The following is a 72,089-nucleotide window of genomic DNA, read 5'->3' as shown; positions in this document are numbered from 1 at the left end:
AAGCTATTTTATATTAAAATTGCTAAAATTGCCCCTAAAATTAGGCTAAATTTTTAAAAAGTCGAAATTTCGGGGGGGGGGGTCCGGACCCCTGTGTCCCCCCCGTTCCGTACGTCCCTGAATTAGCGGTATTTTAATTTCGCCGGAAATAGAATGCCAACTAGACGAGGTGTTTCTCGTTTGCGCTTCGAGACAAGAAGTAAAATTTTAAATTCAAGATTAGGCGAAAAATATGTCAATTTTAGTGTTACATGATTCGAAGTGTAAAACTATAATTGATATAATGATTGTACGAACACATAAAAAACATGTATCAACGTTATTTTTAAGATACACAAGTCATTACCCACTATATCCAATAGTAAGCATCCTTAGCTGTTGTTATCACACCCTTCGTGAACCTCTCAAGAATTTTTTGCTCACACACGCAACAACTTGTTGTTCAACCAGTGTTGCCACAGTCCTAGCTCTGGAGAGGGCTGAATAATAGTACGAAATTGAAACAAGAAGGGCTGAATTCATTTTTGTCAAAAAGTAAAATATTTTTGCCCACGCATGATCATCCCTGATCTAACTTTAGGCCTATACATGAAGTTTGTTACAACGCGCCGAAATAAATCTCTAAAACGCAGAAATGTTCGGGTATTTTACTATTTTTATATTCGTCAATAGTAAACAACTTAGCCCGATAAGCCGGCAACTACGTCAATATATTTTTCGCGCTATGCCATGCCGTTGGGGGGGGGGAGTGGGCGGTCTCGGGCGCCGAAGTAAAGGGGCATAAAATTCGGAAGGAAGAGAAAGAAAAGATATATATATATATATATATATATATATATATATATATATATATATATATATATAATTGAAGGAAAAAGTAAGAACAAGTGCTCAAAATCAAGGAAAACCAGGGTTTATTTTTAAAGATGTTATTACGCGTCGCGCAAACCATAGTCTAGCGACCTCAGTCATATGTACGGGGGTGCCGTCGTATATTCTCGTCCAGGCACTGATTTTCCGCGGTACGGCTCTGGTGCTATTATTGTTTTGATGTAGAATCTTTTCAACGACACATAAATTATAGACTTACTTCAGCACCAACTGATCTTCTTCAGAATATGCAACACTTAATTCAACGCGTGTGTACTTTTTTTTTTTTTTTTTAAATTTCAAGCTAAAATTTCCACCACACTGCTTCTTGCTCGTCTCCTTCCTGCGCGGCCCGTATGCACCCATCTAGCGTCATTTGTTTCCCAGTATAGTTCGAATTACGAATTTTCCACACGAAGTTTGTACCGTTATGCGGTGCAATGTCACAGAATGAATGTTCACCGGCATTTCTTAAGAATCCAACACAGTATGAGTAACGTGAACTTTTGAAAATTTGACAATATTTGTTAAATGGTGCTGAATTGGATAGAATTCACAAAAGGGGCTGAAAATGCCGGCGTGGTACCAACGGGCTGGTGAATGACAAAAAAAAAGGGCTGAATCTGGTACAATTGTACCAAGTGTGGCAACACTGTGTCCAACTTATTAGCAGAATGACCTTGGCATTAAGGAGGAAAGAGTCACTGATTTATTCCGCTGTCCTGATTGGCGGACCTAAATATAAAACAACCAACTTACATGAACGAGCACATACATGGTAAACATGCATGAAGAACGGCAAAACCATCGTGCATGTTTACAGAAGATTTTGAAAACTTTTAACATGCATGAACGAGACCATACACGATCAACTTGTCTGTCGTTTTATCATTGTTCATGCATGTTGGAACGTTTCTTCATGCATGTGTCTGCATGTGTGGGTCCCTTTACATGAAAATAAGAAAAGAAACTATTCTCTGTTCAGCGTAAGCTCTAAACTCTGATAAACAAAATATTTGTATCCTTCCGCTTGTCACGTATCACTCCCACTCCCCCCGGGGAGGAGCAAATTATACAAGTGCATTTTTACAATACTATCTCGTGTTGTCCAGATACTTCCAGCAGCAGAAAAGAAAGAAAAAAACTTGAAAGATTAAAAAAAATATTTGAATTTTGCTGATAAACAAATGTTGCTTAGTGAGTAAAGATTTACCTTGTTGGTGTTTCACCACAACACTCGCGGAACCGGAATTCATGCCAGCCGTCTTTCAGGCTTGAAAGGAAAACACACGTCCACAGAGGAATTGGCGCCATAATTACTGCACATGCTTAGTGTTTATTTCTATTGTTTCATTAACCACACTCGATTGCAGTTTTATTAGAGAATCCGTATTATATTTTTGTCATTTGTAATAATGTAGCAGCTTTATATAGAGCTTCATAGTAAAAGTTATAATCAAATCATGTGAACTATTTTGCGGAGGAGTAAAAGCGTCGGTAGGACAACAGCAAATCAGCGAGATTTAGTTTCACGTGGCTTTGTTTATCGTACTTTAGAGCTTACGCCGAACAGGGTTTAGGTCATAAAATGTATACATAAGCTTACAAAAACTGTAACGACAAGGCATTTTTGTACTGAGTGACTATTACCACGATAATAGCGATCCACAATTAGTCAGGGTACCAATTTTCATAAATATCTAGCTGTCACGTTCGCATACATCCCTTATAAACAAACTAAGCTCAACAACTACCGTATGTTAGTTTGCTCAATATCGGATGAATTTTGACTATCATATATTAGGTAAATTATGGGTTTCTAGAACTAGAAACCTGACTTTGGTGGCAAATAACTTGGAAACCAAGGTCCACACACCAGAGATAGGTGACCTCATTCATTTTACTACTCTCCTGAGGGCCGCCTTCACCCTCACTCTACCTCATTTTAGTAACTGAAAGTGAGGATGAGTGAGTAAGACAAAATATTTTTGGGGTGACGGTGAGAAAATATTTTACGAGCGAGGGCGAGTGGGAGTAAGGAAATAAAATATCTTGAGGGCGATAATACAGTTTGAGAACAAGGGCGAGTAAGGGTAGGGAAATAAAATATGTTGAGGACGAGTGAGCATGAGGGCGACAATACATTTTGAGAGCGAGGGAGAGTGAGAGTGAGTATGATAATCCATTTTGAGTTTAAGGTTAAGTGAAGGTGAAGTTGAGAATCCAATTTGAGGACGAGAGCACTCAGGCTCGGTAAAATGACCACCTCCGCTATGAACCATAATATATCATATGCATACTAAGCTCCTCAAGATATACTACTATATCCTAAGTTTAGTCAAGACGGGACAAATTTCATCGATAAAATGTGATTGAATAATATCCTTTTGCTGAAGTTTAACACCCAATATCTCGGGAACTAAAGGCCTCCATATCATAATCCTTTTGCTATTCTGTAATAAAATAAGGATAATTATGTAATTTATGATTGTACTAAATAATTTGAAAATTTGTATTAATAATGCAAATGTATTTTTCCTGCTTAAAAATTAGATATTTTTTGAGCTAAAGTTAATGATGTTCTATAAGTGTTGCTCAGAGACGAGACGAGATCACAACTCTTATTGTCTCGTCTCATAAATTTTGTGGAAGTCTAAACTCTAAAAATCCTTTATTGTCTGGATTTTTTTCTCGTTTCGCCTTGTATGTACAAATTTCATGACCTGATGTAGTTCGTCGAAATTGGGCATGTAATGTTGATACAATTGTCCTTTAAAAACACCCCAAAAGTAAAATTCAAGTGGTAGCAATTCGGGAGATCGAGTTGGCCACTCACAAACGTGGTTGATCGATCCAGCATTTCGGGAATGTTTCGTTCAGCCACTCTCGCACTGGTATGGCATAGTGTAGCGGTGCTCCATCTTCTAAGTCCACTGACCCTTATTCCCTCTCTCTGTCTACACAATGTTCGCATATCGAAACTTTTTGTCCAGAATTACAAATACTACACTCAGTGAAACATCATATCCATAATTATGGGTTAAAACATAACAATGGTTTCAATATAACAACATGATTTAAATATAAAAACATTCCAACCTTATTTATAATTGGAGTACATTGTGTATCTTTAAACGATAAATATTCATCATTGTGTTCGCACAATCATTGATCAATTTATACTTTTATACTACGAATCATATAACACTAAATCAGTGTTTAAAAGCTAAAACTTGGGTGAATTAGTGTTGCTCACCAGACTCGATAATTGTCTCGTTTCGTCTTGAATTTGAAATTGTCTCGTTTCGTCTTGGATTTCTCGTCTTGTTATCGGTTTCGAGACTACACTAGAAATATCTCGTCTTATGGGCAATACTAGATGATAACTTCTTAAAATGGTGTCCCTCTAGATTTCTGGTCACGCTACGCCACTGTTCACGAAGTTGCTTAAGAATTAAATAACATTTCGTCTCTCTCCCTTGAAGTATGTATAAAGGTAATCAAGAAACTTCTGTCGCTTTTTCACTCACCAACTTCGTACATCGATATGGACCTAAGACATACCTGGAAGATCAAACATTATCCCTATCAGCATCGACTACCTTCTGCCAATGTTTTGGAAGGTCATGGATTCTATCGCGGTAGAACTTGCTGGACCGTGAAGCGAAGAAGGTATCAAGTGCATTTTCGCCTCTACTAGGGATTTCAACTGGTGTCCTCTAAGGTGATTCTCCAAGGAATGGAACAGGTGATAATCAGACGGTGCAAAGTCCCGGCAGTATGACGAATGCAAAAGGGTTTCTCTTCCAAGGTGTAGAATGGTGTCTCGGTCATCCTAGCCTCTTGGGTCTTAGCATTGTTATTGGAACAGGAGGATCCCTTTGCGATTCAGAAGTGCTGGCCCCAGAGTTTTGACTTTTTCTTAAACACGGATCAACTGCTGACGGTACACAGTTGCACTGATGCTCTGACTAGCTGGTAGCAGTTCCCGATGCACGATGGCACAAGCAGTCCACCAAACACACAGGGGGACCTACTTCTGGTGCAGTGCTGGTTTCGGTTGTTTTGGAACCGGTTCAGGGGATGTTATCCAATGATGTCGGCGCCGTGGAGATTCGTAAAGAACCAACTTATCATCACATGTCAACACCCTGTCCAGAAATGGCTCCTTCCTCAGACGAGACAGCAAAGAAACACAGGCGTCTGCTCGCGTTGCCTTCTGCCCCGGGATCAAGTCATGTTCACCCATCAACCCAACTTGTAGTGTTTCCCAAGTTGATAGAGGTACTGTTGAATGGTTTCTCCACTCACACTAAATTGTAGTCCGAGTTCCTCACATGTCTGGCTACTGTTCGCTCCAACTTCTGCTTGAAGCTCTTTATTTTGTACATGTGGTGGTCTTCCGGCACGTGGTGAGTGAGTGTTTCGTCACCGTCCTTAGACTTGTTAAACCACTGCTGCACTGTCCGCATCCAGTGATAGTGACGACACCCTCACCAAAGGCCTGGCATATCTTTCGCAGCGTCTTTTCACTCCAGTTTGAACACGTGCAGCATACACGCCCTTATGACCATGTTCAGTCTGTCCTTACGCAAGTTCACTTTGTAACTGAACTGCCACAACCAGATAGTATGTTAGATATACCCACACCTACAACTGACCTTCGCCTTTATAAGAAATGAAGGGTGATCCGCTTCTGAGACGAGCCATCAAGGCTCAAGCGGTAAACGGTCTTGACTTTGTTTGCATTAGCATCCGTGGAGCTGAAGAAGTCAGTAGCACTTTTCAGTTCCTTAATTTCCCAGGGTGACCCAGGTACAGATCTTAAAGATGCTGGTTTAACCTCAGAGCCTTATTAGAATGGATTTAGATAGGATAAAATTTTACCACACACAACGGGGATCGAACCCGGGGCTCTAACAGCCTTACTAACTACGCTATCCCTATTAATATAGGCCCCTATATATATATATATATATATATATATATATATATATATATATATATATATATATATATATATATATATATATATATAATTTTAAGATTTTTCAGTTTATTATTCCACGGTCTTGCCCGTTATACTAAGGGAGACAATGATTAAGGTAAGTGAATGAAGATGGAGAAAATAGTGGAATGAAATGTGGGACAAAATGGAAGTATCCCGAAAAAACCCACGAACACAATTATCCATAATCTACTTGGGCGGGGATCGAACCAGAGACTCTCGTTCACCAGAGTAAGCGCTCTACCATTGAACCAGCAGTTGCTGAAAGAAAACTTAATTTATATCTTCACTTTCTATAATAACCTGTCTTCTTTAACTGGGTAAGTTCCGGATGCATCGCAATGGTAAAGTGAATATGAATACATTTGAATTTCGTGCAGTGTGAAATTTTCCGTTGGGAACTCTTGCTGCAACGGTTTCACCCACAAATGGTGTTTGCTGTTTCGTTCCTTATAAGATAAAAGCATTTTTTCTTTCAGTTTTCGCAGGATAAAATTTATCACGTCCATTCTATTCTCCCTCAGGGTTTTATCTCTCAGCCATTTTTCAAATATGATGAATATGAACAACGCTTGCAATTAGGTGCATCCTCAAGGGATATGTATATAAGGGAGTCCCTTGCAATTAATATGCACACATCTAAATGTGCATAGTTACGTCATCTTAACCACAAAAGCAAGGACATTTTCGTTAGTACCAAGTTTGCGAAGTTGAGATTCTTATTAATAATTCTGCAATCTCTCTGTGGGGTTCTAATTTAAAACTCGCAGTTTATTTTTGTTTTCTGCATATGGGAAGAACACAAGGAAACTACCGAGATCATTTACCAAAGTTGTGAGAAAAAATTAGTCCTTTATGTCTATCTATCTATCTATAGATATATATATATATATATATATATATATATATATATATATATATATATATATATATATATATATATATATATATATATATATATATATATATATATATATATACACCCTCCATTCCAAAAGAAACCGAACGTTTTAAAAAATCAAAAAAGCAATGTACATTTTGGATTTTATTAATCAATGTATTCCCCTTCTGCATCGATACACATATTTGCACGCTCCAACAAGTTGTCAAACGACTTCTCCATGTCCTTTATTGGAATGGTCTTTAGGACGGCGGTCGTCGCCTTCTCAATGGCATCAATCGATGCGTGCCACTTTCCTTTCATCGCCAAATGCAGTTTCGGGAACAGATAGAAATCGCACGGAGCGAGATCTGGTGAATAGGGCGGATGATGCAACCGAATAATGTGATTTTTGACCAAAAATTCAGTTACAAGTCGCGAACGATGTGATGGTGCATTATCGTCCAAAAGAGTCCAACTGCCGATTTCGCGATATTCGGGCCGAATACGACGAATTCTTGCCAGCAAACGCTTCATGACGCCCAAGTAAAACTCTCCAGTGACTGTCTGGCCGTGCTGAACAAATTCTTTGTGGATAATTCCTTTTGAATCGTAAAAACAAATCAGCATCACCTTAACTTTTGACTTCACCAAGCGACTTTTTTTTGGGGTGTTCCTTCATCCGGCGCTCTCCATTCAGCACTTTGCTGCTTTGTTTCGGGCTCATATTCAAAACTCCACGTCTCGTCACCAGTTACAATCGATTTCAAGAAGTTTCGATCCTGCCGAGCACTTTTAACGATGTCTTTGCAATGCGCAATTCGATCAACTTTTCGGTCTTCGGTGAGTTTGTGTGGTACAAACCGCGAATTAACCTTCTTAAGGCCCAAAACTTCGGTCAAAATGCGGTATGCGGTTGTTTGAGGAATGCCTAATTCCATTTCAATAACTTTCACCGACGATTTTTTGTTATGTTTGATGAATTCACGCACTTTTTCGATGTTTTCTTCCGATAATCCGGTTCTGGGACGGCCTGATCTTTCGTCACCATCCAGCGTCTCTCTACCCGATTTGAATCGCCTGAACCACTCGTAAACTTGCGTACGGGATAGACACTCATCACCATATGCATTTTGTAGCATTTGGTGCGTTTCACTAAAAGTTTTACCCAGTTTAACACAAAACTCAATTGCAGCTCGTTGTTTGAAACTCATTTTCCGACCGATGTACACAACACACTGACAGTTGAAACGCAATAACTTTGTTGCCGTGCATCCAAATGTCATGATATTTATACCAGTTGTCAATGAGGGACTACGCCATCTACCGGTAAAATATTACAACAGATGGCACTAGTGGTACTATTTGTTTTCAAAAGTTCGGTTTCTTTTGGAATGGAGGGTATATATATATATATATATATATATATATATATATATATATATATATATATATATATATATATATATATATATATATATACTTTAACCAACCACTGGTATGACAGCCTTTATGGGCCTGAGCCGCTCCAACGCCATCTATTAGCGACTGGCGGAACTAAGTACAATCTAGTGACAAACAAATGGTTAGCGCGATGCGTCGCACTATCTCTAAACAAGTATATCAGGAGCTTTCTAGACCTAGTCTTATGTGACTCCTCAGTTTCCCTCACAACGCTGGGGGATGGATTCGGAAGCACCTGTCGGAAATCGAACCCGGAGTCACGCGGACATGAGTCCAGCTCTCTAACCGCTACACTATGGTGTCCTTTTTTATGTTATGAGAGTTATTTAAAATATCTGGACATGAATCTCTTTTAAGGATTCTGGAGGAAGTTTCAGGTAGAGATCTTAAAGATGAAATATAACCACAATAACTAAAAGTGAACTTGATTCCCTTGTAGACTGAACGTGCTATACTTTATCTAATAGATGTATTTACAAGAGTGATTCAATTCGTATTTCCGTATCAGATTAGAGAAGGTATTTCTACTTACCTAATTGCTAATATGCCTGCCTATAGTTCACTTGATTTTGATTTGATTTTTAGTTTAACGTCCCTTTCAGCAGCAGCGAGGCTATATATGAGACCTGAACCTACAATTTAACACGGAATCCGCACCAGATGTGCTCTCGCCGGGAGTTGAACTCGGGTCTCCCACGCCAAAGGCGAGTGCGCTAACTGCTTAACCACGAGGGAGTTCCTATAGTTCACTTGATCCTTAGTTCGATTCCCGGTGTGAAGGTTAAAGGAACTACTGTAGTTTAGATTCATATTTAAACTGTAGGTTTCGCCTCCCTCTTAAGGGTAAACATGTCTTATTTGAGAACTAATTTCTATTTTTTGATAGTTGCTATTGTCATAAAGGGATAAGTAAGTGCTTCCAGCAGCACCGACTACCTGTGCTGGAGCACCCGGCAGAATTTTGTGGGGGTGCTCAGCAACCAGCACCAAGAGAGAGAGAGAGAGAGAGAGAGAGAAAGCAAGAAAAAAGAAAATGGAAGAAGAAACACAAAGGAAAGAAAAATAAATTGTAATCTTTCCGTATGTTTGTTAAATGAGTTGAGTTGAGTTGATTTTAGTTTAGCGTCCCTTTCAGCAGCGAGGCTATGTGAGACGTGGACCTAATGATTAACGTGGAATCCGAACCACATGAGCTCCCGCCGTTGTTAAATGATAGTGGGGTCCGGTGAGGAAGGGGAGGATATTAAGTTTGAGCAGAAATTGTACCAGGAACTAAAACACGTAAAATTCGGAAATTGGGGTGTGAGAAGTGAGCAAATCTTCCTCTTTGTATTTTGTCGACTAGACAATGATTCGTCTTTTTAAATCACAAATTCAATGAGTGTTTCTCCGTGCTATTTTCAGATATAATTTTTCACACTACTTGTATCAAACGGTCTGCATTAAGAATGGCGAGAAGAGAACTAAGGTCGGAGATTAGAACCTTAGTACATCCCTAGTCATTCCGTCATACATTCATTCAAGAATACACATCTTCCACTGTGAAAAAGAAGAAAGAAAAATACATTTGTATTCAAAAATACCTAAAATTTCATTTTCAGGAAGGTTAATTTTTAGATTTTTTCCCCATGAGGACCCCCGATAAACCTGAATGATATTCTGTAACGCCACTAATTTTCAAAACCCGGCGCCCCTGAGTACTTCTCTTTCGTAGCTTAAGAGTAAGGCTTCGTTAGAGAGTAAGGCTTCCAAAGTTCAACCCTTCCAAAGCCATTTCACGTTAAATGCAGTTTATTTACTTGAATTCCGAGCCTTCATACTGTTTTGCAACATATTTTTTCTTTCTTTTTCTTTTCTTTTTTGGTTATATAAACACATAAACCCCAAATTACAAAAACACAATATCGCACCCACTTGTTCCCTTCAAATAAATATTGTAAGATACCACGTGTTTTCACACCATGCTGGATGTAAGCATATGTTTCTACCAGGGCCGGATTAAAGAGGGGGCGTAGAGGTGCTGTAGCCCCGGGCCTTCAGGTGGATAGAGGCCTCTACTTTGATCAAAATCTCAACTGGCTATCTAAAAAGTAGGGATGCGCACGAGACAAGATTTGTGACTGTCTCGTCTCGAAAAAAAGAATCATAAAGATAAAATCACAATCATAAAATTAAATATGACCAAAAATATGAAACATATTCCCTTAACTTTCTTACTGTACTTCCACAGAAAAGTGTTAAGCGAAGTCAAAAGGGGGCCACATAATTTTTTCTAGCCCCGGGACTCCAGATGGGTTAATTCAGTCCTGGTTTCAACAACACGTGATTGAAGTAAGCCCTCATCAGAGGACAGCCACGGAGAAAAACGTTGTCCACCATCGTCAACACTGACGCAAATACCGGGGGGATTAGGGGGACATGTCCTCTCCAATCTTTGAACTGAAGGGGACTGTCCAGTCCACCCAATATTCCGATTTGAAATGTGTTTTTAGGGAGAAATTTGATGATTTTTGTCCGATTGCCACAAAGGAACGTGAGATGAAATCGATGTCACCCAGAATAAGCCTCAAATCTGCCCGTCTTTCAACGTTGAAGACAACTCTGATCCTCCACAATATTGTTTTTCAATTTCAAACTTCATTAACATCGCAAAAAAAGGGGGGCGGTCCCCCCCCAATGTTGAAGACAGATTTGCGCTGCTGATCGTCAATATTCACCAACTGACGTAAAGGCAAGCTATCAACAACATTTCTATATAAAAGGAGACTGGACGCCACAGAACACATGTAATCTCGCACGGTTGATCAAACCACCAACTTTCTAAGATGCCTGGTAATTGAGTCACCTATCCAATACGCCCAAAGACGCATGGGCATTGGACCCCTCTAAACTTCACCAACAAACATTCAAAGATAAGAGGAAATTTGTACAATTCGTATTATAATGTATTCAAGAGGAAAACTTTTATGAAAAAAAAGTTAAGGGAAATTCCAAACTTCCGTGTGCTATTTTTTGCAACTTTACAGTATTTTATAATATAATATATTCCAAATTAAAAAAAGAAAAAAACTATATTGCAGCAATTTGTACTCCGCACTTGCAACCGACAAATACAGTTCGAACGTTATTAACACTGCATGGAAGGGAAGAGGGAGGTATAACATAATGATCATTTGGAACGATAAGTTAACAACTTCGGCTATAGATTCTGCCAAAAACAACTAAGAGCATAGGATCAAGCAGAAAAGAAAAATAAGTCTCTCTACATCACTCAGTTGGTTGACAGAAAGAGATTTTCATTTTTCTTGCAAGGAAAGGAATCCTTTAAAGTTTAAGCCTATAAAGGGCCAAGGCCAACCAGCCGGCTTGTGGCGCTCATATCTTTGGGGTAATACGTGTTCAACATATTGGCTTCGCTCTAAACCGGAATACCCAACTGTCCTCACGACACTGAGTTGGCACCGCAATACCAACAACATTTCATTTCCTTTCATTCGGAGATATATAATATTCTCATTGACTATTGACAAATCAGCGTCCTCGTATCACATTAATTACTTTACTTGTTCAAACCACGTACGAATTATATCACATAATTATACAGGTAGATTTATTTGTTTATTTATTTATTTACCAATTGAAATTTTATTTAGAGCTAAAATAATAGAATTTTCTACATATGGTTGCCAATACATCATTGTTTAAAGCAATGTAGGTGGCCGAGATTTTTTAAATTAAGACTGCACATAAAGCCGTTCACGAAGTAAGTTGACGAGCCAGGTAGGTGTGACGTCAAGCGCATAGTCTCACCAGGGAAGGGTCCGAATGGGGCACGCGAGTTGCCGAACGACATGTATCAGATATGCAAGAGGGTACGAAACTATAAACATATGCAAATTTATAGCGGCTGAGGGCAACATGAAGAAGAATGAGAGCCGGAAGAAATATGGCCGACCGTAGAGCCAGCTACACAGAAAGCTATGGAATCACTCGTTCCACGTGTGAATGGACACAGAAATGAAGCTAAATGTTTACTACTAGATGCATAAGATCAGTTAAATATAATGAACACTATGTCCACCATATAGAAAGTGGCCATCTTGAATTTGGATTCACGGTGTAAGAGACAAAGTGGGTAATGTGGCATATAAAATAGCACTGAAATTTTACCAGGAATACATTGGTGTTAACCATTATGTAATACCTATTGTAAGTTGGGAAGTAACATGCAAGAAGGACGCACAGAAACTCTGGTTCGTATGCAGACCAAAGAAAAAGTGTGTTTACATGCAGAATAGTTGTGAATAAGGGAAAGATGGTCATTGACCACAGAGAAAGAAGAGATCAAAAGTGAGTCCGTGCTACCTACTGTGTGTGCTCTTTGCAGACAGAAAATACGCGAAGAAGGTCATTAGCAAATGTCTGCTTTATCAGTGAAGTAGTTGAGTACGATAAAGTGGTTGGTAGGAAGGTTAATGTGCCCTTGATCGGTGAGCCACTGCTGAGGAAGTGCTAGAAAGTGACAAAGTATATTGTAATTCATCATTTGGAAAAGTTATATCTTCTTGTGAGCATTAATATGAATCCCCAGGGAGTTGTGTCATTATTAGTACATGAGTTTGGGGCGTGCGACAATAATCCCTGTGCAGAAAACCCGAAATGCATGCTCGAAGATATAGTAATACTGATCAAAGTAGTAGTTCGTCCTACGCTCCATCACCACCTAATAAGGAGTCTACAAAATATAAGAAGCCAACAGTTAGAAAATATGTATTACTATTGGATGGAGACAGAAAAAAAAAGCTTTAAGTAAAAGAAGAAAAAGTCATCTGTGTTTTCATGCTGTAAGTTTCTGCCCCTTCGTACGGTAACTTTGAACGAAACCGAAACAAAGTGTCTGTGAGAAAAAATTAACGATGAGGTATTACAACGTTTTAAAAGAACGCAGGCCATGAATGGAATAGTTCATGATCGAACAATTAAAATATGGGCGATGCATATAAAATAAAGGACGTGGATCCAACGGACACTCTTCAATTCAAAGCATCTTGGTCTTAGGTTAAAAAAAATTAAAAGTGTAACAATATTGTCATGCAAAATTACTCGTTTCGTGTCCAAAATAACTAAAGACGAGCAAGAGTTACATCAAACTGCAGAAAAGTTTGTTGCTGGTACAAAGTCTATGATTGTAAAAGGAAACCTCAATTTAAACCAATTTTTTAACAGATCAAAGTAGATTCGACCAAAAAATGCATTCTGGCAGGACATTGGCAAATAGAGGTCTCAAACGAGGATATTTTAACATAGAATCAACGACAGCACTCGTATATAATAATGCCCATTACATCAATGGATGAGAAACTGTTATTGACATTTTTTTCTTCTATCCGCTGAACCTACAGGTAAATTCCCTGCAAAGATGCCTGACATCCCTTCGACATCAAGTCACTTGCTACAAAATCATCAAATATGTGCAAGGATGATTTGAAGTTTTTTTTTTCTTCGGGGCGTATTTTGACCACATGTGCGCGATAAATCCATCTTGCTGTTGGTTGATTTTTGGTCTTGTAACAAATATGATAAACTGATGCATTCCACTGTTCCCGATAATATTGAATTTCACAAGAAACTGATACACCCTAAATGCATTGGTCGACCTTGGGTTCTTTCGCACGTACAAGCAGTACGTGAGGTCCATGAAGGATGCTGCATTACATATTGATGGGCTTCATGTATGGCATCGTGACAACTTCATCTGTCTCCAAGAGTTTAAACACTGCCAGTTTAGTATTTCCTGGTTCACCAATTTCATTAAACATACCTTCTACATGGATGGATATCTTGAAGAACACCCAGGAAAATTCCAGACTCCAATGTCCTTTTGTTTTGATTATGAAACATAATCGGATTGTCAGCAGTATCAGTTTGGTAATCAATGTTTTGTCAAGTGTGGACACTGTGAACACCTCTTGTGTTTCATCAAACTTCTATAAATACTCTTCACATCAATTGCTCTTCATAGATTGCGATGTACCTTTATCGGTATATTTTCTTATGTGATTATATATGTTATTTTCTTTGACAAGAATCACGTCGTAATTTTACCTGTAATCCTCAGCTCTCCTTTGTGTCTGATGTTTCAACGTGACGACAACTATCCATCTTTAACATTGCAATATTACCAGTTCTTTGCATGTGCATCCTGTGCCAACATTCTTCGGACAGGTTGTTCCGACGTTTGTTAAAAATATCAACTCACGACTTTCTTGCATGTTACTTCTCAACTCACAATAGAGTTACTACAGAATGGTTAACATCAATGAATTCCTGGTAAAATTTCAGTGCTATTTCATATGCCACATGACCCACTTTCTCTTTTATGGTGTGAATCCGAATTCAAGATGGCCACTTTCAATATGGCGTGATGTTCATTAGATATAGCTATTCTTATCGTGCATCTACTACTAAACATTTGAACTTCATTTCTGTGGCCATTCACGCGTAGAACGAGTGATTCCTTAGCTTTCTGCGTTGCTAGGCACTACGATCGACAAAATTTCTTTCGGTTCTCATGTTTTTGCATGTTGCCCTCAGCCGCTATAAATTTGTATATTTACATAGTTTTGCATCCTCTTTCATATCTGATACATGTCGTTCGGCAAACTCGCGTGCCCCATTCGGACCCTTCCCTGGTCAGAGCAGCAGCCTGCTCTGACGGAAAACAACTTTTGAAACAAGATGTAAAATTTCTCGCATGAACTAAGAAATTTATGTAATGCATTGCCTCACCTTAACATAACTTACATTTCATTAGTATTTATAGTGCCTAAAAAGAAACTTTTTAAAATTAAATATATATTCTCAACCTTTCCTCTGAAACACAATATTATTTCTTTCATTGAATTTTAATTGCTTTTAAACATGCAACTATTGCCAAAGTCATCTTTAGCCTTTGTACTATGTTTTACTTTCTATTTTATTTTATTTACAATTTTTATGATTTGGAAAATTAAAGAAGCATTCATTTAATTAAACGGTTGCCACCTTCAGCTAATTATAAAACCAATTTCGTAGATTGAAATTAGTTTTTTTATTATGAAGTGCGACAAAAGTTGTTTCTTTCAGTTAAAAAAAATATGAACATTTAAAGTGGAAGTTGCGATAAAGAACTGGCAAAAACAAAACAGATAATAATTAACAATTACACTTGATTGATGCTTCATTAGAGTTTACTTTGTAATGATAGCGATTGGGTGGACATAAAGAAAAAGATGAGTAAAAAAAACCTTATACGTATAGTGTATATTATAAAAGAGAAGCAACTCCAGATATAGAGAAAGCCTTTGACAATAAAGGGAGGCTATTAATTACACATAAAGATGATGTTTACCCTCAATTTAACACATCACCGTGACAGGAAATTTGAGGTGTTGGGTCGTCAATGAATATAAAAGAATATACAAAAAAAAGTGTTTGCTTTTCATTAACAGTAAGGTCTCGGATGGTTAATTACACACTTCCCACTCGGTATATATATATAAAGTTCCGTTCCAGAACCATACTCATGTTGGGTTCTTTTCTCTCTCTCTCTCTCTCTCTCTCTTCTACCAAAGTACAGTATATTGTTCCCAATTCTTGTTATGCCTCAACTTCCCGCGTACTTTGGAAGCAAAAACCACCGTGTTTCGCATGTAATATCCTGGGTATTATTCTAATTTCCTGTGTACCGTAGCGTTGAAAATGCACTTAATTTAACTTCGATAATGTTACACAGCCATAAACGAGTTAAACTGATTTCAAATTTCCGTTAAACCGAGATACATTTTTTTGGTGTTTCCTTACTTTTTCATGATATTTTGTCAATAGTGTTAAAGTGATCACTGTTACCCTAAATCTCTGACAAGCATGTTGTCATTCTCTCAACGTATAGAATTACAATGACCGAAACATGACAAGTTGTTATTTGTGGATTTCCATTTCATTTTGTAGAGCTATAGGGATTCAATATTGCTACTGGGAGTTGTGCAACTACCATTTTATCACAGCACAGATACATTCTTAGAATGTCCAAGGGATGTCAATCCTGGAATATTTGGACATCTGCAGGTCGTGGTATAGATATCCTGGTAAATAATTCAAATCCCAGTTTATGTTCCGGAATCGAGACTTCGTCTGGTACAGTAGAACTCCTTTCGTCCGCCCTCGGGCTAGTCCGCCACGCTGGTTGATCCGACCGTGATCGAGCCGAATTTGTCCCAACCCGACGGTGACTCATTAGGCCCATTGTCGTTTATTGCCGTTGCGGCATTGTTGTTTACTTGCTGTCACAACATATCTACTGGAAGCTCCTTCGTGGCTAAGCGGTTAGCATACGCTTTGGCGTGGAAGAACCGTGTTCGATTCCCGGCGGGAGCACATGTGATTCGGATTCCACGCCTCATATAGCCTCGCTGCTGAACGGGACTTTAAACACCAAATCATTATCATTACAACATATCCGTTTTTAGTCCTCCGTCATCTCTTATATCATTTCTTACTATACTGGGCAGTTATTAGTACTTACTGTTCGTTGGTTTTTACTGTAGAAAGCAATACAGTCATTTTACTGTAAATCCGTATTTTCCTGTATTTTCTGATAATCCGACCTTTTTTGCGTTCCAATCATACCCCCAGGTGACGGATTAGAGGAGTTCTACTGTATATTTGTGTGATACTCATGGGTTTACTTTTGCACCTCCAAATATACTTCCGTGACATAGCCATCTCATATCTTGGATTTCGATTAAAAGATAAAATCTATGAGTATTTTCATTTTTTAAAGTTTCTGATAAAAGTCTGAATCTGTATTTTCATTATAATTAAAGTTTCTACTATGAGTCTGAATCGATATTTTCATTATCCTTAAAACTCTTAGTACAAACCTGACTCAATATTTCAATTATTTATAAAGCTTCTACTGCGAGTCTAAATCGATATTTCCATTGTCCTTAAAACATCCACTGCGACTTTAAGTCGATAATTCCATTATCCTTAAAGTTTGTACTACGAGTATGAGTCGATATTTCCATTATCCTAAAAGTTTCTACTACGAATATGAGTCGATATTTCCATTATCCTCAAAGTTTCTACTACGAGTATATGTAGTTATTTCCATTATCCTTAAAGTTTCTACTACGAGTATGAGTCGATATTTCCATTATCCTTAAAGTTTCTAGTACGAGTATGAGTCGGTATTTCCATTATCCTTAAAGTTTCTACTACGAGTATGAGTCAATATTTCCATTATCCTTAAGGCTTTTAGTACGAGTCTGAGCGAACATTTCCATTATATTTATTTTTTTACTGCGTGCCTAAATTTTCCTGAACAAATATGAGATCTGTGAAGCATGCAAATGACATCTCTTGGTTATGTTCTGCCGTGTGGCGTCTGATTCAATACAATAAATAGGACGAAGATGTAATCCATTATAGAAGTACTGTATTTGAATTTTTACAAAAACGTTTCTTGCTAGCTCTGATCGCTTTCGTTCTATGGATACCTAATGTTGAAACCGGAAGCTTTGGGATGTGCGACTTCTGGTTTCAGTAGAGAGATTAGAGTAGTGATTAAATCTACTCTAAGTACATCAAATTCATAAAAGAAAACATTTTATTGTTTTTGTTCTATAAGGATCAATATTGAAAGCGGCATTGGTATATTTGTACAAGTTTCGGTTTAAATAGAAGGATAATGGTGAAAATGGAATCAGTTCTTTGGATGCTGCATCCATATTAAAATTCATATGCCGCTATGTATTACCGTTCTTCCTTTCTGGTGATCAATACTGAAACAGAAAGTGGTATATTTCTACGATTTATGGTTTGTAAAGAGGGCTAAGGATATATACGAAGCCTATGTTTAGAACGTTGAATTTCTATCGAGAACTATTTCTTACCATATTTGCTTCAAAACCAATTTCTCACCATAGAGAAGGACTGAGTGCCTGTATAAGGCTTTTTTTTTTACATGCTCATTTAGTGATGGACCAGACCAGGAATTTCGTTACCAGTCACTCACAATATCTGGAGACAGTTAGACTCATGACCCAATAGACCCGAAGTAACCCAGTGTGACTAAATGACCCAGATATACACATGCCCCGAAGAACTCGGTCTGACCTGGTAACAAAGCAAACACATGACCCGAAGTAAGTCAGTCTGACCTGGTGACCCAAGCAGACACATGACCCGAAGTAACCCGGTGTGATCTGGTTACCAGATAGACATATGATCCGAAGTAACCTGGTCTGACCTAATGACTCAATCGGACACATGATCCAAAATAACCTGGTCTGACCTAGTGACTCAATCGGACACATGATCCAAAATAACCTGGTCTGACCTAGTGACTTAATCGGACACATGATCCGAAGTAACCCAAACGGACCTGGTGACCCAGGCAGATCCGGTGTGATTCTGAGACAATGAAACACTATCATACAAATGAACACTATGTATAAGGCTGTTAGTGTAATTCTAAGAAACGCCATCCTCTTTGATTTCTTTCACTCTCTATCTCTCTTTGTCTTCTCACTAAATATATAATTTTCTTCCTCCTTGTTGCCAAAGTATTACACTGAAAGATAACTGCAAAGTTTAACAGCGCATAATCGCGTCAGAATCACTGAAAGAAATACTACATATTTTGTTTTGAAGAATTGTCAAAGTTTAATCGAGGGAACTTGTAACAATTTTTGTTTAGAGTGTAAAAGTTGCTGTTGAGCGTAGAAAGCGTTTTTGTTCTGATATATATTCATAAACTACTGAACATAGAACTGAATATTAAACTATGGCAATCTCTTACAAGAAAAAGGGTATGTAGGTATTCTTCTATGTGATTCTAATGCGCTTATATTCTGATAATCTTGTAGATATCTTTCAGTACGATGTTTTGACACACAAAGACACACCAAATAGAGAAAGAAAATTATCAATTTATTGAGGAGAAGAAAGAATCATGTGTGATTTTTAATTACGTTAGCAACACCGTACTATGTATATGACGATGTTTCCTTGTCTTTTGTTCTATCCGCGTCACTCTGGTTCACGGATCTGTTCGGGCGCACTGGGCGTAGTGGGTGAGGAGTCTGACTGCCTTCGTGGTTTGTTCTATCCTTGGTTTCAACTGAATGGTATCAGTATCTGTGAAACGCAAAAATGTTGAAGATAAAAGTTAGTAACATGGGACAATCAGGTCTTCAGTGAAGCGTTTTGATTTAAATTCTCGATAATTAATGAACTATTTTGAATCACTCACCGGCTACCTTTCACTATTTCTTGATCAGATCTAGGTCATCATTATCCTTTAAAGTGAAAACCCGATATTATATATATATATATATATATATATATATATATATATATATATATATATATATATTACCGAAATTCGTGTTTTTAATCTAGAGGATGGTTGTGGCGTGTAATACTGTTTACTAATATGAGCTTTACCATTTATAATTTCAGAAATTGATCAAGTGAAAACCGCAAAATGGCTGATGTATATAGTGTAGAAGACAGAGCTAAGGTTACCGCCAAGTATGAAGGTTGGAGGTCGGAGATGCAAGTACAGAGGTGGTGGAGGCAAAAGCAAGGTAGGGGTGCAACGCTGAACGTCCCAACTGTCACTATTGGCCACATTTCAATCTAAATGTAACAATGAAAATAATGCAATCAAGACCAAAGATAATCTTCTGGACTGGAATGACGTATACCAGATTCATTGTCCATACGTGCTACGCAATACCATGAATAGTGAACAATACTTGGAATGCTTCTAACATACGTATGGTCTGTGATTCAAGAATGAAAAAATGGAAGGGAACCGCTGTTCATGCAAGATGGAGCTTCGCCTTACTAAGCAATTCCAGTGAGAGCCTGGCTTAATGACAATTTCCCTGGCAGATGGAAATTTCCCTGGCACCGGGAACCGAGAGGATGGCCAGCATACAGCACCGATCTAACCCCATGCGACTTCTTCCTTTGGGATTTGGCTAAGAAACAGGTGTAAAAGTTAAAAGCAGGGGATATTAAAAGTCTTGAACAAGATATCTGTGAACTGTTTGCAAATGTTCCAGTTGAGATGCTAAGAAGAGCCGTGGTTTCTGTTCCTAAAAGATTAAAGAAGTGTGTGTGTGTGAGAAATGCGGTTGCATACGTTGAAATGTAACTTAATAACCAAGTGGTACACCCTAATAGTGTATTCAATGGAAATAAAACTGTAAGAGGTTGTTTACTTTTGGAAATAATCATTGTTGCAAATAGGCACTGACTTCACAACCATTGGCACAAATCCCGGAGGGGATGAGGGGAACATATCCCCCAATCTTGGAACTAGGGGGACTGTTGCCCCAAAGTGTCTCAAAATTTTAATGTGGATCATTGTGGATGACTAAGTAGAAACATTCCAATTATAAATATGCATGTATTCAGATTTCAGATGTATTCACTGCACTGATTTGTAATACTGATACTCTTATGTACCACTACGTCATCTACATCGCCTGATATATAATATACAACAGGTTTACCTCAGAAATCAGATTCATCTACCGTAATATGAGTCTCATCTCCCCCGTAACCCAGAATAAGCCTCAAACCTGCCCACCTCCCAACGTTGAAGACAATTCTGCTCTCCTGATCCTACATAGCATTGTTTTTCAACTTCGTAAATATTTCAAACATCGCTTAAAAAATAGATTATGGGAATGGACTCCCCCCCCCCTTTCCCCCAGTGTTGAAGACAGATTTGCGCCGATGTTCACAGCTACCCTGTAGATAAGATGTCAGGATGCACACTGTAGCAAACACAAAAGTCTTTCTAAAATACTCAAAACCATATACACTTAATGATGTGTTCAAAAGCGCTGTATAGGAAAATCGTTGCGGAAAGTTCTTTTTGAAAAGAACAAACAACTGACAAAAAAACGAAAGCGACAAGAGATTCTAATATATTTTGTGTAACGGCCTGGAAAACCAGAAAGTTTCATTTCTCGTTGGAACCTTTTAGAGTTTATACAAAAACCTTGTTGTTACAACTTCTAACTAAACACGTATTGTTAATACAAGTAATTTGCATAAAGGCGGTAATACATAGAACACTATAATGAGAAAGTACGAGAAAAGAGCAGCTTACAGTGGAAACAAAAGCAAAACTTGTGGCTGTAGAGGTCTGTTTAGTTTAACCTACAAAACAAACAGTGTAAGTCTATATACTGTGGTTGGCAGGTGTTTAATAACCAAGGTTTGTCCACTGAAGCATTATTACAGACAGTATCAACAAGGATTAATTCTTGGCATGTACACGAGCAATCACAACGATGGATGTTGTTTCAAAGTACACTTTTGCGTTGAAAGTAAATTTCCATTAATCTTTCTTTCGAAATTCCTACATATAGAAGCTTGTAACATAAATATACACTTTATACGGTAAATACCGTATTCGACTTCGTGATTGCAGGACCTCTTGGAAACTTGTAGTAACTTCCTCTTAGACTTTCCTACGAGACAACAGTTTAAGCCTCTAACGGGTGAATGAGATTCTAGTCCCGAGAAGTGTATCTGATTCTATTGAAAGCGCTCTATCTCGTCTAAGAAATTGTATCTGATTCTATTGAAAGCGCTCTATCTCGTCTAAGAAATTGTATCTGATTCTATTGAAAGCGCTCTATCTCGTCTAAGAAATTGTATCTGATTCTATTGAAAGCGCTCTATCTCGTTTAAGAAATTGTATCTGATTCTATTGAAAGCGCTCTATCTCGTCTAAGAAATTGTATCTGATTCTATTGACAACTCCCCATCTCATTTCGGAAATTAAATCTGGCTCTATTAGAAGCGTTTTATCTAATCTCGGAAATTGTACTTGGTTCTATTCAAAGTACTCTATCTATTTTTGTAAAGTGTATCTGTTCCTGTTGAAAGCACTCTGTCTCGTCTCGGAAATTATATCGGGTCCTATTCAAAGCACCCTATCTTGTGTCGGGAAGTGTATCTGATTCTATTGGAAGTGCTCTATCTCGTCTCGGAAAGCGTTCTATGTCATCGCGGAAAGTGTCTCAGGTTGTATTGAAAGAGCTCTATCTCGTCTCGGAAATTGTATCTAATTCTAGTGGAAATACTCTGTCTTGTCTCGGAAATTGTATCCAGGTCCATTGTAAGCACTCTATCTCGTTTCGGAAATTGTGTCTGGTTCTATTGGAAATGGTCTATCTCATCTCGGAAAGTGTATCTTTTCACATTGGAAGCGTTCTATCTCGTCTCGGAAAGTGCAATTGCTTCTATTGAAAGCGCTCTATCTAGTCTTGGAAAGTGTATCTGCTTGTATTGAAATTGTTCTACCTCATGTCGGAAAGTGTACCTGCTTTTATTGAGAGCGTTCTATCTCGTCTCGGAAAGTGTATCTGGTTCTATTGATAGCGCTCTATTTAGGCTCGGAAAGTGTATCTGGTTCTATTGGAAGCGTTCTATCTCGTCTCGGAAAGTATATCTGCTTCTATTGAAAGATTTCTATCTCGTCTCGTATTTAGTAACGGTTTTTGTCTAGTCTCATGGACAACCCTAAAGTATGAGATACAGACAATGCGTTCCTGGTTAGGCGAATGAAAAGCTGTGACGTGACGTTACCATCTGATAAAGGGGTGGGTTAAGCAACGTACTACACCGCGACGATGATACCTTAGGATTCTGAAATATGTACTTTTGGACAGGACACATATTAATTCTTAAATGAAGTCTTGACCCAACTACGGTACGTCTCATAGTATAGGAGAAATGAAATCTTTAGTTTTACGTCCCACGGTTATGCCGGTTAGGCTAAAGGAGACGGTGATTATGAGAAATGAATGAAATGGTGGAATGAAGAAAGTGGGAGGAAACGGGAGAACCCCGAGAAAACCCACGAGCACGGTGTTTGTCCACCACAAAGTCCACACGGCGCGAGCTGGGATCGAACCAGGAACCCCAAGCACCGGAGGTGAACGCTCTACCACTGAGCCACCGCGCCCCCCATAGTATAGGAGCTTATGGACCTTTAAAGTTCATTTTTTCATGTTTTCGGCAGCCTATAACTCCGAAAGGAAGCATTTGTGCACCTAGGTTGGCCTATACTTTTCGCCTTATCTTGTTGTCACCTCCCAAATGTTGTCGGTGTTGTTTTGAAGCATCATATATATATATCCGCCATTTTCTTATCTTTTTAAAATTCGTCAAGTGTGCGACTAATAAAGTATTTATATGTGTATACGTTATATTATTATTTTTTAATTAATACCATTCTCAATTAAAATTGACAAGTCAATAAATTAGCTGAGCCAATATCAGTGGGAAGGCATTGTTTTTTAATCATTGTAGCGCTATAACGTTCATATGTTTACCCATTAAGCCTATCGTTAAATGCATCAGGTGTTTTTCCAATACGCGCCATGTGCAAAAGAATGCTTTATTTGTATGCGTTTTATGTACGTGATTAATTATGTAAAGAAAGAAAGAAAAAACTATTATGAACAGTGAAAAAAATGATGCTTGATCGCTCATACGAACGTTAACACGTGACAACAATGTATGTGACATGTGAGAATTTATCATCGCTCTATATTGTTGTTATGATCGCCTTTTTGATGTGTTATTATTTGCAGGAAATTTACAAAAAGGTTTCATAACGCTTAAACAAATAATAATCATGACACACACACATATGTTTAATGATGAGCATAGTTATGCCATAAATTTAGCATTACTTTCTCCCTCGATTGTCAATTAACTCCATTATTAATTTTGCTGTGTATTAAAACGAACGTCCTAAATTATTTGGCATACTTTTAAACTTTCGCGTAGAAAAAGCTAGCTATATATCTTCTTTCCCTCCCTCTCAAATGGGTTACTATTTCTCACAGATCCCAAACAAACAATCTATACAAGGTTATTCTCCTCACGCACTTCCTAGTAAGGATACTTTTTTAAAAATGGTTTCTCACACACCATTTAATATGGATATTTTTGTTCTCATATGTTATATTATTTCTCACAACCGCAAACAAGGATGTATTCCTCACACACCTGAAATGATAATTTTCCTCATACAGACTCATATAACAGGATTTTTCCGTCACACGTCTGAAACAAGGTTATTCTCTTCACATACTTCCAAGTGAGAATATTTTTCTTCTCATAAAAACCCTATACTATAAGCACCTTCTTTATCACAGCCATAAACAAGGATCTTTTCCTCACACACCCTAAATGGGAACTCATTTCCTCATATAGACTCATAAGTAGATTCTTCTTCACGAACTCGTACACGGATTTTCCCCTCACAAATCCTCACACACATCACTTAATATGGATATTTTTCTTCTCACAAAAGGCTTATACTGTGAGTATATCCTTTTTACAACCCCAAATAAGGATATTTTTCTCATACATCTAAAATGAGAATACTTTTCCTCATACAGACTCATATAAGTAGATTCTTCTTCACAAATCAGAACTAGGAATTTTCCCTCACACTTCCCATACAAAGTTATTTTCTTTACATACTTCCAAGTGAGGATACTTTTCCTCAAACATTTCAAAGAAAGGCGGTTTCCTCACACATACCACTATTTATGGATATTTTTCTTCTCATATGGCCTCTAAACTGTAAGTACGTTCTTTTCCACAACCCAAACAAGGACTTTTTCCTCACACACCTCAAATGAGAATACTTTTTCTCATACACAGTCATATAAGTATATTCTTCTTCACAAATCCGGACAAGGATTTTTTCCCTCACAAAGTCCATAAAGTAATTTTCTTCACAGACTTCCAAGTAAGTATACTTTTCCTCACACACTTCAAAAGAAGATTGTTTTCCCAAACACCATTTAATATATTTATTTTTCTTCTCATACAGCCTCATATACTGTAAGTGTATTCTTTTTCACAACCCCAAACAAAGATTTTTTTCTTCACACACCTGAAATGAGAATTCTTTTCGTCATACAAACTCATATAAGTAGATTCTTCTTCACAAATCCAAATAACGATTTTTCCTCTTATAAATTCCATACAAAGTTAGTTTCTTCACTTATAAGTAACGATACTTTCCCTTATACATTTCCAAAGAACATAGTTTCCTCATGCACTGCTTAATATGAATATTTTTCTCTCATAGCCTCATACATTGTAAGCGTATTATTTTTCACAACCGCAAACAAGGATTTTTTCCTCACACATCTCAAATGAGAATACGTCTCCTCATACAGACTCATAAAAGTAGATTCTTCTTCACAAAGCCAAACAAGGACTTTTCCTCACAAGTTGGAAACCCCGTGACGTATATTCCCTTCTGAAGACAACCTTGCACGTATTACTGAACTATCAATTCGTTTCCAATTTTACTGAAGTACAAAACACATTCTAAACACACCTGGAACACTGTTGTTTAGCTTAGAAATAATATTTCTACGAGGGCGTCTATGAGTTTTGATGATGTTCAGCAGTTGTACAACCACATCAAAAAGAGGTTAATAACCACTACACCATAGAACATTTATAACTGCGATGAGGCCAATGTAACGGACAACCCCAGTTTGAAGAAGGCGGCTATACCACGTGGGGCATCAAAGAATGTAGCACTCTAAGTTGACAATGTCCCTCGTGACTTGCGGAACGGCCGCTGGACACCTTTCATTGATTATACACTCCAGAATATGTATCAGAACTGGTGTGAAGGTTGGCCTGAAGAAGCCAAGTAAGAGTGCACACCCTCAGACCGAATTGACAGCAGAGCTATCTTCCGGTGGGTTAGCGAGGTCCTAATTCCTGTCATCAAAGAATCACGTTCTATTTTTTTGCCAAAGAACCACAATAACGCTTTGTCAGTTAGATTCTCTGTTGTCAAAATTCGCTTCATTAGGAGTCAATTTTAACAAGAGATTATTTCTCAAGGAGTGTCGAAATTACTCCGATAACCCCGGCTATATCGACATGTTTATAATAGCATTTTAATAGCCTTATTGCTGGCTTATGAGAATGGTCTATTATCATAAGTTCATAGCCTATATTGACTAGTGTAACTACTAACAATGATTTCTGCAACGTCCACTGCATGGATTCTGCAATACAGAAATCACTGAAAATCTGTCGAAGTGCTCTCCTTTTACAGTATATTTTTTAGATTTTTCAATATTATTAGCATTTAATGTCAAAAAATCCAAAGATGAGATGCATGTAATGTGGTTTTGAGTTTAGCGTCCCTTTCAGTAAGGAGGCTATATGAGACATGGACCTACAGTTTAACGTGGGATCTGAACCACAAGAGCTCCCTCCTGAAATCGAACCCAGGTCTCACACGCGAAAGATGTGTACGATAGGCGTTTAGCCAGGAATAAGCTCTCCATAGATGAGAGACATACCAAGCGATAGATCTTTCTCAGATGAACAAAATGATTTGTGTAAGTTACAACGACTCACCAAAGGTAGCCGTTAACCCTGGTTCGGCTAATAATATAAGTATAGCTTTTAGTGGCAATAATCGTTTACACCTTAAAATATCTTTCGTAATTATATTCATTAGTATTATCACCTTTTCTACTGAAATTACAAGTCCATGATAAGTATTAGATAATTTATTCGTTGATACTCTTTTAACGTATATTCACACAAACTGACTTGCAACCATAACATGTCCATTGAGTATCTATAAACAACTACATAGCAACCAACTATACAATAATAATGTATATTTCCTATATCTTAAAAACATTCTTCTTTTGTTATTTTTTTTAAGTAACATTATATCAGGTATAGTGCTTGTGTAGAAGCACTTTTTGCCCAAGATACAAGTAATTATCAATCGATACAAAGTATCTCGTTGTATAAAATGTCGCCCGATGATGGGACTGAATATAAAAGTTACAAGGTAGCTTGATTTTTATATTTAAGAACCACTGGTCCGTTTATAATAATGATATTATATTAATTATGTACTTTACATTTTGATCGACCCTCGTATATAACTTCATTAAGTTTCCTTCATATAAATACATTTATAATAAGTCTTTTATTTCATTAATATTTATCTTTTATTATAAAAACGTCGTCGCTTACTAATATAATCAACGAAGGGTGCGAAGTCAAAAACGTAAGAAATAATTTCATTTTAAAACACATTACAATGATCAACAGTTTCAATCATTATTAAAAACGGTGATGATAACAATGTTTGATCTTTCTAGGGCGCGTTATATAGTAATTACTTTAGATGATATTTTACAGTATACATCGTATCAATAAGGCGTCATAATACAGAAGAATCTTATGCGAGTAACATATAAGGTGGCGCATGTAGACAGTCGTCGGATAATTAGCTTAATAGAATGAACCTTATACTTAACATAATCTTTGACAATTAAGTTTCAACACAAATCAATATAATATAAATAACCTTTGCTTTTAATCAATTATGAATCGAATTATAATTCTTCACATTAACAAGAATGAATTGAAATCATTTGAAAATTATCATTTATTGAAACAGAAGTAATAAAGTATCTACAGGTCCATTACCTACTCCTTTAATGTGTTGTACTTCAAAGTCATAAGGGTTGTTTTCATTATTGACATTAACACATAAATTTGAAGATAAATGTTCATAAGAATCTATAACTGATATGGGTTTAACCCTTACTACATCAACTGCAGTCAGTTTAAATTCGTACTTGCATATGATTCTAATAAAGTACATTGTACTGCACAATCGTGATTATGTTCCGCATTATTTTGTACATGAATTGCGTCATTGTTTTGATTTTGGTACGAAGTGCCATCTCTTGAATTACGATTACGTCTATCCATGTAGTTTACTGTATTTCTGGAATTTCGCCATGTATTTCGACTGTTTTTGAGTCTACTTCGATTAAGTGATCTGACATAAGAATTGTCACGATTAATTAGGTTAGGTGGATTCCCAACATATCTTTGCCTATTTTGCTCGTTCTGATTGTTTAAATTTGCTCGAGTTAGGTTACGTTCCGTATTGTCTGCATTACGGATATTTAGATTCCGAACAGGTACAAGGTGATCTGAATTGTTTTTAATTTTGCCTGATCCCGCTTGATGATTCTGTGCATGGTATTGAGTTTCATAACATTGGACAAGCATTAATAGGTGATTAAAACTCATGCATTGCGTAGAAAACAGGATTTGTTGTAATTTAAACGGTAGTAGATTTCGAATAGATGCAATCACTCTAGATTCCGATTGCAACGGATTTACGACTTTTAATTCGTTATACGTATTTACAACAAAATCAACAACAGATTTGTGCAAGCGAGGATTAAAAGGTTGGTTTCTAATCGTGTCATCTCTGTTTGCAAGTAAAAAGTCGTTTTCGTAATTTGCAATCAGCGCTGCTTTGAATTCCTCATATGTATTGACGTGATCCCGTACTGCTTTAAACCATAAAGAACATGGTGGGAGTAATAAATGAGGGATTAGTTTCATATATTGCGATTTATCTATACACATTATACTACATTCATCCTGAAATTTTTCTAGGAAAGAAGTAGCATTTTCATTACATTTACCACTAAACTTACTCATAGCACGTATTTCGCTCATCTTTACACTTAACTTTACATTCCTTTCACCATTTCGTGTTCGTGTTGAGTGACAATTTCTACCTACTGTGTTATGCGTGGTTCCACCATCTCTTTTCCGCCCATCTGTATTCCTTGGATGAATTCTTTCCAAAATAATGTCCTCATCGGAAGGATTACTTGAAGAAGAGATAACGTAAGGTCCACGTTGATCTGCTGCGGGTGAATGCGAGGTCATCTCTTGTGAACAAGGGAACTCCAAACGATCATCAACCATGTTGTTGTGATATGCGTTGTCCTTAATCTGTAATGTCCTAATTTCCTCTTGTAAGGTAGATATCAATTGAGTATTTGCACGTATTTGGTTAGAATTATCTGTGACCTGAATCTTTTGCTGACGAACAGAAGATTCTATTACTTCCAAATCCTTTTTTACACAATTGACTTCTTGGATTACATGGTTGTAATTATCCTGGCAATCTTCAGATAATCTTTTTAGCTTTTCATCAAACTGTAACGTGATGTCTCTCACCGCCTGGATAACAGATTGTTTCGTCTCTTCTGATTTTTGATCTATTTGTTCCAATCCTCTACTCAATTCGTTGGACATCTGAGCCAAATTTTGCTTCACGGCTTCTATATCGTCTTTTCGGCTTTGTTCCTGTCGCTGTAATGCCATTAAAATTTTGTCTTCTAATGTCAACATTTCGGGTGTAATGGGAGCTATATTTTGCTCGTTGTTAACACTGTCAACAGTTTCATTTTCTACTATCTCACCGATCATAATTTTTCTTGTGATTACTCTGCCACTTCTGAGAATAGTTGAGTTCGTATTCATGAACCTTCTTACTGAGGTAAATTCACCCTTACTTTAGACTTCGGGATATGAATTTACAAGAATCCCGGGTGAGGTAAACCAAAAATTTTACAACGACTCACCAAAGGTAGCCGTTAACCCTGGTTCGGCTAATAATATAAGTATATCTTTTAGTGGCAATAATCGTTTACACCTTAAAATATCTTCCGTAATTATATTCATTAGTATTATCACCTTTTCTACTGAAATTACAAGTCCATGATAAGTATTAGATAATTTATTCGTTGATACTCTTTTAACGTATATTCACACAAACTGACTTGCAACCATAACATGTCCATTGAGTATCTATAAACAACTACATAGCAACCAACTATACAATAATAATGTATATTTCCTATATCTTAAAAACATTCTTCTTTTGTTATTTTTTTTAAGTAACATTATATCACGTATAGTGCTTGTGTAGAAGCACTTTTTGCCCAAGATACAAGTAATTATCAACCGATACAAAGTATCTCGTTGTAAAGTGTAAAAGTAAGCACCAATACTTTCCGAAAATTGGAGTTAAACCTAAAACTTGTTGCTGTACAAGATCCATGCCACTTACGAGGAAACCGATTCAAGTGTGATACGAAATTTTGAACGAGTTTATGCGCAAATGCAGTGTTTTTGTGTACCATTACCTGGACAATGAAGATTTATTGGCAATCTGGGTTGTTAAAAAAGAAAAAAACGCCCGAACTCACAATTTCCATAAAACTTATGTTAGAATCTCAAAATAATGGGTGATTGGAAAGTTCGTGGCCTCACTAGGGAGGAAACAATTATTTTATGTTTGTATACATCAGCTGCGTAGCTATATTTGGTGGTAGTCACTGTGTAAAATTTCATTTCTCCATTGTTTCAGGTGAGGAGTTTATAAAGCGCTAAGTTGGCGGAAGTGACAGAAATTTGTGGCATGAAGAAAATCGAGCATCGAGCTGTCATTAAATGCGCGCCTTTACACGCAATTTGCATTCATGGCATAAATTCATTCTTGTGTGTTCGAACTATTGTCGCATCCATCCTATTCGCCTGATCTGGCCCCTTCAGACTTTCACTTATTTAGAAACATAAAAATGTTTTTGGGTGATCAGCGATTTTCTTCGGATGCAGAGGTGAAAACTGCTGTACTGGGATATTTTGCATCATTTTTTTTAAAAAGTATTATTGAAGCGTTACCGGAAAGGTGGCGTAAATACTGTATATCTCGGTTGAGTGTGATTACGTGGAAAAATAAAACCTAACTTATCCATATATTTTCTAATTCTGTAGGTCAGGTCACAAACTTTCCAATCCAATCTATCGTTTAGAAAAGTTTATTTGACGATTTTCTACGAAATGCCCTTTTGATCGTGGTTCACTTATAAGCTTTCATGTTTTTACTGTTCACACTTTTCCACGCTATATTCGAAGGTAAATGAGAGGCTAACTGCTCCAAGGGATTATCACCTGGTGAAGATGTTGTAGATGGGAATTCTTCTAAAATTCATAATATGCTTGAGATGACATTTTCTTCTGAATTCACTGTGCATCATAGGTTAACAATCTTTGTATTATGATCAATCTTAGTATGGAGTTGTTGGAGTACACACTGTTCTACAGAAGAGAATAACTAGTCGGGTTACTTCTTCGGTTTATAGACGAGCACTGTTCGTTAAGAGAATGATTTCTCAGCGTTTCTGATGCGTTGTTCCTCCAACAACGAAATTTCCGAAAGGTTGGTGTGTTCAAGATGAGCAAATGTAATTGTGTATATAAAACATATGTATAAACCATGTTTTCAGTAAAATATTCAGTTCCAGCAACATTGATGTTCTAATCGGAAGACTACCGTTTCGAGACACAACTGCCAATTATTTTTAAAACTCACGGATTTCATTTGAGTCTAGATTTTCTAAAGTCCGATATTCCTAAAGTTTGTGGCAAATGATCAAGAAAGCATGGGAGATTTATGGGACTATGCTTACTGCTTTAAATTCATCAGAGGTAATATCAGCCATGCCTCGTGAAAAACAGCAAATGTTCGCTACTGTACCTTACATTTGGAATAAGGTTTTGGATTTATGAAGCGAAATTGCAAATACAAATTAAGTGTTATTGGTAATACTCATAAATCACATGTTGAATAGCTATAGGCGGTTTCTTGCGACAATCGATGGAGAGATTTCTTGGGCGACCTAAGGAATCGATAACTGACATCTTCCACAAAACCTTCCCGTGGGGTTCGATGCTTCCCTGTCTCACATAGAACCGATCATGTGTTTTCCAACTTATTTAGTAGCGACCATATTATGTTCCTGTCTGGGGCAGAACGTTACTCAAATTTGTTCCTAAATGCCCTTTGCGTAGCACTGGTCATATTCACATAGTAGCATAGAACTGTGCATCACAATTCCCAATACAATGGCCCAGTTTCCTGTTTCTTATTGACCTTTGAAAGATTGCCATCTAACGAAGAAAACTCAAATCTTCACACTGCACCGCAACTAATTCCAATTGTAAAGTACACTGGCGAATATCTGCTGTTTTTTCTAGAGACGTGGTCGATATTACCAAGGATGAATTTAAACCAGTAAGCATAGTTCCATAAATCTCCGATCCTTCTTGATCATTTGCCACAAATCATATGAAAATCGGACTTCAGTTAGAAATTCTAGACGCAAATGAAATCCGTGAGCTTTAAATATCATCCTGTAGTTTCTCAAGCATATAAAATGTTGGTAACTAAGTAAATGAAAATTTCCTAAAAAAAACCACTGAATATTCATAAAGGCTAAACAATTAAAACTGCTTTACTTTAAAGAAATTACGATTAACAATAGTGTCGATTGGTGCCTGTTTGTCTTGGCTGTACCTGGTGCAATGAAAATAAAATTGAAATGAAAAGACACTTCGTTCTATTGACTATCTTTGGTCATTATCTGTGAATCGAGTACTCTGTAACTTTTTTGTATAATTGCAAATCGACGGCTTTAGTGTCATAGGAACGTATCTACAAAAAATGTTTTCTTTCTTTAGATACGAACCTTTGTAACATATCAGAGCTCGAATGTTTCATTCTGTGAAATGATTACACTAGCCAGCAAACTTTTACTTTTTTTCTGTAACTGGTATGAGAACATAGTCAGGTTCCTTAACGTGTCCCGTGTGCAGTGTGATGGTTAAGTATTGCGGGTGGTTTCACCTTTTCAGACGCAAGTTGGAGAACACGAAAAGCGATGGTGGAGGTCTGAGGTCCGCGACTGGCCAATATGGCGACGAATTCAAGATGGCGCCCAAGCTATGTTTAAAAGCCGCTGTATCTCGTTTACCTCTCATCCGATTTTGATGCTCTTTTTTTTTTAAATTGCAGGTCTATATTAAAACTATATTTAATGTTATTACACATTTTACGCTAAATACAATAGTTTTCCAGGTATTTCGCAAAAGCCGATTTTTGAAAAAAGTTTTATGTTTATTAAAACAAAAAAAAATGTTTTCTGTTTATCAGAAAAAATAGTATTGCGGGTGGTTTCATCTTTTCAAGTACTTCTTGGAGAATAAGAAAAGCGATGGTGGAAGTCTGAGGTCCGCGACTGGCTAATATGGCAGCGCATTCAAGTTGGCGGTCAAGCTAGGTTTAAAAACCGCTGTATCTCGGCTACCTCTCGCCCGACTTTGATGATCTTCTTTTAATTGTCTTAGGTCATTATTAAAGCTATATTTGATGTTATTACTCAGTTTACGCTAAATACAATGTTTTTAAGGATTATAGTATAACATTAATAGAATTGTGTGAAATTTTTATATTGTTTGTGTGTAGTAAATTTGTTTGAGTGTATTTTTAAAAAAATGTTCTAGATATCTCTGTTAGGAAGGAAAATAGAGAGTTACCAAACTCAGTATACTCAATGCAGCCCTTGCTTATTCCTAAGTTGTTGAAACCTAATAGTCCATTATCTCTATAGACCCCCCACCAGAAAAAAGCCTGGACTTTTAATTTCTGTTGCGACCAAAGATTTTGTGTGGATGTTAACTGGTTGCATTGGTATTGAAAGTAGTGCCAGCAATCAGTCTGGGCTACCTCTAACATGGTCTACACATAATTTAATGGTAGGTAAAAGCAATGCAAAAACGAATAACATAATGTCAATATTTCCAGAAACATAAACCAATGTTACTGTGTTGTACTCTGTGATGAGTCATTTGGAGAAAGTAAATAAAAAAGTTCAAAGTCAGTCTAAGAAATTGGTTGTCACAGCTGGCCTGGGCATATATCGACCACTACTTCATTTAAAAATGACTATTGCGAAGGAAAATTGGGTTTTGATACCTGGGGACTTGCATATTTGAATGGCAGAATTAAGAGCTATAGGTAGCTATATTGACGAAAGTGGTACTCCTGAGATTTGGGTTGAAAGTGGGATATATAGCGAAAATATCGTCAAGAGAATGTTAGAAGGGAAACCTGTACGGCGATCACTTCGAGCTCATATACTGACACTTCATGCATTGTTCAGTCAGCAAGTGGAATGGCACTCCAGGGACCTTAAAAAAGACCTTAAACAAACAATGTCTCCACATGCAACAAATCTATGGAAAGCGTAGCAAAAAGGAGACAGTGAAAAAGTATCCTTAAAGAATCATCAATTCAACACTGCCTTGGTTGAAGAAAACACGCTTGAAAAGCTTGATGAATTCTGTGAAAAAGCATGTTCACGGAATCAACTTCTAACTTTAAAGTTTGTTAAGAACAATGCTGGCTTTTTTAAGAGCAATTTGAAGTCGTGACTGCGATCTAAGGTTAGTAGCTTTGGAGTTCACAAAGTTTTTTTTTTTTTTTTTTTGCCATGAATATGCGAAACTACAATGCATTATGTGCTTTGCATACAGCTGAAATGAAATTTTTAAAGACATCAGATACAGAAACTTGGACCAATATTAGGAACGTACGGGCTCCAAATAAATCTGAAGTCTTATTTTGTAATCTTAGATCTGATGAAGCTCTTGAACAGGAAATCCGAAAAATGAAGGTATCAGGTGGAGTAGTAGGCATAACACAAAGCCTACAGACCCTCACCAAATTCTTTTCGGTAACACCTGAACTAGCTAAGATTTGTTTAGAAGTAACAGAACGTGTTCCAGGTGTTCAGAAGGAAAGACTCATCATGAGGTAAGCCGATCGAAGTCATCTCGCTACCAAAATAATTTGACCAAGATGACTCTGTGTGCCCAGAATTTTGTAAACCCTTTCAAACATGAAGGTAATGACCTGATCAACCTTGTAACAATGACTGTCGCACCACCTGAGATTGTCAATGATGTCACTTCCATGCCAGTCCAGGGATTAGCACAGGACAAGTCTTTTGCGGAAGAGCTGATAATGCTACGGACAAGAAAGTTTTGGGATACTCTTCCCCAGAAGAAACTTAAACTGTCTAATTCGATGGGAAAGAAAGTAAAAGTGCAAACTAAAGAGGGGGTAGTGGAGGTTAAGGAGGACAGAAAGTTGTTTGCTAGACTTGTTCTTTTGTGTCGAGCACGAACAGATTTAAAATTAGATGACTGTATCGGTATATATGAGCTGAGTGTCGTTCCAAGATCTATGTTTTGCAGTGATGGGTCCATGCATCGTATACAATTTAAGAGCAAGCTCCTTCATCATTTAGAATAGCTTCAAGACAAGGAAACATGCGAAAATCCTGATGAATCACAAGTTGCAGTTCCTGACAGTCCAGTAATGTCAGTTGCAATCGTAGATGGAATGGCAGAGCTCAATTCTCTGAAGTTGGAGAATAATGCAAAGAATGTGTCAGACTTAGCAAATCAGTTCTGCAGAAAAATCTTTCGAAATATGGGCATTACTCTGAAGTTCATGTTGTATTTGACACATCTCGAAACTTCATTGAAATATGCTTGTCGTGACCGTCGTCAACATAGAAAACCACCTGTTCAATATAAAATTGAGGCTCACACCAGCATCAAATCAGTTCCCATTAAGAAACTGCTTTCACATATATAGACTAAGGCATCCCTGACGGAGTATTTAAGTAAAGAACTAATCAAAAAGGCTAATGACGACAATAAAATCATCATTGTGTCCTACAAGGATACTGCAGAAGCATCAAAGTTAGTTGTATCAGATTTGAAAACTACTCAAGAAGAGGCTGACACGAAAATTATCTTGCATGCCTTACGTGCCACTGGAAGAGGTGCAAAAGTCATAAATGTGTTCTACCCTGACACTGATGTATTAGTATTGCTCATCAGTTGGTATCCACAGCCCCCAACGAAAACATTCTTTCTTCTCATTAGACCTAAACCTCGGAAAATTGAGGTACAGAAAATGTATGCGAAACTGGGACCACAGCGAACAAATGCACTGACTGGGATGCATGCTATATCTGGTACTGATGTCACTGGTGCTTTCTCTGGAAAAACAAAAACTACTTTTTGGAACCACTTCGTGGAAGCAAATGAAATAGTGCTTCACGCACTTTCATTTCTTGGCAGAACTTTGCATGTTTCAGATGAAATCTACAATGGTTTGGAAGAGTATCTTTGTTCAGTGTACTTACAAGAGCCGAATCTTTAAAAGTTAAGTGAAGTAAGATGGTGGTTATTTAAAAAAAAAAAAAAAAAAAAAAAACAAGTTGAAGGGGCCAGTTTTCCTCCAACTTTATTTTCATTTCGTCCTGAAGTTAGAAGAGCACATTTGCAGGCAATGATTTGGAATACATCAGATATTGCTACACCTTGCCTCCCATCTGCATTAGAATGTGGTTGGAAGTTGGAAAATGGTCAGTTTGTTACAGAGATGAGTGAGCTTCGCTGTGGACCTCTAGAAATTATGTCAACCATAAAATGTTCGTGTGTGCAATCACGTTGTGCACCCCCTGTAAGTGTTTCAGGCATGGAATTCCATGTACAGAGATGTGCAGCTGTTCTGGAAATGAACAAAATTGTGACAATCCTTCAAATGAGGAATGTGGACAATTTGATGACAGTGATGAAGAAGAGTTTGACGAAAATGACAATGAGTAAAGGGCCCAGAAAGTGGAAACTATTAGTCTTAAATACTGTAAATTATGGTATAATTATTTAGTAGTACAATTAACAATTCATAAATTATTCATTTCAACTTATAACTTATATATTTTACATATCGTATTGACTCGTCAGAATAAAAGTTTTTAATGAACGCCTGGATTTTTCGAACAGAATACAAATTTCCTCATGGATGTACAATTTCTAATTTCATGTTATAGTCAGGTTCATTAACATGTTCCATGTGCAGTTTGATGATTAAATATTGGGGGTGTTTTCATCTTTTCAAGTATTTCTTGGAGAACACGAAAAGCAATGGTGGAAGTCTGAGGTCCAATACCGGTCCGCGATCTTGAATTCGCCGCCATATTAGCCAGTCGCGGACCTCAGACTTCCACCATCGCTTTTCGTGTTCTTGAAGAAGTACTTGAAAAGATGAAAACACTCGCAATACTATTTTTTTCTGATAAACAGAAAACATTTTTTTGTTTTAATAAACATAAAACATTTTTTTTCAAAAATTGGCTTTTGCGAAATACCTAGAAAACTATTGTATTTAGCGTAAAATGTGTAATAACATTAAATATAGCTTTAATATAGACCTACAATTTTAAAAAAAGAGCATCAAAATCGGATGAGAGGTAAACAAGATACAGCGGTTTTTAAACCTAGCTTGGTCGCCATCTTGAAATGGCCGCCATATTGGTCAGTCGCGGACCTCAGACCTCCACCATCGCTTTTCGTGTTCTTCAATATGCACCTGAAAAGATGAAAGCACTCGCAATACTTAACCATCAAACTGCACACGGGACACCATGATTGGCCCCTAAGGAACCTGACTAACAGCTAATCTTTATGTTTTCGGGTGTGCTGATAATGAAAATGTTAATGAAAATGCAAGATTAGCTCTCGCTCTGAAGTTATTATAGTTTTACGTTATTGCCTATATAAGCTTATCCGTGTATTTACCTTGTTGTTATCCCTCGGAGGAAGGTCACTGAAGGCGCAACCGCTTTGCCTAGGGTTTGTAGTTTTCTGCTGGTGATTGCCTGATTAGTGTCCAACAATAATCAGCCATCATTGATGGATTCCACTTTCCCTGGTATCTCATTTCCATGTCCAAAATTTGCTGGTGGAAGTATTCCCCGTGCTTGTCACTTAACAGCACCACAGTTGTCAGGAAAGAAGTCCAAGTGGGAATCTAAGAAATATAAGTTTAAGGACATGTTACACCCGTCTATCATAGCAGTGCAGAAGTTTTGCCACAAGATCCTTATAGTTTTCTGTCCTTTTATTTTCTAAAAAGTTTGTTGATACTTGAACAAAGGCATCCCAAGCTAACTTTTCATCACCTGTCAGGATGGTGTTGAAATCTTGGTTCATCTTTGGACAGTTTACGTATCTGGGGACCCACAAAAATCCCCTCTTTTATTTTCGCCTCACCAATTTCTCGCGCAAATAGAGAAATGCTTCCCCAGTTTTGTCCATGGCCTTAACAAAGTTTTTCATTAGGCCCAGTTTTACATGAAGAGCAGGGAGAATTATGTTCTTGGATTCGATAAGTGCTTCGTGCATAACATTGTAAGGTCCTGGTTCAAATGATTAACGCTTAGGCCAATCTTTCTTTTTATAATGAAGTACTTTGGCGCGGCTATCCTAGAGGCACAGGAAGCAACAGTATTTGGTGTGGCCCTGTTGTAGCCCATGCCTATGACTTTCAGATCCCCGGAAATCTGCCATTTAAACTTGTCATAGTTCAATCGCAATAATAATTGTTTCATGTTATGATATGTTTCTTTCATGTAAGGTGCATACCCAATCGGAATCGATAGTTGCACGTTGCCATTATGCAGGAGGACACATTTGAGACTTATTTTGGAGGAGTCGATGAACAACCTGCACTCATCTCTTGTATAGTCAATGCCCATAGCTGCCATTAGTCCCTCTACATCATTACAAAATACCAAGTTCTTTTCACTTGCGAAAAATGGAAGGAATGACATATGGTGGTTACGAAATGCAGTCACATTTACCGTCTTATTAAGGCAATTCCATTGTTGTAGCTTGACGCCAATAGTTCAGCTTTATCTTTCGGAATTCCAGATCTCTCACTAGATTATTAAGTTCACACTGTGTTATATTGTGATTCTCTGTACACTCATCGTTACACACAAAATCAGGATCTTTCGAAGAACTGGATTTTGAAGGTGATGGTGCAGCACTAGTTTCACTAACGCCCTCGTCACTATCACAATCAGGTGGAACAGGAACAGGCAGCCCATCTCCGTGAGGCACTGGTCGCATGATCGACGGTATTTTAGGATATATCAAGGAAGTCTTTTTCTTTTTGGAAATACCAAAAACTCCGTGTTAGTGGAGTTGTCATACAAAAGTAACAATCATCCACATGGTTTGATGGTTCTCGCCGGGTCATGAGTATAGCAAAGCCCATGGAAGATCTTTTACAGTTTAACCACAAATGAAGACTCGAGACACAAGATGTGCAACATACATGAGGAGCCCAGGTCTTGTCCTGGTCACCGATTTCACATCCAAAGTACAGTCTGTACGCCTTCCTAATATATGGCGTTATTGGCCTCCTTTGCGATTTCAATGTAGACTGTCCGCAAATGTAACAAAAATAGTCAGCACTGTTTACGCATTTGCGAGGCATATTGAATCACAGGAATTACAATGACCACAAGCACTAACTACACTTCAATAACACGTTCTTTCAGCATAAGAACACAACACAGCTTGTAACAGACAGAAACTACGCTTAAATGAAACATGCTTCACTCCCCCCCCCCCTGTTGCTACGAGCCCGGGCTAAAAATAGCGACAAAGTACATGCAGCTGTTGTTGCCTGCAGGAAACTTAATCACTTTGTCTACAATCAGCGGGACTTGAAGCCTATATGGGAAGGGATTGACAATGAATGCTAATAAAATATAAGAAATACACCCCTCCCCCCTTTAACTTGGAAACGAGAGCTAATTCCAGTTTTTCATTGTCGTTTTCGTTATCAGCGTGGTCGATGTAGTTAACAAACATCTATTTCATTCCAGTTACATTTTCACTGTTGGCTAGTATTATAAGTCAAACTTCCTTGTAAAAAATCATTGACAAAATAAAAAGCATTTTGTATTATCAAAACTAAAATTAAGTACGAAAAAAAATTCTTCTCGTGATTCTGAAAAAGTAACTGTTTGCAGATAAGCTCCTATGACATTAAGTCGTCGAAATAATGACTGCTAAATTTACTACCACTTTGTAGTAGTTAAAAATTTTAATTAGTAAATAAAGGTAACGGTTAATACATGGTGTGATTAATAATTTTTGTTTATCAATAGTTTAAAAGGATTATTTATAGTATCAGGCTCAGGCAGTACCGGATTTAGGTTTGATGGGGCCCTAAGCTATTGAAAGGGGCCCTTTATACGTCAAGCTTTCTTTTTCAGCGACAAAATGTCGAGGTTTGTCATTGTCAGGTTTGAATATATGCTATATGCTAATTTATGGACCTAATGAATATCTAAAGGAAACAAGGACCCATTACAAGCCGGGCTGGGGAGCGGGAGATTCGTTATGAGAAGGGCTGGATAACAGGGGTCAGATTACATTGCAAGTGGGACTGAGAAATAAAGCCTATTACATGACAATACAAAACACCATTGTTGTGTGTGCGTTTCTCTTTCTTGTTACTTGGAAATTACATTACAATCAGGTGTTTTTCAATTAAATTTTTGGGGTCCCCAAGCAAGTAGGACCGTAAGCCAAGGTGACCAGACGTCCCGTTTTAGCCGGGACAGTCCCTTATTTTCAACCGCTGTCCCGTTTTTTTCTGATTCTCAAACGGGACGCCTAAATGTTCCATTTTTAAGCAAACATGACCCAGGTGTCCCGTAATTATTATTCAAAATATAAATGGTCAATGCTAATACTACACTCTTCCATACCAACACTCATTGTGAAGGTTCATCCGTGCCTAGAACTTCTGAATATTCAAATGAGAATTGAGTGTTCTGTGGTTCTAGTGGGAATTGAGTGGGAATTCTGAGTGTTGAAGTAGTTAAAAGTATTGTTGGGTAGTACTTAAGTTAGAAATGCTGTGTTATCATTCTTACTTGTGTATTTTGTAAATTGAAAAAACTGCTGAGCCCGTATGCGTCCCGTTTTTGAAAGTAAAAGTTCTGGTCACCTTGCCGTAAGCTATAGCTTCTTTAGCTTATATGTAAATCCGGAAATCGGTATCAGGACAGAAGCGAGCTGGAACCCATACATATCTTTTTCCTTGTTGAGTTTTTCCTAAGGAATAATTCGAATCCAATGTCCAAATATGGCTGTGGAAAAAAAATGTAATTTGAATAGAATTCTCCCTCTTCTTCCATAAGTCCCGCTTTTTTCTTTTAATTTTTTCTTCTTTTAAATCATCATTTAATTTTTACTTCATGAGCTGTATATTTTCTACATCCTATTTAAATTTTTATCGAATAATGCTGAACAAATGAAAACAAAAAGTACCAACATTGTTTGCACTCCAATAATCTTTCTTTCTTTCTCTCTCTCTCTCTCCCTCTATCTCCAGCAGTCATTAACAAATTAATTATTTTTCTTTCATTTTCGTTTCTGCTTAAATTGCGTAATTGTCAGTAATTTATTTTTCCCCTTAATTCTCAATTTAATTGCTCAAAAGAATAAAAAAATTACATATACTCTATTTTTTTTAAAAAAAATCTGTATTCTATTTATTGCTATTGTTTCAATTTTTTCTTTATTTTATTTTATGATTTTTTTTTTTTTTTTTTTTTTGCATTCAATTCGAATGCTGATGCAGGCAATCATATGTTGAATGGGATAAATTAAAAATTAGTAGCAAATCGTATCTATTCTATTTTTTTTTTACTGTGTATATTTGTGTTGTAGCACTTACGTCATATTGACTTTGAAAAATAATGTAATTTTGATAGTTGGTTCCTGTTTTATTAATTATTAAAAAACTCGACATACTCATTAATGTCTTTAAAAGAAAGCAATGTATTTCTAGAACAGCATCAAATGTAATTTAAATTGCATATGTTTCTCCTTTTTTACTTAATACACGTGGTAATATCTATATCTATATCTATATCTATATCTATATCTATATCTATATCTATATCTATATCTATATCTATATCTATATCTATACATACAGTGGCGGATCCAGGATATGATCAAGGGAGGGGCTAAACCATTATTTGCCGTTTTATCCAGTGTAAAACTGAATTGAAGCCCATTTTATCCCGTGTAAACCTGAGCGTCAAGGGAGGTCTATAGCCCCTTAGCCCCCTTTAGATCCGCCCTTATATATATATATATATATATATATATATATATATATATATATATATATATATATATACAGAGAGAGAGAGAGAACTTGTAAATTCAATGCCTATTTTTAATTTTAAAACCCCTAAAAGGAAACATGAACGAAAATTCACCCAGGTGAAAGTTATTTCTTTGCTACAAACTGGCAACACTGGGTTGACTTTTATTCCCAACTTTATGTTTCCCCCTTGGTAGTAGCTTTATGATCTTGCTCCAAACCTGTTTATACTGCTTTCTGTTTACTCTGTATACGTAATTGTTGAGTGAATTTTCACCCATGTTTCCTTTTACGTGACTTTTCCCAGTGAGTTATTTGTGGAAAACATGGGGATATTATTTTTGCCAAAAATGCACCCCTTATAGTAGGGGAGCTTAAGGCAAAAAAATGGCCAAACCCTGCACTTTGTGTTAAAAAGGTGCCATTCGGATATGTTGTTCCCCTGATCCAACTAAGCAGGAATCGAAGTGGCCCCACTCCGACAGGTGGCCAGAATCCAATATGGCGGCTATCAAAGATGGCCGCCTCTGCGAATTCATAGTGTTGGGTTTAGAGGCCTATATCTCCTTAACTAATAGTCCAATCTTTACGATTCAAAAACTAAATGACGTAGAAGATAACAGGGTGTAATAAATGAGCAAACGGTTTTACCTAACACTGAAATTAACACCTACAGAAATTATTTAATTTGGAACTTTACATTTCTTATGGTGGAGTTTACTCATATTTTTAAAAATAACAAGTAAACGGCTGGGATTATCGAAACAGATGTCGTATAACTTTTTAAAGAGTGTTAAATTATCTTTCGTTTGGTGCATAGTTCGTTCAGATTGGTTAATAAACAACAAAGTTATGACAATTTAAAGATTCACGTTGAGTTGATTGATTTTCCCAAATTTTGAACGAGAGTTCATTTACCGTAATAAAACATCACTGATGGATGCTGCATTGTACGAAACGGATCGTTCTCTTATGGTGTGTTCTTCATAAGTCCCATTTTCGCCAGAGCACAAGACAGCCTGACCGAGCCCGGTTATCTGAATCCAATATAGCGGCCATTAATTACCATCCATGAAGATAAGTCTTTTTCGTAATATTTATTGCAGTATCTAGATTTATAAACAAGTACGACAAAGTAATAACAAACATTTTTCTCTCCCCCATCCTTCTGCCCCACAGAGTAAGTATGGGAAGGAATGAACTCCAAATCATATTTCGAAATACGTCAAAAGAGTCGGATAGAACTTAGTGGTTAAAAGACTTGGAGTAATAACAACTGCACTATTCTCGAAGTATTTCCATTGAAAGTAACAGTGGTGTAAATCCCGTGTAATGTTTCGGCGAGAATAGTTCGGAATCACACAAAAAGGCAAAGTTTGAGGCCCTACGCAATTCTTGTGTTACGAAGAAGTCGCCGATTCAAAATGATCGATCTTCTTAAATTGTAAAAAACACGGTTAATAACGATTATGAAGAAGTCTGAATCAGAAGAAATAGAAGTACATAGTACAAGATTTCATGAAAGGATTTTTCGTCACAGGCCTGAGCTAACAGCTAATCTGTCTGGCAGAGAATATGTTTTACTTTCATAAGGATCTGATAGAATAAGTGAGGCTGGAGAAAGACATTGATGAAGATGCTATGGCACTAAGTCGTGTTGTTAAGATGCTTCGAAAGGATATGGCAAACCACAAAAGTCATTTTGCAGGAAAATTTGAGAATCACTGCCACGAAGATTCTGTTCCTCCTTCACTAATAGCTGCTGTTAATATGTTACTTTATGGTTCATTTGTCACCCCTGATAGCAACGCAAGTCAAGCAACTTCAACTATTAGTTAAATTACATTTTATAATTTCCATCAGAAAGCAGGCGATATTGAAACAGAGGCAGCAAGGCATAAACGCAATCGCATGCCACCTCTTCCTCTCTATGTTGGGCTGAGCGTGTATGCTAAAACTCGTAAAAATCTCTCATAAATGAATTGCATTCACTAGGCAATTCGTCTACACGTGTACAGGAAATATCTTGAAGTCTTTCTCAGTGCTTGATAAATCACAGTGACAAAATGGGTGTGTCCTTCCACTCTTCGTCGAGGTATTTTAACCGTTGCAGCATTAGATAATATTGACTACAATTCTTCTAGTACAACATCAAAGGATTCTTTTCATGGTACAAGCATTTCTATTTTCCAGCATCCTTCTAAGGATTACCCTAGCATTCGACGTGACCATGTCTCACTGGATAAGTGAATATAAAAATGAGAACTGCTCCTGCTCTCCCCGATAATTATGCTATAGTACCTCCTGCTTATATCACTAATAAGGAACCAGTTTTACGTCAACAGAACCTGCAGTTTGTAGAGAAAGGTCTTCCACGAAGTGGATTTTTCGCAGAAGAAAAAAAACTAGGAGTGTTGGCTTGAAGCAGGGGTGCCCACAAGGGGGGACTATGACTCAAACTGCGTCATTGAAATATTTGGGGGGGTTAAAAATCTATATAAATATGTTTAAGATGGTGTAAAAATTGATCATAAAGATTTTTTTCATGGAAGAACACCTACGGATAGGCAATTGAGGGGGGGTGCGTCATGGACATGAGGGGGGGTGGGCACCACTGCTTGAAGCATGCTTAAAAATGACACTACTTGCACTTGGTCTGTACACCATGCCTCGAAAACTGAAACTCTGCAAATGCAAAGTATATGCTGCCTTCGTTGTTTAAGGAATACTCTAAATCTGTTGTTATGATACGGGACGAAATGAATGTTGTACGAGAACTTATAGACAAACTCAACAAAGGACAAGTTCCGCTTCTTGTAACTGATCAACCACTATTTGCCATATAACTCTGGCCAATTCCTTTGAATTCGTTTCCCCATGGCGAAGATCGTCAAATTCTGATGCTGGGAGAATTACACATCGAACAAGCCTTCCTGCATCTTATAGGCAAATGGTTAGATGGAAGTGGTTGGGTAGAAATTTTATACAAGTCAGATGTAGCAACACCAGGAACCGCTGACAGTATATTGAAAGTAGGACACATTACAAAAGCTCGCTTTGCTCATCAGATTACTTTGACAGGTTTACATCATTTGCCGAGTGATGCATATCAGAATTCTTCATCAGGGAAATTTTTCAATGACTGGTGCACTGAAAAGAAATCTTCGTGTCCAACGCTTAAGTTTTGGATAATATATTACCGTCTCGTGATTTTACTTTTAATTTACATGAGAGGCATACGTCAAGGAAATTTTAAGCTCTACGTTGAAACACCAAAACTAATGGCAGAATTATTTTTCGCAATGGACCACTTTAGCTATGCTCGTTGGCTTCCCGTTCGCATTTTAAATTTGAAGAAGTTGGAAGAAACATATCCTGAGATTATGAATGCTTTCGAAATGGGTTACTTTATGATAAGAAAGACATCAAAACCTTTCTTTGCAGTAGCTATAGATCAAGCTCACGAATAGAGTAACAAAATTATAAAAGGGGATGGCGGGGCGATTGGTTTCTTACACGACGACAATGCTCTTGTCAAATGGATGACAGCGGGACCAGAAATTAGTTGACTAATTAATGAATTCAAAATGTTATATAATGAATATGATCCTGATAATAAGCACCATGAAGATTACTCGTCGATGTAAGAAAGATTTAAATCGTCTGTTGAAAAGATGAAAGAAATATTCGTCTAATTGGGGAATCCGTTTGAAGAAAATAATGGACTTGTTAATGTTGCTTCCAGAATCATCTATAGCGGTGATATAATTGAATCCCTATATTTAGCAGAAGAAAAAGGGTCTAATATGTACAAGGAATTTGTGCAAGAAAGATTAGTAGAATGTACCAAGCCATTCTTTTCGCCCATGAAAAAATCTTCTCTAGTGCTTCATTCTTTCCTTCAAAAGAATAAAACAAACAGAAATGAAATAAAATTACTTAAGATGGACGTTGAGCTATTCTCTCGCTTACTACGCGTCAGTCAAACAAGACAACTTGACTTGGATGAATTCTTTCAGCACGAGAGTCAACCAATTCCACTGTCTCTCTGCCATAATTCACAATTCTCAAAATAGTCCGACTTAGTTATGCTTCTTGAGAGTGAAGCCAACATGAAAGAAGAACACTTTCCTAATTTTTGTGATGTTTTATTATTTGATGGAGCAGTTTTGGTTCACATTTTGCAACCATCATCAGTAGAAACATTTTGTGATTATTTCCAGTGTAATTTCTTCGAACATATTCGAAGAGAAGCAGACACATTCCATGCAAAGCGAGTGGATCTGATATGGGATAGATACTCTTCAAAGAGCATAAAATCTTCCACAAGAAAAAGTAGGGATGTAGGAATAAGGACGAAAGTAACACCAACTACACCAATTCCTAGGAAGTGGAACGATTTCCTTCGTAATGACGAAAATAAAGAACTGTTCCTTTTTCTTGGAAAGTCTGTGTGTGAAAAGGAAGGAATTTCTTTGAGGTAGCAACGAGCAATGGATATCACATAGAAATTTCAAGAAATCTTCCAACATTTTCAAACAAATCATCAGGAAATCATTTAGAAGAAGCTGATAGTAGGATCATGTTACATTGCTTTGATGCAGTTAAATGGACACAAGAAGATAGTTATCCGCACAGTAGACACAGATGTAATACTTGCTGTATCGTTTTTCTACGACTTTGAGCAACACAGTTTAGAAGAATTATGGATATCTTTCGGCACCAAGAAACATCATTGATTTCTCCCAGTTCATCATACTTCAAAAGCATTAGGAAAAGAAAAATGAACTGCGTTACGAGGCCTACACGCGTTTACAGGATATGATACAGTGTCATACTTTCTCGGACATGGAAAATTATAAGCATGGAAAACATGGCTTTTGTATCCAGAGGTGACCACAGCTTTTCTAACAATTTCACACCCTATAATCAACATAGGCGAAGATTGTTTCAATTCACCGAAACGATATGTTGTCCTATTATATTCAAAAATAAATGAAAAATTTAAAGTTAATGAAGCCCGGTAAGAATTCTTTTTGGAAAAGGGACAGATCTCTTACTGCGCTTCCTCCAACTTGTGATGCCTTGCTTCTTCACACCAAGTTTGCAGCATACCAAGCTGGACAAATCTGGGCCCAGGCAATAAAGAAGACAGCACATATTCCTTCATCAGTAAACTGGGGATGGACTGACAATGGAAGTGAACTTTCTCTAACATGGACTTCCATTCCAGTTGTATACGAAGCATGCAGGAAACTCTTTTTGAAATGTGCGTGCAAGACATGTACCACAAGATATCGTTGTAGAAGTGCAAGCGTCCCGTGCAGCTTTTTTGTTCTATGTGTAGGGGGACATGTGGAAACGTGATGGAAACTGAAAACTAAGATCTAGACCAATAAAACTTTCATGAAAGTAGCACTCATTACTTTTGAAAATTCAGTTGATCCACAGTAAATTTACACCACGTTGGAAACGTACCAATGAATAGATAAACTTAAATGTATGATTCTTTATAGAATAACTTGTACACAAAGTAATATTAACTGTTCGTCGAAATCATAAAACTATTTGTACACATAGAAAATCCAAAAGATATAATGTGAATTTCAAATTATCGAACCAAGTGTTTGCGTTGTGTTTCTGTTCTTACAATACGAAAGAAATTATTCACATTCTAATTTATAACAATACATTGCTTTATGTAATTTCCTTATAATGTTGTAAAGGATATAAAGCCAATGTCTATGGTTTAAAGACAGAACTTACTTCTTAGTCTTCCTGTGCAGTTCCTCTTTCAATTTAGAAGAAACCATATAACTTTTCTATCGTGACGCTACACACGTAATTTCTGAAGATATTCTTAAACTTGATTCATGAGTAAAAGTGAATAGTAATACAATAGGTGATATTACTTTGTCCGTATTCGTTTGCAAATCTAGAAACTCGAGTCAATATTTCGAAAGAATATAATTTTTATGAATCATAATTAATGGCCGCCATATTGGATTCATAACCGGGCTTGGTCAGCAGGCCCGTATCCAGCACGAAAATGAAGGGGGGCAGGCTGAAGTTAGGGGGGCGATCCAACCATATTATTGTTCGTCACCATATTATAGTTCATTTGCAAGCCTACCGTGAAAATTTTAGGGGGCCAGCAAAAATTTAGGGGGAGCCGGCCCCCTAGACCCCCCTGGATACGGGCCTGTTGGTCAGGCTACTTTGTGCTTCTGGTGAAAGTGGGACTTATGAAGAATACATCACAAAAGAATGATTTGTTTCGTACAATGCAGCATCCATCAGTGATGTTTTATTACTGTAAATGAACTCTCGTTCGAAATTTGGGAAAATCAATCGACTCAACGCGAATCTTTATATTGTCATAACTTCGTTGCTTATTAACCAATCGGAATGAACTGTACACCAAACGAAAGATAATTTAACACTCTTTAAAAAGTTATACGACATCTTTTTCGATAATCCCAGCCGTTTACTTGTTATTTAAAAAAAAAATATGAGTAAACTCCACCATAAGAAATGTAAAGTTCCAAATTAAATAATTTCTGTAGGTGTTAATTTCAGTGTTAGGTAAAACTGTTTGCTCATTTATTACACCCTGTTATCTTCTACGTCATTTAGTTTTTGAATCGTAAAGATTGGACTATTAGTTAAGGAGATATAGGCCTCTAAAACCAACACTATGAATTCGCAGAGGCGGCCATCTTTGATAGCCGCCATATTGGATTCTGGCCACCTGTCGGAGTGGGGCCACTTCGATTCCTGCTTAGTTGGATCAGGGGAACAACATATCCGAGTGGCACCTTTTTAACACAAAGTGCAGGATACTTCCCGTAAGCTCCCCTACTATTAATCCAGACTTGTTGATGTTCTCTCACCAGCTTCCAAGTGAATAGTAAATAAAATTCTTTATTGGTAAACATTAACATTTTTCTACAAACTATTTGTTTTCAACATTTATACAGCTGTAAAATTTAATAAATCAGAAATATAAGTATTATACAATTTTTTTTAGATTTCTGTATTTAATTTTTCACCATTTTTTATTATTCTATTAAGTGAAAATATATTCGTAATTACTTCATAAATTCTCAAACAAATTCTTCAAAATATACAATAATAATGTACTATTTATGAGTCATGGGTGAAGATTCACCCATGTTTCCTTTGTCGTATGTAAAAATGATGTTTCCTTTTAAGGGTTAATTTAGATTATCCTAGAAACCAGCATCAGCTCTAGCTGGTGTGTAATACTGTTTACTAATGTGAGTTTTACCATTTATGATTTCAGAAGCTGATCCAATGAAAACAACAAAATGGCTGGTGTATACAGCGTAAAAGACAAAGCTAAGATTGCCACCAGGTACGAAGTTAGGAGGTCAGTGGTGCAAGTGAAGAGATGGTGGAGGCAAGTGCGAGATAGGAATGCAACGCTGAACCGTCACAATTTTCATCATTGGTCACATTTCGATCAAAGATAACGGTGGGAAAAAATGCAATCAAGACCAAAGATAACCGTCTGTGTAATGACGTCTATCAGATCCATTGGTCCATATGTGCTACGCATTACCATGAATGGTGAACGATACTTAAGAGATGCTTCGAACGTAAGTATAAACAGTGATTCAAGAATGGGAAAATGTAAGGAAATTGTTGTTCATGCAAGATAGAGATCCGCCCCACTTCGTAATTCCAGTGAGAACATGGCTGGATTACAATTTCTCTGGCAGATGGATTGGCTACCGCGAACCAACACAATGGCCTATACACAGTCCCAATCTAACTCCATGCGACTTCTTCCTTTAGGGTTGGGGTAAGGCATAAGTGTAGAACTCAAAACCAACGGATATTAACAGTCTTGAACAAAATATCCATTAAGTATTTCCAAATGTTTCAGCTGAGATGCCAAGAACCGTGGATTATGTTCATAAAAGATTCCAGAATTATGTGGAAAATGTAGGTGCATACATTGAAATGTAACTTAATAACCAAACGGTACAGTCACGAAAGAAAGTATTCTTCAGTTGACAAAATTTCTTTTCCTAATAACTCAACAAAAAATAACCTAATAGAGTACCGATTTTGGCAAGTTATCAAGTTATAACTATTCTAAGAATAGCAACAAAAAGATCCAAATTAATTCATTTGTTCCCGAGTTATTGACAAAAGAAAATTTGTCAACTGTCAAATACTTTCTTTCCTGTGTGTACAACCTAATAATGTATTCAACGGATATAAAATTGTGATAGGTTGTTTATTTTTTTTAAAAAATATTCATTGCTATAAATAGGTAATGATTTTACAGCCATCCTGTATATGTATGTATGTATGTATAGATAGATAGATAGATACACAGAGAGTTAATAAATTCAAGGTCAAATTTAGTGTTGAATTCCTTATATCAAATAGGTGAAACCAATTGTAATAGATTTGGGTCGGAAGACTTCTTCTTTCAGAGTTATAAACCATTCTAAATGCGAAACAACCGTTTTAAAACACTCTGATTAAGGCAACGTTACCTGAAAATAAACCGCTTTTTTAAATATATATATATATATATATATATATATATATATATATATATATATATATATATATATATATATTCATTTTTATAATTAAAATGGCCACAATTTTAACTTGCGAAAACAGAACCCATTTGAATTTCGGAAGACATGTAAAATTCCCAGATAAAAGTTTGTTTATTCATATCTTTGTTTCAACAGTAATGCACAAATATTAATGAATTTTGGTAGGGTGATAGAGTGTTTGGAGGTGAACATGCGCAGGAGCGCTTCGCGAAGGTGCACCGTGCATCAGTTTACCATATTACGCTAAAAAATTAAACTCAGCTTGAACCACAAATGATTGTAGCCAATAGACTTGTTACAGTAATTATCACCTGAGGGTATTTACTCTGAATTGAATCATATTATTGCCGTTATTCTATGAGTTATCTATGATTAACATGATTTAATGATTTATGCGAGATATCGTAGTCGTAGTAATAACCAACTTTTTGTTCGAAATCTAGACATCGACAATTCCTACACCAATTTTCATGAACATTCTATTTATGGTGAAATTGATAGAATGTTCGTGAACAGTAAAAAAATTTCCTGAGTCCTTCGTAGGATCCCAGACGAGAGTCAACTCAAAATGTAGAAATAGGAAAGGGGTTCAAGTTGATTATCATCTGAAAGCTGATGTTAAGTGAAAGAAGATAAACCAGGTGGATTAATAGGAGTGGCCACACTTTTTCAATGACGTTTTTGTTGGCATTTTGACCCACCGCCATTTTGCAAAGGCTTATCTTCAAGAGTCGAGACTTGTTCCATATTCTTTCACTAAATATCAGCTTTCATACGATAATCAACTTGAACCCCTTTCCCATTTCAACATTTTGAGTTGGACCCCGTCTGGGACCCTGGAATATTTTTTTTTAATTTGAATCATTATACTTTTGAAATAATGACATATCCGTGTTTTTGTTTCTATAAATATTCCACCGTTTCAGATTCATACGAGTGGCCATAGACTTTGCAACGAAAATTGTGTTGATATTTTTACCCACCGCTATTTTACACGGGCTTATCGTAGAGAGTCGGGAGAGACTTGATTTATCTCCTTTTATTTAACACCAACTTTCATACGATATGCAAGTTGACCTCCGTTTCAATTTTAAAATTTTGAGTTGGACCACGTCTGGGACCCTGCAGGGGACGGGCCCTGGGACAATTTATTTTACTTTGATATGTTGTACTTTTGAAATGATGAAAGACATGTTTTTCTATTTTCATAACTGTCTCACCGTTTCAGATTTTTCGGGGTTGCAACGGACTTTATGGACACGATTAAAGATTTTAATAAAAGTGAGTAAAATACTGCCCCTACGCAGGATGCATGAGATCTCCCAATTTTTGTAACCGGCTTTGATCTTACCTTGACCCAAGCTTTCAGGAAATATATACATTATGCCCTCTTTGTGGCTTCAGGTTTAAGTACATCCCTCGTTAGTTTTACATTTCAATATACCACTTTCTGCAGCAGCCCATTAAATTGAAAGAGTAGACAGTTTATTTTTATCACCAGATGGTAGGATCTTTCTATGTCTGGAGGAGAGTCAACCAACTCATAATATGGCCTTGATCTTTTCAGTATGTGGTTTTTTTTTTTTTTTTTTTAATTAGTGAACTTGTTTTGAACACATGATTTATAGCTGGTGGTAATTGTTAATTGCAGAGTTCTTTGGTAAAGAAATGTTGCTTTAAACACCACCTTTAATCTGTTATAACTTAAAATTAGTATAACTTTAAGCATGTTCGTCTCCATTAAAGCATTATTCAGAAGCAGCTTTAAGAAAACTCAGTAGCCAGCTATTATTAAAGATATTTATTTTTAAGCATTCAAAATATACAGGGTGTTTCAAAACAAAACCGACAACGTTTCGGAGGTAATTCCTGACACCAAGATAAGACATAAAGTATAGACCAACCTGGGTGCACAAATGCTTCCTTTCGGTGTTATAGGCTGCCGAAAACGTGAAAAAATGAACTTTAAAGGTCGATAGCTTCAAAACTATGGGGGCCTACCGTAGTCGGGTCAAGACTTCACTCTATCTAAACATCCACACAAGATTTAGTGTGTGCTCTATCCAAATATCCATATTTCAGAATCCTGCTGTACTCACGCAACAATTTTTATAGAGGTACTTGGTGAGTACTTCAAATTATATACCTGTAGCCAAACTCTCTTTATAAAAATTGTTGCGTGAGTACCACAGGATTCTGAAATATGGATTTGTGAATAGGGCACATATTAGTTCCTATGTGAAGTCTTGATCCGACTTCGGTAGTTGCCATAGTTTTGGAGCTATGGACCTTTAACATTCATTTGTTCATGTTTTCGGCAGTTAATAACTCCGAAAAGAACCATCTGTGCACCGAAGTTGGTCTATACTTTTTGTCTTATCTTGGTGTCAGGAATCATCTCTCAAACATTGTCGGTGTTGTTTTGAAACATCCTGTGTTTCTTCATACTACGGTTTTATTCATTGAATCATGTTATCCACACACAAATGGGAATTAATCAATACCTATTATATTACAACTGTTTTTATCTCTCCAAATGTACTCAAATTATCTAACAAACACCGAATCAAAATCATGAATGCGAACTAGTTTAATATACGTGAAAGATCTATGAAACATCACGTTAAAATTAGGAACAATCATCATAATTATCATTAGTATTCTGCGATTATTGGTAGTGCGAGTGCTTCAATCTAAGCTTCCATCAAAAGCGGCGTTAGATTAAGTGCGCGCTGGGCCTAGTGCCAATAATGATCCTGAGGGGCCAAAGTATACTGTGGCGTATTTAAGGGGGACTTATAAGACTTAACCCCTGAAGTAAATGAAATATCTTGCAGAATTTTCACATCTCCAGGAATAAAGTTAGCAAAACCCCCAGAAACAAAATTGTAAATACGTATGTGTGTGTGAGCGATGTGCTTTTGTATCTACTTCTTTGTCGAAACATGCTCAGAACGCGGAACCTCTCTAATCGCGGAGCCTAGGGCGGTTGCCTCATTCGCCACCCCCTAAACTCCACTTCTGGCTCCCATGCATGATGGTCTTCAGCTAACCTCTTTGTCTTAACGTACGAATTTTGTGTTATAACACGTCCCTCACCTGTAACCTTTTTCATCCTCTTCTTCCTGTCACATTACCTTCTAGAACTTTCTTTTCATTATACAATTTCTTCTTTCCAATGTCCTAACTAGTTTTTCTTTCTCCTTTCAATTACATCTAAAATTATTCTACTTTACTATTTCTAATACCTCCTGAGTCGTTTTTGTCCGATCCAGGTAAATGTCTCCATTCTTCTCCACACCCACATTTTGCAAGCCGTCCTTTCATTGCTTTGCGTAGTGTCGATGGAGTACGCAATACTCCTCACAAAACACTTCTTGAGTTTTCTTCTTAACTTTTTATTCAAAGACCCACAAATTAAACTTTTCTTCTTGCCGTATGCTTCTTTCACCATTCATATCCTTGCTTTTATTTCACATTTGCATTCCATGTTTTCACTAATAGTACTACTACCCAGACATCGAAAACTACTAGCCTGTTCGACATTCTTACTTCTTACTTCTATATATGATACAGACCGCTTCGTTCCAATCACCATTGTTTTTATACTTCTAACGTTTATTTTCATCGCACATTCCCAGTAACTTTTCCTCAGGCTTGCTAACATGTTATTAATGTTCTTCTCAGATTCCACAATAAACGCCAAATCAACTGTAAACCGTACACATTTAACCATTCTTCCTCTTGTCAGATAACACGTTATATCTTCTAGATTATATTAACTAATGCTCAAAGTCAGAAACAAAGGCTATTTTAAATATGCACAAATTATGTATGAAGCTCTATGAGTAACAATTAGGAGTGAGAACTAGTATACACAAATGATCTATGAAACACCTGAAAAAACCCAATAATAAGAACTAATTTATAACATATACAGAATGACAGATGAAATGCCGGATTGAAGTGAAGAATGAGAACTAGTTTAATATACACAAATGATCTACCAAACACCTGATCAAAGTCGAGAATGAGAACTAGTTTAATAACCCTAATGATATGTGAAACACCTAATTAGAGCCAGTAATAAGAACTAATTCAATATATGCGAATGACACTTAAAATGCCTGATTGAAGTGAAGAATGAGAACTAGTTTAATATACAAAAATGATCTATCTACCACCTGACCAAAGTCATGAACGAAAACTGCTTTATTATACTCAAATGATTTACGAAACACCTGATGGATAAGAACTAGTTTAACATATGCAAATGACACTTGGAGTTCCTGTTTTAAGTCAGGAATGAGAACTAGTTTAATATACACAAATATACTATGAAACACCTGGTCAAATCTAGTAATAAAAACTAATTTAATATACACAAATGACATGAAATGCCTGATTGAAGTTAAGAATAACTAGTTTAATATATAAAATTGATCTATTGAACATCTGATCAAAGTTGGAAATGAGAACTAGTTTAATATATATAGAAATTGTGTGTCAAGTACGAGCTTGAGGCAAGAATGAAAGCCACTAATAATTTAATACGTCCTTTGAAATGTTTGATCTATTAATTACCATTATAATATAATAATGAGGATATTTAGATGGCACTGAACAATCTACTTTGTTATTTTGTATTATTATTAGAGAACCCACATTATGCTTTATTTTTTTAAAATTATGCTTTATTTTTTTTCAAATTATGCATTATTATGCTTTATTGTTAATTTTAATCATAGTTTTACATTAATCGTGTATAATATATAATCTATATATATAAAAGAGAACGCACAAATCCTTTGTGAACTCATCACGCTAATACGGCTGAACCAATTTCTTTCATTTTTGGGGGGTTGTTAGGATTTGGACCCTAGATGGTTTTTATCATATCACTTTAATTTTTAATTACCAGTGTCTTGAGATAATTGACCATTCAAGTGTCCATACGTACAAATCCTTTGTTATTAGTTCATCATAGGTAAAAATAAACGTATTTATATGCAACCCGCATGACCATGTGACTCGGCGGGTTAACATAAATGACAGGCGCTATAATGTTAACATTTACTGCAGAACGCACAAATCCTTTGTGAACTCATCACGCTAATACGGCTGAACCAATTTCTTTCATTTTTGGGGGGTTGTTAGGATTTGGACCCTAGATGGTTTTTATCATATCACTTTAATTTTTAATTACCAGTGTCTTGAGATAATTGACCATTCAAGTGTCCATACGTACAAATCCTTTGTTATTAGTTCATCATAGGTAAAAATAAACGTATTTATATGCAACCCGCATGACCATGTGACTCGGCGGGTTAACATAAATGACAGGCGCTATAATGTTAACATTTACTGCAATTTGAAAGCGAAAAAGTAAAAATTATCTAAGTAACAAAGTTTATTGCGTTCCGGGGTGACCGCAGCGAAGCGGGGCGGGTTAACATAAATGACAGGCGATATAATGTTAACATTTACTGCAATCCGCATGACCGTGTCACTCGGCGGGTTAACATAAATGACAGGCGCTATAATGTTAACATTTACTGCAATTTGAAAGCGAAAAAGTAAAAATTATCTAAGTAACAAAGTTTATTGCGTTCCGGGGTGACCGCAGCGAAGCGGGGTGAACGCTGCTAGTCTATATATATAAAAGAGAACGTACAAATCCTTTGTTAGCTCATCACGCTAATACGGCTGAACCAATTTCTTTCATTTTTGGGGGGTTATTAAGATTTGGACCCTAGATGGTTTTTATCATATCACTTTAATTTTCAATTACCAGTGTCTTGAGATAATTGACCATTCAAGTGTCCATAACGTAGAAATCCTTTGTTAGCTCATCATAGGTAAATCTAACCGTATTTATATGCAACCCACATGACCGTGTCACTCGGCGGGTTAACATAAATGACAGGCGATATAATGTTAACATTTACTGCAATCTTCTATGGTTTTTATCATATCACTTGAAAGCGAAAAAGTAAAAATTATCTAAGTAACAAAGTTTATTGCGTTCCGGGGTGACCCCAGCGAAGCGGGGTGAACGCTGCTAGTATTTACTATACATTAAATATTCTAAATATCTTAATATATTTATTAATATTTTATGCAACCAGTTTCTTTCATATTTAATAAACTTTCTACTTAATGCATTGTAAAGAGATATGCTTTACTCGAGTCAGTTTTTTCTATCACTTGTGTGCGCCTTAGAGTTGCATATATACAGAAAGGGAAAGTAAAAGGTGTCAGATGCCACCAAAAAGTACAAAAAGTGCTCAAGTTCAAGAAGTACACATAACAATAGAGTGTGGAGTTCTTGTGTATTATTCACTGTTGGCGGAAAGTTTTCTTGTTCTTTTCCCTTTTTTTCTTTTCTCCATATCAAAGGATTACATCCGAAATAAAAATAAGCTTTTCATTGTTGCATTGTTACATTCTCAATGATTTTGCGTTGTAAATATTAGTTTTAAAAAACATTAATACAGTATGTTAAACTTGCAGTTAAACAGAATTTTCCCAGAATTGTTCTAATAGAATTTTCCAAGAATTGTGCTATATATTTTAAATTATGCTTTATGCTTTATTTTCTAAAATTATGCTTTTAAAATTAATTTCTTTTGAACCCTTAGACAACCACAATCATGTTCAAGGTACCAACCATATGTGTGAATTGCTGTTATGCTTTTAATGCTTTTTATGCTTTTGAGTTGCCCTAATTATTATACATTTCTATCTCAAGTATAAAGATCAACAGTTATCAGAATTTAAGAATTCTTCTAGGTCGAACTATTCTAACTTTTACCATTCGCAACTACAGTGATCTGTAAAACTTAAGGGGAAAAGTAAATTTCGCATGCCGTGTCGCTTCCAAGCGGTATAGATTGGTAAAACATGAATTATACATAGAAAGTAGTGCTATAATAAGCTACAGGAAACAACAGGAATGAACACGTAATTAAAGGAACAAAAATGTCACAAACAAGAATTAACACTGAAGCCACTATGACTCACAATGGCCAATCTAACATTACAGAAAGAATGGAACGACCTTTAGAAGAGTATATAATCCCCATGAACAACGATGCATGCTCTACAATTTGCTCCTATGCTGCTCACAAAGTTGGTGATGAGTTGTTGCGGTATGAAGTTTCATTCCTTCCCCACCGCTGTTGATAACTGCCTGATGTTCTTAGTGGATCTGAATGTGCAGCAAGACGTCTCCTCACAGCATCCCACACGTGCTCTATGAAATTTAAGTCGGGACAACGAGCAGGCCAGTTTTCATTCGTCGAATATCCTCTCGTTCCTAGAACTCCTTCACCTGCACTGTTTGATGCAGTCGCGCATTATTTTCCATAAAGATTATGTCAGGGCCAACTGCACATTTGAAAAGACACATGTGGAGAAGGGCTATAGTGTCACAATAACGTCGATCGATGAGTGTGTCGCGTTGAAAACCTTTAATGTCGGTATACCCATGCAAAAATATAGTTTCCTACACAGTACCTGGACCACCAAAACGAACATATTTGACAATGTTCCTGGGTTCATTGCTTGTTTCTATTCGCCAGATGAATGTACGTTCAGAAATACTAATAACGCCGAATATGCTCTCATCTGAAAAGAGAATGCAATTCCATTTCTTCTCCGTCCAGTTATGATGTTCTTGGCACTATCACATGCGATACTGCTGATTTGTGATGTCAACGAAACACAACGTAATCGCCTCAGGTAAAGTGATCTCCTCGCATGTAGTCGACATGTCACAGTTATAACAAACCGATTTTACGGTCGTAAAAGAAATGAATACATATCAGGCAAATCCTGGCTGAGATGAGCCAATTATAACAATACGTTTTCAGGGTATTGAAAAAAAAAATTTCAAGGTTATATTAGATTTAATTTTTAGGTTGCATTAGCTTTAGCAAAAGGAAAGAAAGACACAACGATAAAGCTATTATTTATCATCAGAAGTTTCCAGATTCTTGTTTTGTGGCCAACCAAGAATAAGAGTCAACATGGTTCAGCTTAATTAGTACTTTTAAGGAAAATTTTAAAATTTTCATAAATTCTAATTGTATAGATTATATTTGAAATTATAAAGCTAAATTTTTATGACTATTTATTCGTGCCAATTTGTTAACAATTTACATCATAACAGATTGAGAAAAGAAAAAAAAAACAATTTAAAAACATTTGCCTCCATTGTGGTATCTCTAAGATACTTTATCAACATTTTATAAAATGATCTTGTTATATTGTTTTAACATATCAAGTCTCCAACATGATTCTCAAACATATCTCATTAATACATATAAAAATCATTATCAATCAAAGAATTGGCGATCCATCCCCTCTACTTATGTAGTTACAGAAGATTCTTTTACTTGGGCGTTCATTGCTTATAATGTCCCTGTCATTCATCAAACAACATGTAAATTATGCAGACATAGGCAGTATCATCGCTACTACAATTCCATTCTCAATTATATAAAAAAAAATGAGTAGCATCAAGTATTATTTTACGTTAGCCTATGCGTCATTCGCATAATACATCTACTATGAAAGCACTACTATTAATGAAAAATGATATATATACAAATGTCTAGCGAGAACGAAAAAAAAAAATCTACATATGCTCGACAGGGTCCAATTACTGAAACGCCTCTTTAAAGAATTATTATTATTTTTAACTTATTATCTCTGTTTACAACTAATTAAACTTATAGAGGGATGGATACGCTCTACTGGAGAATAGCAAGTTGAAAAACATTCCAACGTTATTGGTTTCCAACGAGGCAAATATCAATGTAGGCACGAACATCTAATTCTGCACTGTAATTATGGCACGTTCAAAGTAAATATCTACCTAACTGAAAATAAACAAACATAGCACGAAATAGTATTTTGTAAATAGTAATGTCGAATGTCGAACTCCGGAGGTATGTCCAGAGTAAGGTTCTCCCACATCGGCACAGATCTATTACTCGCACTCATCAAGATACGATATTAACATCGGAGGATATGTTATATTCAATTTTTCCTAACCTACAAAACTAAATATATGGTGCAACGAAATGAGATCATACATACGAAAGAAGATTTTAAACCACTAATGTATTAAAAGATACTATAAAAGGGCACACGACAAAAAAATAATAATAATAGACACGTTTGAAATGCAATTTTATCGACATTACACGTATTGTATATGCACATGACAAAATATGGCAAGCACGGATACAAAAATACATTACAAATTAATATCAAAGGGACACACGACAAAATATAGGAAAGCACGCTCAAATCACAATTGTTACCGGTTCTACACGTAAGAAATGGAAATTTTATCTAACCTACATGCATGTATTACAAATACGATTAAAAGACACTTTAATATATATATATCAGAGCACTCTCAAAGAAATTTCATCTTAATGTTTACGACTGACATACATCATGAAGCAATATTGAAGCGTATGAAATGAATTACGAAAATACTTAAATTCTCAGACGCGGAATATTCGCATGTGCGTTCATGATAAAGATTTCCCAACAAAATAGCATATATCACATTGCAATATATAAAAGACACGTATTAAATTTGGAAAACACGGGTAAAAGAAAAATCTAACCTCACCTACATAGATATTATGGATCACACATTTGCAAAATTAGACCTAACCTAACCTACAGCAAATATTTCACAAAATAAGGCATCATCACGGGACATAATTTGAGACATAATTCAGTAATGTATTTAACATAAACGATCTAATCTAAATATTCAAAATTTTCAAGGTACATTGCCATCGAAAGGTACGTACAAAGTAAAATATTACCCTAATATCAACATACATATTTTTCAAATTTACGTAGAGGCACACATAAGATTTAATAATTCAATTACGTAGCATAAGTGGATAATGACGATTGACAAGTTCAGAGACGCGTAACGCACTTTAATTTAGTTACACATCCTGATTCTTAAAGATGCCATTTGCTGAACTGCTATACTGTTTATAAGAAAAATAAGAAAAGATGTTACCATATTATCCGCAGGTTTCACAGAATAATAGTCCCCATATTGAGCTGGGCGATCAAACTTCACAAAGTAGGTTTCAACTACTTTCTTATTTAAAATCGAGAAATGACTCCTTCGGTACACCGGCTACACACTCCACGAACGTAGAATATCTTTCCGGTCCGCCGCAGCAATCAGCTTCGATAAATTACATCTCCCATTCCATTACTGCATATGTCTAGTAATGGCGGAGATGACATTCGATGGCTTGTGGCCGAAAAAGGTTTTCACTAAATTTTGACTTTTGTTAGACTCCTCCGTATCTATTTCTTCCAAATAACGTCTTAGGTTAGTCTAAACCATGATTTTGATTAGGTTACAGGCCGAATTACACTTTTTAGTTATAGAATTTCAAAAGTTCTGAAGGAGCTAACAAGCCATCGTTTTTCCGCACTGAAATCTAATATTCCACTACGTCATCTTACACTCGTAGCCAGGCCTCTATAAACGCGGTTTCTACTATTATATCTTTGATTATAATTCGCATAATTTTACCATAAATACATATCAACACAAGAATCTAACTGTAAAAATCATGAAATTTCTATATCTAATTTAATATCTAACTTACCGAAAACTCTATTCAATAATTAACTAATTAAAAGATTATCCTCTCCCGGTAATTATTTGGATATCGTCATAGTAACAGAGGATTTCTTTTTACCGCCGAGCCGCCATCTTTGACACTGTTAGTTCCACGTATAGCGATTCGAACGCCCTCTTGCGGCAATAACCAAAGAAATCGCCATGTTAGCAGTGATATAATGTAACAAAAGAAAGCCGAAGTAGGTAACAAATGAATAAAATATAACTACATCGTATTCGATGAAATTTTAAGGTAAAATTTTCAATAGTATTTAATTTTACTTATATTAATTGTTCGTATGTGTGAGCTAAGAATACGATATGGACGTTAAAGAAACGGTTACAGTTTGAAGTGAATCAGTAAGGACTAGTTTTAAAGATTTCCGGATGTGTAATTGAGTGCATGTATTCTTTTGTGCCATTCCTTGTACTAACAATATAAAACAAATTAACATTAAATTAGTGTAGACTTACACGTAACAAAACTGGGCACAGTAATATTATGCGGGAACCAACTTCGATTTCAACCGGTACACATAACAGTACGGATCCAATGTAAACAAACCGGTAATTGGTTTGTTACATTTTTCCCGGCAGCTTAGCAAAAAAAAAAAAATTTTTTTTTTAACTATTTAGAACATTAACAAATTTTTTTTTTATTTTTATTATGACTGTTTAAAGTCTTTTAATAATTCTTCTCTCTTTTCCGGAGAGCAATTGAACAGTTTTACATTCGATAAATTTTGAATCGGCACTTCTCTCCCCTCCAAATCTTTTAAAGAAACGGAATTGTGATGCACTCGAATCACAACAAAAGGCCCCGTGAATACAGGCATGTACTTGTGTGTGACCTTCTTAAACGCATCCGATTGAAAATGAGTTTTGACCATAACCAAATCCATTTCCTTAATTTCAATCACATTATTTTGCGACTTTCGCTTTCGTTTTGATAACAAACGGGGTTCCACCTGAATATGCCGTTTAGAATTTTCTACTGTTTTCAGTTCAGACGGCCATGGAAATTTTTCTCGAAATCTATCGGTAGCTGAAAAAGAAATGAACACCTCGGCAGGTGTGCATTCAATGGTGCTATTATAAGAATAGTTTAAGAGGTCTTGTGCCGTCTTTAGCACTGTTTTCCACTTAGTGTGATTATGGCTGCACAATAATCGAATAATTCGGTTGAGTTCTCGATGCGAACGTTCGATAATGCCATTCCCAGAAGGGTTGTACGGAGAGACCAAAATATGCTGAATTTGGTGATCCTTACAGTAATTCTTCCACGTGTTCGAGAGGAACTGTGGGCCCTGGTCGGATATGATAGAATTTGGGTAAGGGAAGAGATAGAAATATTCCTTTTCTAGAGTCCGAACAATCTCAGCAGCTGTGGCATTCCTCAACGGCAAATAACATAGAAACCGTGAATAGACATCAACAATTGAGAGGATGTAGTAGAATCCATAACTACATGGCAATTTTCCTACGAGATCTATGCATAATTTGATATGTGGCTTATCTGCCTCAATATGTAGATCCTCACGAGCAATAATTCTATTGGAGAACTTCGTTCGGGCACACAATTCACAATTATTAATGAACTTTTGGAACGTACGTTTTTGTCCTTTCCAAAAAAACAATTCCTGAACTAATTTCAAACATTTACTAACGCCAAAATGCCCCGTTTCATGAACCTTCCTAATCGTTCTCTCAATCAATAACTCTGGGATTACTAGCAGCCAACGTTTCGTTTTCGAATTTTGAATATAGACCAAATTATTCACTATACGAATTCGAGAATCGGCACTGTCTGACATTTTCGCTTTTAATTCGTTACAGTACCTATCACCCTCTTGCATTTGCATTAACTCATCTACAGTGAACCACGTACTCTCATCATAACAAACAAAATTAACAAAATTAACAGAATTAACATGGTATTCTTCAGGTTCGGCAGGGAGTTCCGGAGTATTGCGACTCAATATGTCGGCTATTTTATTGTCAACTCCCTTAATATGCTCGAACCGAAGATCGAACCTCTGTAACTTCAGCAAAATTTTTGTGGTTCGGGGATCTAGGTTCTGTAATGTAAAAGCGTATGTCACTGCGCTGTTGTCACAATGAACCGTGACTTTTCTACCCAAAATATAGTATGAGAAATGTTCACATAGAAACAATACTGCCAGCAATTCCAATTGGAAGATCGAATAGGAAACTTCATACAACTTTAATTTTCTACTCGCATAGCCGATAACAAGAAGTTCTCCAGTATCATCATACTGAGCCAGATAGCCGGCCAAATTTTCTAGAGACGCATCTGAAAATAAGTGAAAGGGTTGATCGAAATTAGGTTGACTGAGCGCTGGAGGCTCACTCAACAACTCCCTCAATTGTTGGAATCTATTCAGCAATTCCTCAGTTAGACAATATTTCTTGTCTTTCTTCAACAAATCGAAAAACGGCGCTGTTAGAGCAGCGAACTGAGGAATGAATTTTCTCCGCCAAGAAAGAATGCCCAAGAAAGATCTAAGTTTCTTCTTGGTTTTCGGTATCGGAAAGTACTTTATCGCTTCATTATGTTTGGGATTTGGCTTTAATTCCTTCCCATTCACAACGTGTCCCAAAAATAAAATTTCAGACTTGACGAACTGACACTTCTTGAAATTGAGCGCAAAATTTCCAAAGGTTAGAATTTCAAAAAGTTGTACTAAATGAATGAAATGCTCATCGAAAGTAGAACTAAAGCACATTAAATCGTGAAGAGAAATAAACCTATCAGTAGTTCAGCCTTCATTCCTAACTATAAATACTGGTATACTAGAGGAAGACTATCTTTTTCCCGAAACCGCATTTCAAATATATATATTGGGCACAGGTCAATCTTATCTGAACGAAAAGAAATTTAGAAAGTTTGTCAAATATTATAATTTTAAAAAGTTCAGCTCGACTCCTGCGTTCAAGATACATTTTACTTATATTTCAATTCGCTGTACTTCCTCCTTCTTCCTTCAGAACAAAATACGTCAATAAATTTTTAAGGAAGACAGTACAACTCACTTCATCTCGAAACAAAGTCATTTTACATTCAAAATATTGTTTTGAGGAGAGAAGTTCAGTTGAGCAACCATCACTTCCTTTTATGACAACTGCTCAATCTGTTTTCACGAATTAAGACCGAAATGGCTAACAAAATGGGAAACTTTATTGTTATTATGGTTATTGTTATCAACCGACTGCGCTGCGACCAAAGAATGCGGCGATACAACGGAGTGGTACGTTTGAAGAAGACAGAGGAATGATCATTGGACCCGAATGGAATTAACTAACAGGTAGGTTTATACTGTTAAACTATACATTTCCGGTACCGCATACTATACTGGTACGTAAACAGCTTCTGAATATTCTGAATTAGTCCTCACAATCCCTTTTCAACAGAAATTATTCAGCGGGTTTAGCCAAACCGGAAGATTTATTCATCTATTTTCTTTAAGCTGAAATTATTATGCCCACTGATCGAAAGAACATGACTCAACTTGCCACTCCTTTACAAAATTTCAGTTCTTAATTAAATAAGTTCACTAAAAGAGAAATTTACAAATCAAGATTCTAAATCCCCATTTTGTTAATGCATGTCTATTTATAATATTTTACCTCCTACGTTATTTATAAAACATCATAAACATAACTTGAACTAATAAAATCACAACAAAAGAAGAAGAAAAACAAAATTCAGGGTTACAATTTCAATCGTAGGAGGAGCTAATACAGGCGGTGAGATCTTTGCCTGTCCTATCCTATGGAGTGCTTCTATCCACTTCCTACAATATTTTCCAATTAACATATGTCTCTGCCCCTGGCTAGAGCAACTTCCTACTAACCATCTAAACATCTTAGATCTATTTTTGAAATCATTAACATCCATAATCAGTATCGGGTTAGGTTTCCCTATCTCTTTTCGCCCTTGCCGTAACTTACTTATTCCTTTGTCATCACTTGGAAATATGACAACGTCACCACATATATAAAGATCTATAGTCTTCGTTCGACTACCATTCGCTACCCTGTCATGTGGATTCTTTTTATAATCTGCATACATCCAAGAGCTATGCTTTACATTATCATGCATTATCTGGGGTTCACATAACAAATATTTATTGACACATATACTATATCTACTACTAAACACTAAATCTAAACCTACATCTACATCTACTTCATCATTAGAACAATCATCAGTCTCATCATTTAAATTATCATTACTAATATTTGAATGAGACCTAAGTTCAGGCGCTCCTAACGCAGCCGTATCATTTTGCACATTATTATCTATCTTATCTAAGACATCACAAAAATTATTATTTGCTAATTGTAAATCTGTGCCCTCAACATTATCAGTTTCACATAACCCCACAGCTCTGATTTCTAGTTTGTGATTAGCGATTATAGTTTCAACTTCTTTTCCAGAAGTCAATGTTGATGACGTTATAGATGACCCTTTAGATGCTACATTATTTTCCAGTTCTTGTTTAACAGTGGATAAATCCGACTGTACACTGGAGAGAGACTCTTTAATTGTAACAATGTCTACCTTTAATTCATTCTTATTAGCATCCATTTTACCGTTCATGACAGACATTTCTGTTCGCAAGTCTGTAATGATATCAATCAATGTTTTAAGCAATGGTTCCCCACCAATTTCAATTTCAGGGTTCTCAACGGGTTGCTCAATTTCTGCATCTAACACACTATCCAGTTTGCAATCAAAACAAACCCATTTATTATCTGTGGTGCGTAAAATGTCCTGTTCTTCCTCAGGAATATTGAGGCACCGGATATGGAACCATAGGTTACAAGTTTCACAGCATATGGATACACTGTCACTGTACTTGTTTTCACAACATTTAAAATGTTTGGTGGAACCATCTACACTAAGACTTTCTTCACTCATTTTTGCATTAATTGGGTCACGCGTCTAACAACTTGTCATCGTCATATCCACTCATTACTCTATCCACTCATTACTTTACATGCTTATCTCAGTTTGGCACACAAAACAATAATTATAAAATATATTAAGACATACGCAAATTATCAACTTAACAAATATCCTAAAGCTGAGGTCGCCAATTATAACAAACCGATTTTACGGTCGTAAAAGAAATGAATACATATCAGGCAAATCCTGGCTGAGATGAGCCAATTATAACAATACGTTTTCAGGGTATTGAAAAAAAAAATTTCAAGGTTATATTAGATTTAATTTTTAGGTTCCATTAGCTTTAGCAAAAGGAAAGAAAGACACAACGATAAAGCTATTATTTATCATCAGAAGTTTCCAAATTCTTGTTTTGTGGCCAACCAAGAATAAGAGTCAACATGGTTCAGCTTAATTAGTACTTTTAAGGAAAATTTTAAAATTTTCATAAATTCTAATTGTATAGATTATATTTGAAATTATAAAGCTAAATTTTTATGACTATTTATTCGTGCCAATTTGTTAACAATTTACATCATAACAGATTGAGAAAAGAAAAAAAAACAATTTAAAAACATTTGCCTCCATTGTGGTATCTCTAAGATACTTTATCAACATTTTATAAAATGATCTTGTTATATTGTTTTAACATATCAAGTCTCCAACATGATTCTCAAACATATCTCATTAATACATATAAAAATCATTATCAATCAAAGAATTGGCGATCCATCCCCTCTACTTATGTAGTTACAGAAGATTCTTTTACTTGGGCGTTCATTGCTTATAATGTCCCTGTCATTCATCAAACAACATGTAAATTATGCAGACATAGGCAGTATCATCGCTACTACAATTCCATTCTCAATTATATAAAAAAAAATGAGTAGCATCAAGTATTATTTTACGTTAGCCTATGCGTCATTCGCATAATACATCTACTATGAAAGCACTACTATTAATGAAAAATGATATATATACAAATGTCTAGCGAGAACGAAAAAAAAAAAATCTACATATGCTCGACAGGGTCCAATTACTGAAACGCCTCTTTAAAGAATTATTATTATTTTTAACTTATTATCTCTGTTTACAACTAATTAAACTTATAGAGGGATGGATACGCTCTACTGGAGAATAGCAAGTTGAAAAACATTCCAACGTTATTGGTTTCCAACGAGGCAAATATCAATGTAGGCACGAACATCTAATTCTGCACTGTAATTATGGCACGTTCAAAGTAAATATCTACCTAACTGAAAATAAACAAACATAGCACGAAATAGTATTTTGTAAATAGTAATGTCGAATGTCGAACTCCGGAGGTATGTCCAGAGTAAGGTTCTCCCACATCGGCACAGATCTATTACTCGCACTCATCAAGATACGATATTAACATCGGAGGATATGTTATATTCAATTTTTCCTAACCTACAAAACTAAATATATGGTGCAACGAAATGAGATCATACATACGAAAGAAGATTTTAAACCACTAATGTATTAAAAGATACTATAAAAGGGCACACGACAAAAAAATAATAATAATAGACACGTTTGAAATGCAATTTTATCGACATTACACGTATTGTATATGCACATGACAAAATATGGCAAGCACGGATACAAAAATACATTACAAATTAATATCAAAGGGACACACGACAAAATATAGGAAAGCACGCTCAAATCACAATTGTTACCGGTTCTACACGTAAGAAATGGAAATTTTATCTAACCTACATGCATGTATTACAAATACGATTAAAAGACACTTTAATATATATATATCAGAGCACTCTCAAAGAAATTTCATCTTAATGTTTACGACTGACATACATCATGAAGCAATATTGAAGCGTATGAAATGAATTACGAAAATACTTAAATTCTCAGACGCGGAATATTCGCATGTGCGTTCATGATAAAGATTTCCCAACAAAATAGCATATATCACATTGCAATATATAAAAGACACGTATTAAATTTGGAAAACACGGGTAAAAGAAAAATCTAACCTCACCTACATAGATATTATGGATCACACATTTGCAAAATTAGACCTAACCTAACCTACAGCAAATATTTCACAAAATAAGGCATCATCACGGGACATAATTTGAGACATAATTCAGTAATGTATTTAACATAAACGATCTAATCTAAATATTCAAAATTTTCAAGGTACATTGCCATCGAAAGGTACGTACAAAGTAAAATATTACCCTAATATCAACATACATATTTTTCAAATTTACGTAGAGGCACACATAAGATTTAATAATTCAATTACGTAGCATAAGTGGATAATGACGATTGACAAGTTCAGAGACGCGTAACGCACTTTAATTTAGTTACACATCCTGATTCTTAAAGATGCCATTTGCTGAACTGCTATACTGTTTATAAGAAAAATAAGAAAAGATGTTACCATATTATCCGCAGGTTTCACAGAATAATAGTCCCCATATTGAGCTGGGCGATCAAACTTCACAAAGTAGGTTTCAACTACTTTCTTATTTAAAATCGAGAAATGACTCCTTCGGTACACCGGCTACACACTCCACGAACGTAGAATATCTTTCCGGTCCGCCGCAGCAATCAGCTTCGATAAATTACATCTCCCATTCCATTACTGCATATGTCTAGTAATGGCGGAGATGACATTCGATGGCTTGTGGCCGAAAAAGGTTTTCACTAAATTTTGACTTTTGTTAGACTCCTCCGTATCTATTTCTTCCAAATAACGTCTTAGGTTAGTCTAAACCATGATTTTGATTAGGTTACAGGCCGAATTACACTTTTTAGTTATAGAATTTCAAAAGTTCTGAAGGAGCTAACAAGCCATCGTTTTTCCGCACTGAAATCTAATATTCCACTACGTCATCTTACACTCGTAGCCAGGCCTCTATAAACGCGGTTTCTACTATTATATCTTTGATTATAATTCGCATAATTTTACCATAAATACATATCAACACAAGAATCTAACTGTAAAAATCATGAAATTTCTATATCTAATTTAATATCTAACTTACCGAAAACTCTATTCAATAATTAACTAATTAAAAGATTATCCTCTCCCGGTAATTATTTGGATATCGTCATAGTAACAGAGGATTTCTTTTTACCGCCGAGCCGCCATCTTTGACACTGTTAGTTCCACGTATAGCGATTCGAACGCCCTCTTGCGGCAATAACCAAAGAAATCGCCATGTTAGCAGTGATATAATGTAACAAAAGAAAGCCGAAGTAGGTAACAAATGAATAAAATATAACTACATCGTATTCGATGAAATTTTAAGGTAAAATTTTCAATAGTATTTAATTTTACTTATATTAATTGTTCGTATGTGTGAGCTAAGAATACGATATGGACGTTAAAGAAACGGTTACAGTTTGAAGTGAATCAGTAAGGACTAGTTTTAAAGATTTCCGGATGTGTAATTGAGTGCATGTATTCTTTTGTGCCATTCCTTGTACTAACAATATAAAACAAATTAACATTAAATTAGTGTAGACTTACACGTAACAAAACTGGGCACAGTAATATTATGCGGGAACCAACTTCGATTTCAACCGGTACACATAACAGTACGGATCCAATGTAAACAAACCGGTAATTGGTTTGTTACACAGTAAAGTGTGAGATTCTGCGCCTTGCAGTCCTGTTAAATATGCAATTGCACACGTTGTTTGACGTAAGCCTCTTCTTACTTGTTGCATAATGTAGTGGTTCTCTGCTGCTGTAGTTGACCATGGTTGACCATTACCTCTGTTTTGATAACCATTCCTTGTGATTCGGAACGCTCTCCATGCACGTGAAGAAACAATGCTGTGGGCAATAATATACTGCTGGGCGACACTTATCACCTTCGTCCTTTTTCCAGTTTTCTGATGATTCTTCTCCGTGTGAAGTCATCCAAATATTGTACCCAGACCATGCTGTTGTGCGTAACAGCATCTCATTGCACCTACCTCGTCTATTTCATTCAACAGTTGTCGTCACCATTCAACGCTTTGCTCATCATGTACAAGTAGGAGACCTCTGGCAACATGTTGAGGCTTTCATTCAATTACACTGGATACGCAATATTTTATGTACCCCTTCCTTAAATTTTGCACACCATTGTAACATGACGCATTCACAAGAATAATATATTTATTTATAAATTTTCCTGTGCTTTTACGGGTAGAAATGCATGGATGTTACAGTCACAAGACAGAATAATCCCTTTCACGAAATCTCGAATGAAATTTCATTGAACTTTCCTAGTAACAGTGAAACTCATCAGGAAACTGATAAATGTATGCCCAGAGCACTGGTCAGAGAATAAATGGAGTTTTCTAACTTTTTGTCCACTTTGATAAAATCGTCTCTCTATGTATACACACACACACAAACACACACACATACACACACACACACACACACACACATATATATATATATATATATATATATATATGAAGAATAACTTTGAATGTGGCTATCTCTTTGTGGCAGACATAGAGAATGATGCTGCAAAACAAAACTATAGCCTACTAAATAAGAAAAAGGTTCTCGGCACGTTGAAACAAAACACAAAAGCTTTTTGGATTTTTTAAAAATTGTTGCATATGAGTGGCAACTCTTGAGGGAATTCTAACTAACTAACTCTATGACCTATGGAACCCGCAGGTTCAATGCCGCGTTCACAAAAGCTCTCCATTGACTTCTGTCCTTTGTTAACTAGATCCAGTTTCTACTTCGTATTCCTATTTCTGCGAGACCCATATTAATATTGTCCTCCCATCTGCACCTAGGTCTTCCTAATGTTGGCGAATTAGACCTTCGTTTTTCGATTGGTCTTCCAGTTTTAAGACTTCGAAAGCGTTCCTACTTTTTTCCATTCTGGCTACATGACTTGCCCACCTGAGCCTCCTAGATTTGATGACCCTAACAATGTTGGGTAAACCATATAAATTATGCAGTTCCTCGTTATGAAGTTTCCGCCATTTCCCATTCCCGTTCCTCTTGGGTCCGAATATTCGTACCAGGAACTTGTTCTCAAATACTTTCAGTCTACTTTCTTGAGGGAATTCACATTAGTAAAACTTAATCACTACATGTTAAGGGATGAAAGCTTCATTTAACTTCAGAATTGAAAATCTTGGGGCAAAAACCCCTCAAGTTCAAAAAGTGAAAGTGTAAAGGAGATAGCTTCACAAGGGTTTCCCTTCAGCCGATTTTCTTCAAAGTTGTCACATACATACTAGACCGAAAATAAATCGACACGTATCTTTTTGTTTCTTTGGAAAATAGGTTGAGGGGATCAGAAAGGCTCCCGTTGATTAAAAGGGCCACATTTAAGAAATGAAACTCTGCCGATGCAAAGATGACTTCAAAGTAGGAAATATGTGTTTCGTCGTTTTTGCGAGAAAAGGGTTGCAGGGGGCAATACCTCCTTCGAAATGACGAAGAACCACGCACAATCCTTACGGAAATTGGATTTCGGTGGAATTGCTTGAAACCGTATGTTGTAGATATTGTGTCCCTGAGAAAAAGTCTCAATGGACACAACAACAAATCACTGACCGTTTGGTCACTAAAGGGCCAGTTATTTTATTTTATTTTCATTATTTTATTTTATTTATTATTATTATTTAAAAAAAACAGCCGATTGTAACGATATTTTGGATTTCGGTAAAAATGACTGAAACCGTGATATGTTGTAGACATTGTGATCCTGAA

This window comes from Thermobia domestica, chromosome 18, assembly GCF_964235325.1.
Source record: "Thermobia domestica chromosome 18, izTheDome1.hap1.1, whole genome shotgun sequence".
Lineage (NCBI taxonomy): Eukaryota > Metazoa > Arthropoda > Insecta > Zygentoma > Lepismatidae > Thermobia > Thermobia domestica.
This window is presented reverse-complemented; position numbering follows the sequence as displayed.